The sequence below is a fragment of the Crotalus tigris genome, unplaced genomic scaffold (genome assembly GCF_016545835.1).
Source record: "Crotalus tigris isolate CLP2741 ecotype Arizona unplaced genomic scaffold, ASM1654583v1 scf7180000017841.2860490, whole genome shotgun sequence".
Lineage (NCBI taxonomy): Eukaryota > Metazoa > Chordata > Lepidosauria > Squamata > Viperidae > Crotalus > Crotalus tigris.
In genome coordinates this window covers 2,466,919-2,525,823 of record NW_024096667.1, presented here as the reverse complement: position 1 = coordinate 2,525,823, position 58,905 = coordinate 2,466,919, and the positions used below count along the sequence as shown (strand labels likewise).

Genomic DNA, 58,905 nt, shown 5'->3' with positions numbered 1-58,905 from the left:
TTAGGTGGCCGAAGTACTTGAGTTTCAACTTCAGGATCTGGCCTTCTAAAGAGCAGTTGGGGTTGATCTCTTCTAGGACTGACCGGTTTGAATACCTTGCAGTCCAGGGGACTCGCAGGACTCTTCTCCAGCACCATAGTTCTATGGCAACTGGAAAAACCACGGCTTTGACTATACACACTTTTGTTGGCAGGGTGATGTCTCTGCTTTTTAGTATGCTGTCTAGAGTTGCCATAGCTTTCCTCCCCAGGAGCAAGTGTCTTTTAATTTCTTGGCTGCAGTCCCCGTCTGTGGTGATCTTGGAGCCCAGGAAAATAAAATCTGTCACTACCTCCATTTCTTCCCCATCTATTTGCCAGGAATTGAGAAGGCTGGATGTTATGTCCCGAGCCTTTGCAAACGGCTCGGGCGTTTGCAGGCAGTCCCGGGCAGGTGCAAAGCTGCCCGGGACCAGACAGGCTGTCGCCAGCGCCGTGCGCATGCGCGGGTGCTGGCGCGGGAAAAGTAACCCATTTACCCGGGAGTTGCCTATATAAGAGGCTGCGAGGCGTTTGGGCGAGGCTGAAGCCATCTTCCTGTAAGCTGAACGCTGAATAAAAGAAACTGAGAACTCCAGCTGCTTCTCGTGTCTGTTTTCCCGCCAAGGACGCAACACTGGCGACGAGGTGGGATGCCTTGCACTACCTGGAAAGGAAGAAGTGTAAGCTTACCCAAGGAGTCCTGAGCGGCGGAAGAGGAACGGCGTCGACTCGGCAGCTGCCCGCCAATCCGGTGCGCATTCGGGGGTAGGCTGGCTGATAGACCCGTCTCCTGAAGATCCGAAGATGGCGAAAATCGGAAGGCTTTCGGAATTCGACGTCTCACATCCAGAGCGGTGGGAGTCCTACATATCCAGAATGGAGAACTACTTCAAGGCAAACCAAGTGAGGGAAGATAGCTTGAAGGCCGCCACCCTGCTTTGCGTTTGCGGCCAAGACGCCTTCGAAATCGCAGAAAATCTTGCAGCACCTGTTCCAGTAGAGTCTGTAAGCTACGCAGACCTGAAGAAGCTGCTGAAAGAGCACTTCCACCCCAAGGTGTCCGTTATCTCATGGCGCCACACCTTCGAGCAGAGGGATCAACGGTCCGGTGAAACAGCCAAGGAATACATCGCCGCGCTACGGAAGGCCGCCAAGCCCTGCGAGTTCAAGGACCTCGAGGAACGACTGAGGGACCGATTCGTGTGCGGGCTAAGGCATCGAGAGCTACAACAGAGACTTTTTGCCAAGGAAGAATTATCCTTCCAAGACGCCTTAAGGGAAGTCACCGCAGAAGAAGCAGCAGGCGGCGCCATCAAAAACATGCGGCCGATCAGAAACAGTGCAGAGGGTGCGTCCGTGCACCAGGAAGACGTCCGACGAAACTCCGAGGAGGATCCGGACGAGGAAGTCGACCGTCTACACCCCGCGAAGGAAGAGAACCAGAAGGGAAGCTCTTCGGCTCTGCTCAAGTGCATCGGCTGTGGAGGTCGCCACAGGAGAACCGACTGCAAGTTCCGCTCCGCTACCTGCCGGGCATGCGGCAAACAAGGGCATATTGCAGCTGTGTGTCTGAGCCGACGAAAGGCACAACCCCAAGAAGAACGCCTGAAAGGTACCAGATTCCCCAGCCAGAATAGGGTAGGGTTTTGCGCTTCGCGAAGAAGCATCTGTAGAACAGGCACACACAAGCCCATGAAGAAAAAGCTGTCACTCAACGTGAAGCTACAAGGGGTTCCATTATCTATGGAACTAGACACAGGGTCTGCCCTGTCCATCATTTCATTGCATACATTTAGGAAGATTTGTTCCAGTAGTGGGTCTAAGGCCAAGTTAAGGCCTTCTGATATTGTATTAACAGATTTTCAGAACTCAAGAGTGTGTGTTAAGGGGGAGGCCACCCTTAACGTGCAATACAAGAGTTTTGAAGGTCCACTAGACTTATTAGTAGTAGGGGGTGAACGAACGAGTCTCATAGGACTCGATTGGTTTGAGGCCCTGGGGATACACGTCACAGGACTCAACAGCTTACAAACACTCGACCTACAGGAAGTCTGCAAAGAATTTGCAGATGTTTTCAGCCCCCAGCTGGGCACATTCAAAGGACCACCTGTGTCCTTAAAGCTAGACCCCACTGTCACTCCCATTAGGATTAAAGCAAGAAGGGTCCCTTTTGCTTTAAAAAGTAAGATTGACACTGAATTAGACAAACTAATCCAACAGGGAATCCTAGAACCTGTTGATTCCAGCCCGTGGGAGACCCCCATTGTCACGCCTCTAAAGGCAAATGGGGACATTCGCATTTGTGCTGATTACAAATGCACACTCAATAAGGCATTGCAGCAACATGCCTATCCTGTTCCTGTGGTCAGTCACATCCTGGCCTCTCTCAAGGGGGGGCGTGTTTTTGCAAAGCTTGACCTAGCTCAAGCATATCAACAGCTGCCTGTTTGATGATGCTGCCATAGCTCAGACCATTGTGACCCACAGGGGAGCCTTTAAAGTAAAAAGGCTACAGTTTGGAGTGAATGTCGCTCCTGGGATTTTCCAAAGCGTAATGGAAAACACACTACGAGGTATACCAGGGGTCTGCCCCTACTTTGACGATGTCTTGATTGCAGGAGACTCCACACACATTCTAGCTGAAAGACTTAGGGCTGTCCTGTTAAGATTCAGGGAATCAGGCCTCAAGCTCAGAAAAGACAAATGCAAGATCGGGGTGCCTTCTACTGAATTTCTGGGATTCAAAATTGATGCTGCTGGGATTCATCCTGCTGAATCCAAACTAACTGCTATTTTACAAGCACCCAGGCCAAAGTCTAAGGCCAAACTTCAGGCCTTCCTAGGCCTCCTGAATTTCTACAATTCTTTTCTTCCACATAAAGCTAGTGTAGCTGAGCCTCTTCACAGGCTACTAGACAAACAAGCTGTGTGGCTGTGGTCACAAGCACATGAGGCTTGCTTTAAAGAAGTCAAGGCCTTGCTCACTTCTAACAGTGTTCTTGCACATTTCAACGAGTCTCTTCCTGTGTGCATCGCTTGTGATGCATCCCCCTACGGGGTTGGAGCTGTCCTGAGTCACCTCAGGTCTGATGGAACTCAGGTTCCTATTGCATACTACTCCAGAACACTGTCTTCTGCCGAGCGCAACTACGCTCAGATAGACAGGGAGGCTCTGGCTGTTGTTGCTGGAATTAAAAAATTCCACGATTTTCTATATGGCAGGCATTTCACGGTCTTCACTGACCATAAGCCTCTGCTGGGACTGTTTACCACACGTAAGCAGACTCCCCACATCATTTCCCCTAGAATGCTTAGGTGGTCTATTTTCTTGTCTGCATATGATTTTTCATTACTCCACAAGCCTGGGAAAGAAATGGGCCATGCTGATGGCCTCAGTAGGTTGCCTCTGCCAGTAGTAGAAGCTGACCCCGCGCCAGCTGTCAACATTCTATCAATCCAAGCCTTGCCCGAGCTCCCTCTTAGTGCCAGGGATGTTACCGCTGAAACGGGTACAGATCACACACTTTCACGTGTCCGCTCCTGGGTCCTGTCCGGGTGGCCTGAGCACTGCCCTAGTCCTGAGTTTCAGAGTTTCTGGTCCAAAAGAAACGAACTGTCCCTTTCTCAGGGTTGTCTGCTTTGGGGAAACAGAGTTGTCATTCCCACCTCAATGAGGACTAGGGTCTTAGAATCCCTCCACGAGGGTCATCCTGGCATTGTTCGTATGAAGGCTCTTGCACGAAGCCACTTGTGGTGGCCTGCTTTAGATAAAGATATTGAGGCTAAGGTGCACGCATGCCACCTCTGCCAACGATCTCGCCCAGAGATGCCCCAAGCTCCTGTGCATAGATGGGAGGAAACACAGTCCCCATGGTCTAGGGTGCACATTGACTACGCTGGGCCCTTTCAGGGCCAGTTCTTCTTGGTCCTTGTTGACAGCCATTCAAAATGGCTTGAGGTTGTGCCTGTCTCATCCACCACCACTGCAAAGACTATTCAGGTACTGAGGGGGATTTTTGCTGCACACGGGCTGCCAGATGTCATCGTGTCCGACAACGGCCCTCAATTCACCTCCTCCGAATTCCAAGCTTTCTTACAGGCAAACCTGATTCGTCATGCCACGTCTGCGCCTTTTCACCCGTCCACCAACGGTATGGCGGAACGCATGGTGCGCATCGCAAAGGACGCCTTGAAGAGACTCACCTACGGGGACTGGCATCACAGGTTGGCTGACTTTCTCCTTTCTTATCGCACCACACCGTCCACTTCTACAGGGAGAAGTCCAGCTGAACTTCGTTGGGGGCGCCAACTTACTACTAGACTTGACCGGTTGCATCCGGACAGACTGCCTTCATCTACCTCACATCCTAGGGCACCTAGACAACTACTTGTGGGTGCCCCGGTTTGGGCTCGCAATTACGGGCCTGGTCATACATGGGTCCCCGCTTCTGTGTCCAGGATCACAGGTCCTCTCTCCTACGAGGTTGCCCTGGACAACGGTCGTGTCCTACGTCGGCACATCGACCAACTTCGCTCTAGGCGAGACTTTTCTGCTGAGACTCCTGGGTCTTTTCCAGGGGGGGAGGGGGACCCTTTGGAGCAAAGGGAAGGGCAAGAGTTACTGCCCATCTCCACTGAGGGAGCCACAAACGGCCCGTCCCAAGATTCCGCAATTGCTCCGAAAAGGAAGTCATGGAGCTTACCCACACAACAGGCACTCACGCCTACTCCAGCCAGGGAGTCACCCCGGGGGCATACTCACGTTCCACACACGTCACACAGCACTCCAGTCACGGAGGATACCCGGGGGCATCCCAACAAATCATTCCCCGCAAGAGAGCTGGCACACAATCCCCAAAGTTGGCCTGACCTTACCCCAAATCCTACAGGGGGTCAAACATACACAGAGCTAGTCGAGGAACCAAGTCCCGACTACAACAACCCTAGCACAAATCAGGGAACACCTGAGTTTTGGGAAAGTACAGAAACCCACACGAGCCCGAGCACAGAATGGGGTTCAGGGAATGGACAGCCTCCTGACAGGTCTTGGACTGACCTAGGAGGTTCTACAGAGACGCCCAGCAGTGGCTATCACTTCAAGGGGCCTGAGGGTCTACAGCTAGGTAGGTCAACCAGGTCACAAAGCAACAGAAGCCCTGGCCTGACGAGCCCGGTGGGCAAGCAAGCAGGCCAGGCATCGGGGCACAGTCCTTGGAAGACACCAGGGCACAATAGAGAGAACAGGCTCACGCCTCCCTCCAGTCAGGGGACTTATGCCAGTAACCCACAGCTAAGAAGGTCACAGAGAGCAAAGAAATCTCCTAAGTACCTAGAAGACTACATAACATTGCTGGCAAGGCAAAGGCCAGTAAACAGTGGGAGCACTGGGGAGCAAAATGTCATATAAAATAAATGTTGTATGTTGGTAGTAGTTTTAGCCCGGGGGAAAGGGGTGTTATGTCCCGAGCCTTTGCAAACGGCTCGGGCGTTTGCAGGCAGTCCCGGGCAGGTGCAAAGCTGCCCGGGACCAGACAGGCTGTCGCCAGCGCCGTGCGCATGCGCGGGTGCTGGCGCGGGAAAAGTAACCCATTTACCCGGGAGTTGCCTATATAAGAGGCTGCGAGGCGTTTGGGCGAAGCTGAAGCCATCTTCCTGTAAGCTGAACGCTGAATAAAAGAAACTGAGAACTCCAGCTGCTTCTCGTGTCTGTTTTCCCGCCAAGGACGCAACACTGGATACCATGATTTTGTTTTGTTTAATGTTGAATTTCAAGCCAACTTTTGCACTCTCCTTCACCCACATCAAGAGGCTCTTTAGTTCCTCTTCACTTTCTGCCATTAGAATGGTATCATCTGCATATCTAGTAGTATGCAGTAGGTAAAAAATAGCAGTAGGAAGATTAGGATAGTTTGTATATGATCAGTAAATATTAGCACCTATGTTAAAGTCACAGAAGCAGAATTTTCACATAAGCTTTATATTGCTTCTATGAGGTGTGGCTGTTAAAGTGTATTACGTGAATGTTGGTAGGTAGCATTTGGCTTGAAAAGTTTTTATCTTCAGTTGTAATCTGAGCAATATATTATTTATTGCATGAACACAAAAAGAAGAACAATAATAGTATATAATATATGCAGCTTAAGTAATAGGGGACAGCTTGCAGGATGTAAGAAAATTTGACTTTCCCTTTTTAATCATGCAGTGGCTTATAAAAATTGGCATCTATACTGTAGAGGCAACAAATTCAGTTTTTGTAGTAAAGTGAAAACATTTATATGACTGAACTATCCTAACCCTCTGAAAAGAGGGAACACCAACTCAAAAGGCAGAAGAATCCATTTAGTGTATGATCTCGAATTACACTTAATAGACTATTTCCTTGACTTTCTAATTTAGAAATAGTTATTATTATTTTATAACAGTCCTACAAGAGATTACTGCAAGCATATACTGTACCTTTGTAGAGAAATGGAGTGTTTTTATCTCTCCTCAAATGATTCATATGCCATGTAATTTGTGCTGCTTGAAGATGATGATGATGTTATCCATTCAGTCCTATCCAACTCTTGGTGATGCTATGGGCCAGGTCTCTCCACACCTTCCAATCTTGCACTATTTCTTTGAGTTTTTCTATGATCTGGCTGATGTCAGCTTTGATGGTGTACAGCTACCCTGTTCTTTGATGTTTCCTTTTACCATTAATTCTTCCAAATATAATTGCTTTCTCCAGTGAATTGCCCTGTATAACATGGCCAAAGTAAATGAGACGCAGTTTCGTGATTTTGCCTTCTAATGATATGTCTGGTATGCGCTCCATACCTTTACAGTCCAAGGAATATGCAGGAACCTTCTCCGGCACCACAGTTCAAACAAGTTATTTTTTTTCCTGGCTTACTTTTTAAGGTCCAACTTTTTGCAATCATATGTAGCTTAGAAAAACACAATAGAGCAGACTAACCTACATTTGAGTGCCAGGCTGATGTCCTTGCTTTTTCGTATTTGGCTCATGTTCATCATTGCTGTGTGAGCCAATGCAATCTGGTATTTCTGTGCTGCATTCACTGTGGCTACTTGAAGAAAACTTACTCAAAAATTCAGCTGATTTAAGAAGATAATTCATTAGAGTAATTTTGATTCTTAAAGCAGCCACAATCTCTTTAAGGAATTTTTGAAGCATGCATAGGCATATTAGGTATGAAAGCTAAGTGTGTGACTTTGGACCAATCACCCTGTCACAGCTAAAACCACTTCCCAGGAGGGATGTTGTGGGGAAAATAGGAAGCAAGAATATTGGATATGTTTGCTGCCTTCAATTGATCAATATTTTTAAAAAGGTGGAATAAATAGATATGGCTAATGATTATTATTATAGTTGGTCACACAGCCAGATATTTAAACTGGATTTGGCATTTTTATCCACCAATTGAATCTTCCCAAGGACCTGGGATTGGCAGATGTTTGATGTTAACGGTATTGTCATAAGATGTAAGCTGTTCCAAGTAAAGCTGCCTTTTGCAATTCACTGATGGTGATTTCATTAATGCAAATGGTGTTCAAGTGGTGTTCCAGTTGTTTTGGATTACATCCAAGGCAACTATTACTATTGGTATTATCTTTGCTTTCTTTTGCCATAGTTGTTCTATTTTCAGGTCTTTGTATTTTGTGATATATGCCAATAATAATACTTTTAGATGAATCTATAATGTGGCACCTTTAGTATTGTAATCCTGCCCACACCTCAAAAAGATGTTCAGGAATTGTAAAAGTTATAGGAAAAGGAACTAAGATTGAGTAACATTTCTATAAAGAAAGGTTACAGAAAAAGAAGACTCTTTCCCCTAATATAATGCAGGCTTTGAGAACTTTCTTAAAAATTACTTTTTAACCATATCTTCACAGTAAGACAAGTTAAAACACTGCCTGAGACATGGGAGTTGCAGAACCAAGAGCTGCAAGGGTGCAAGCAAGATTGCAGAGATCCTTTGTTACTGCTTTAACAGGCATAACACATTCTAATATTTCACAATTTCCATTCAGACTGTTTGGTCTACAATTTTCTTTTCTGTTTGGCCTTTTCCCTAGCACAAGGGTCCCCAACCCCTGGTCTGTGGACCGGTACTGGGCCATGACATGCCAGCAACCAGTCCACACAAACAAGCAAAGTCCCATCCATGGGATGCAGGCAGCACACAAAACTATGCATTCTCTGGTCCTTGGAAAAACCTTTCTCCACAGAACCGGTCCCTGTTCCCAAAAGGTTGGGGACCTCTGCCCTAGCATAAAGAATGTCTGTAGGACTTGGGTTTGGTTAGTCTAAAGAAAAGAAATAGGGGTGATGTGATAGCAGTATTCCAGTATTTGAGGGACTGCCACAAAGAAGAGGGGGTCAAATTATTCTCCAGAGCACCAGAGGACAGAACAAGAAATAATGGTTGGAAACTGACCAAAGAGAGAAGCAATCTGGAATTAAGGAGAAACTTCCTGACAGTGAGGACAATTAACCAGTGGAACAGCTTGCCCCCAGAAACTGTGGGTGCTTCATCACTGGAGGTTTTTAAGAAGAGACTGGACAGTCACTTATCTGAGATGGTATAGGTCAGTGGTGGCGAACCTATGGCACGGGTGCCAGAGGCAGCACTCAGAGCCCTCTCTGTGGGCACGGGCGCTGTCGCCCCAGTACTAGGCCTTCAGCTAGGTTTTATAAAACCTTTTCGCTTTAGGCTTCCGCCGCCATGTAAAAAAAAAAAGGTTCAATCAGTCAATTTCAACTTCTCGCGGGAAAAAAAAGGATCTTGCAAAGTTGGAATTGATTGATTGAACTTTTTAGTCCCACCCAGTCTGCTGTTACCACCTCAGCCACGCCCACCCAATGGGCCACACTCACCCGGCACCCAACGATGCATAAGTGGGTTTTGGGTTGCAGTTTGGGCACTCAGTCTCTAAAAGCTTCGCCATCACTGATATAGGTTTTCCTGTTTGAGCAGGGGGCTGGACTAGAAGACCTCCAAGGTCCCTTCCAGATTCTATTCTAATTCTAATTCCATTCCATTCCATGTCATGTATTTTTAGCAACAATGTCTGTGTCTTTCAACTTTCAAAATTTATTGCTATTTCCAGTGTCTCACATTTCAGCTGTATTGTCCATCACAGTAATAAACACAGCCAAAGAACTTAAAGTAAAAATAAGGGTTCAAGGCAATCCTTTTGTCCACATTGCCAGATATCTCTTTTCAAGGTTGATCTCCAACAGCAGAGGGTAGTGCTGTTCCACTGAAATCTAAAAATGTACACGACTACATTATATGCTTGTTGAAGGAGAAACCCAAAACTAAGCAGATCAATTAGCATCCCCTTCGATGGTGACAGAAGGAGGAGCATAATTTTCTCTCAACTATCAGGATTAGAATAACTAGTGATTAGAATTGTTTGGTTTGGTTTCTTCCTCATTAATTCCAAGTATGAAAAATAGAAGCATGATTATTAAGTTAATCAGATGACCTTTTTAGAATATCTATTCTAAGCAAAGCTATAAACTTTTTTTTATCTTTATGAACCTTTTTCAAATTTGCTCGTCCTTTATTTTTTCCAAGAAAAACATAGTAACCATAACCTACACATAGGCACTCCAGGCAATCAATAAGCCCAGCAGAATTTGCTAAGCATATTGAATGTGGCAAATTCCAATATCTTGTCATTTGATTTATGACTCAGCATAAATGAAAGGAGCATTTTTAGTGTTTTTTTTAAAAGGGAATTGTCTTCAGAATCTTCATGGACAAATCAACCGGAGAGTGTTGATTAAAAGTAGAATAAAATAGAGCTGGAAAGGACCTTGCTTTACTCAGCTAATGATGTGTTCTCTTTCCCAAATCAGTTAGGGAAACAAGGGCTTCTCTCTGAGAACGTGTGTGTGCAGGCTGCTCTTCTGCATTTCTAATGCTCATTTTAACCTTATATCCAGCTATTTAAGGGAGCACGCTCTCAATGACTGTCCTCTCACTTATTGTGCATAGCTAAAGCAATCTCTGTATTTAATACAATATCATATCATTTCTGGAATGATGCTAAGAGAATTAAATTAAGTGTCTATGAGATATAGGTCATGACAGCGTACAGGTCGTGACAGCAGAATGTGCTTATCATTATGAAATCTACACAGTGCTATGTTAGTAAGCTAAAAAGGTAAAGGTTTCCCCTGTCCAGTCGTGTATGATTCTAGGGGACAGTGCTCATCTCTGTTTCCTAGCCAAGGAAGCCAGCATTGTCCAAAGATGCTTCAGTGGTTAGGGGCCAGCATTACTATATATGCCAGGGTGCATGGAATACTGTTACCTTCCTATTGAAGTGGTATCTATTTATCTACTTGCATTTGCATGCTAGGTGGGCAGAGCTGAGGCAAGTAACAGGAGCTCACCCCATCATGTAGTGAGTTCCCGTTCTTGCTCTAGTCTAGCTCCTATTCCAAATGATGGTGTCCTAAATTATATGATGGAAACCCAAGAGTACATTCTTCCCAATACCAAGTGACTTTACATTCCAGAGATCAAATAACTGGTGCTTAAGTTGTTTGAAGAATGTCCACTGCAAAGTATGATAGTGGATGGACAGACAAGAGAGTGAGATACAAGACCCAGAAATAAAGTGTTTTGCATTTTTATCATTTGCTTCTTAATAAAGCAGCAAAATTGCTTCAGAATCCAAATCTTAAAACAAATATTGATTTCAATCTAGACATACCTGCGTTCAAATACACATGGGCTGGGAAGCGTATGGTGGGTAAGTCCCACATTTACTGTATAGGGCCCAAGATTGCAGAAGTCAGGAACATAAAGTGAGCGAGCAATGTTACACAGATGGCTGCAGCAAGGATTTTCTAGGGTTTTTTTCTCTTTATGTATTAATTTTTTTAAAAAAATGAATCATTGTAGGGTTTAATTCTAATTTAATTGGCTTATTAATAATTTGGAATGTTTCTTACTTTTTCAACAAATGCAGACTCTATCGCCGTAAAGAAGAATCCTTGGGGACTTCAGATAATGCACTCCTGGAATAGACCCAATGAAATAATGTAGGGCAAAGCTATTGTTTCTTAGCCTGGAGGTGCTTCAATTCTTGTATCTCAGAAAATCTCAGTAATTGAAGAAAATTCTGGGCTTCTAAATTATTTATATTTCAAAGACATGTGTTTGGATGGTTTCTTTTTCACAAATTGTATCCATCTATGCAGCGCTAATGTTCTCATCCTTCAAGCCAGGCTGAGTTCCCACTTCTCAGAAATGGAAATAAAAATGATTATGAAAATTTAGGTCATCCCTAAAGAACTTTTGGCATACACGTCTTGCCCATATCTTTCATAAAAGAAACATCTTTCCAATGTTGGGGTATAGTGTCATAAAATTATCAAAGCATGCACAGTTGTAGTCATAGGACTTTAAACTGTGCCCATAAATGGTCTAGATAAAAGTAACTGTGCTTGTCTTTATCATAACAACATCTGGATAGCCAAGTAGATTCAGAACATCCCTTTTCTAGAAACTTGTGGGCATTTATAAAACCCCAAGTTTACTATTTTATTAACACCAAGAAAAAAATAGTTCATTATGAATCCAGGGTTGCCTAAAAAAATCGAGAAGCAGCTACTTATGAAATAAAGCATATATATATAAAATTTGGATTGCTAGCAAAGAATTAAGGGAGAACTGGAATAGCTATTTCGAACTCTTTAGCTAAAACTATATATAAAACTATATAACTATCTATATATACATATACACACATAGTTATACTGTATATAAAACTAGATATAGTTATATACAACTATATAGTCATACAGTTAATTATTCCACATGTTGCTAAAAAGAGGCTGAATGCTTCATTGCCCAGAGGTATTCTATGGTATTTGCCTGACTTATCTGAGTAGGCAAGGTTGGTGTGCTCTGGGTACCTTCAATTAAACAATGTCATATATGCTATTAGGATCCAGGAAACATGCCTTATATGCTTGCCCCCCTGGAAAGAGGTTTCCCCTGAAATCTGGATGGCTCCCACTTTGCTGTTGTTTAGAAGAGCCCTGAAGACCTGGCTCTTCACCCAATTTTGAACTAAGGTGGGTTGGTGCTCTCTTTGTTGAATGTTAGCAGTGGAGGGGCTGTTTTGCCAAAGTCGCCATCTTGCTTTTATTTTGTTCTAGTTTGATTTTGTTGTCTGTCTCTGTTGTATTGTTATTGTATTGTTGATGAACAATATTATGAGTCCGCCCAAAATCGGGTGGCATCAAATGGAAGAATAAAATAAATAAAAATAGATCCTGTGAATCTAAAAGGTGAAGGGAAAGGCTCTCTTGTGTTGAGCTTAATTTCTGGTGACTACATAAACACATTCATGTCATTCTCTTTGCAACAATACACAAGTGATTTGCCTTGTACCTTTGCAGATTTTTTTTCTTTTTTCTTTCTTTGCTTTCCATGCGAGCCTACAACCTATTTCCACATCATCTCCAAGTAATAACCTACATCTAATGCAGGGTGTGTCTGTGCCTTTTCCTCAAATTATCAGGTTAATTCCAAAAGCAACAATTGATTATTGATAGAAATCAGTGCAGACTACCTGAACTGATGTGGAAAAAAACCTAAAGTAAGGTGCTGATTAGTACTGATATGCAACATCTCCAAGACTTGAATTCTTGGGCTATAGGTTAGACTGGGAATTTTAGAAAAAATCTGAGAAGAAACAATGACAAATGAACGTCTGCATGAAGTCACTAGGAGCCAAGCACCATTCAAAGGACATTTTTCATTCAGTTGCATTTCTATTGAGATAAAAATAGAAATTTTATACCAGATTAAAATCAGCAAAAAAAGTAAATTCAGTATATACTACTTTCCATGGTATAACCTTATTCTGCAGATATCTTTTAAAAATATGAGCATGTATCTTTTCTTGGCTTTTTGCAGAAGAGACCTTGTTTGTATTCTGATAGTACAGCCAAGGCAGGCAGGTTTGCAGCAAACCAGTTTATTTTTAGATTCTGCCTTGCCATTTATATCCTGCAAAATTGTTCACCAGCTTCAGATGACAGGCTATTTATTTGTATAAACAGGCCAGAGCAGGGCTTTCCTCCTCCCACTCTGAGCTTTTGTGTGCAGTATAAGGCAGGTGGGAATTAATTTCAGATCACAAGTGAAGAATTTTCAGCTCAAAGCCAATTACTCTCTTGCTGTTCATTCATATTCTGCAGCCAACATCTTACCTGTTTCCTGTTGCTCTATAATATTTTATTATACAAAACTGATACTGGAGGGGACAGCAAAATGACAACAGACCTTAGCCAGGATTCCTAGCTGGTTATCAGTGGAGATAGCTTGACAATGGACAGACTGGATAGCCATTTGTCCGAAATGGTGTAGGGTTTCCTGCCTGAGCAGGGGGTTGGACTTGATGACCTCCAAGGTCCCCTCCAACTTCTTCTTCTTCTTCTTCTTCTTCTTCTTCTTATTATTATTATTATTATTATTATTATTATTACTACTACTACTACTATGACAACATATGTAGTTCAAGGAAATACTATTTTCAAACCATTCCTTTGAAGTATCCATTGACCTGACTAATGGACATTCCCACACCATCTTCACCTTGGGTCTGAGAGGAGCCGCTTATTGTTTATTGGCGATAGGTCTTCACAACAGAGTCTCCATTTTGATGCCAGCCTGGCACAAAGGCAAACTGCAGCAAGATCAAGTTTAAAGCCTGCTTCAATATCATACCTTCTCCCTTCCATCCCCAAGTTTCTGTGCCTCCATGGCTATTTCTTCTTTGGCTGATGAAGGAACAGAAGATTCCCCTGCAGTCATTTTAGGTGAGGGGAGGGCAGGGGTCAGGGGATATCAACATATCGATGCCCTCCACGAGGCTGGTATTACCACCTCTACCCACAGACCTTTTTTTTTTTTTCATCACCTTGCTGCTTTCCCCTTTGTCCTGATCCTCTGTAATTGCTGGAGAACATAGCCACTACTTCCAATATCAATCCTTCGATGGGCTTACTTGACTTGGGTGCAACTTGCTGCTATTAATTGGAGCCAGCAACCATTTTTCCTGGCGGAAAACCAACACCCAATCTTGGTTGATGGGGAAGAGAAGCAGGCAGCAAAGGAGAAGACTTCTTTATTCCTTGGTCCCCAATAAGCAGCAGCAGCAACCAATGTAAGAGCAGTATATTTACCCCATGTCTCAAAAAATGGGTGAAAACTCATCTCCAGGAGCAGGAAAAAGAATCCTAAGGCTAATCTCAAGATTTATCTCCCAGAAGACACTAACCCTAACATACATTTATCATCTTTGGAAATTATTAAAAAGAATGATTATCAGAAATTATTGTTAATTCTTAGAAATAATAAGCAAAATTATTAGAAGAATCTTCAATGAGAAATCAACCTGCAAGTTCAATTTCTGATATAGTCCCCTCACAGGAGACAACTGTATATATATATTCTAATCAAAATTAGGCTCAAAAAGATTACTTATCATTGTTGAACAATTCAGGGTGCCTTTGATTGTAGCGTGCCTAGAAATACAGTTCCCTAATGTACATTCTGAAATGGTACATCCCAAGAGACATCAGTTCTATATCAGAAATAGCATACTGTAAATTTGACAGCAGACACTACGTGCACTTAAAGTAACAGAATGGAGCATTAGAGTTATATTACATAAACACTATTATATCTGGACTGAAGCCAGATGCTAATTTTATATACTTGTAAGGGCCACTGAGGCACAGATAACAACAGTTCTGTACCTCTGATCCAGTATCATCAAATGGGAGTGAAATACTCAAATGTTTTTGTTTTCTAAAATGACAGTTTAAATAGTTGGACTTGGTTCTCTGCCAATGCTTCTCTAGAAAACTTTGTGAATACTTCTGTGGACTTGGCATTGTTTTGATGCTACATATTCTAAGTAGGGAACGATGAAAAAATGTTTGTTACCACAGTTAATCACAGTATCCATCTTTAACCCATCATACATTTTCTGCATCTTGTTCAGAAGAGGAAAATAAAGGTCATGAGGACTTGGCTAGAATAGCTAAGCTGTCATGCATGCATGTCCTTCTGCACATTCAGAATCTGATGAAGAACAGCAGGGACTATACAGAACAGCTAAAAATAGTATTTGCCTCCTATGTTTATACAGCATGGGATTGTTATGCTTTGTTTTGCTCACGTCCTTTACTATGAATAAATGTTCCCTGCAGCTTAGGACCAAAAAAAGTTTTGAAAAACAAAATCTACTGAAAAAAATCTGGACCTTGTAAGATATTATATATTTAGTATTTTGTCTAAAATAGCCTGTACCCATAATTATCTTTTTTGGTTATACCCATAATAACTAACTCTCTGTTCAAATGTGCAACCCAACATGATAAAGTTCAATCAATCTGTCTGCAAAGCATGTTTTTACTATTATGGAAAAATTCAGGGGATTGCTAACTGGCAGGTAATTAACCTATAGACTCTGCTTGAGTCACAAGTTGCAAAGGACTCTTGGTCATGACCTAACTTTAGAAAGATAGTGCATGGCTGCCATTGGGGAGAAGAGTTGGAAGGTCAAGAGTCCTAGGTGACACAATGGAGAGAGGTCAGGGATGGAGAAGCAGTGAACAGACTAATGATATAGGGAAAGAGCAGCTGTACAGCCAGAAGAAAATTTAGAGAAAAAAAATAAGAGTTTAGGAAGTGGAAGAGTATGAATCAAGAGAACTTTGGAGATGTCAAGAGAGAGAAAGTACTGGAAAAGATAGTTATAATAACGATGAATTTAAAAAATGGGCTGGTAATGATGGTCAGAACAGTCTGGATTTTTTAGAAGTTGTATGGTGATGAAAGAAAAAGATGAAGAGTGTTCATGCTGGGGAGAACTTTGGGACTGAAGTACATGATTGTTTTGAAGAGATACAGAAGCAGCAGCTTAGAGATCATTGCTGGAATTGATGGACGTTATGTACGAAGAGTTAATTAAGAATACATCTGAAAATAAAGGATTCTATCTGGCTGGAAGGAGCTTGAGTAGAGGGAGTAGAGGAACAGAATTGGAAGAAGGAAAATAAATTTCTGGTTCATTCATCTCCCTGAATGAAGGGAGAAGTGTGAAATTCTGTTCTTAGATGTTCTGCTGTCACAGAAGCAGGATATACAGAAGGCCGAGTAGAGTAAGTTGCCAAATTCTTTAGAAAGCTGTAGGGAAGTGGGTTGAGAAAGATTAGTTGGCTGGGAATCTAACTAAATTCGTGATTCCCAGATAAGTAATTCTCAGAAAATCATTTAAATATGACCTTCATATCAAACCTACAATTTACAAAAACTTCAGCTTTCAGAATGTGAACTCAATTACACTTTGAAAAACAGACAGCAATTTCTTTTTTATTATTTTTAGGAAAGAAATTTTAAAAGTTTATGAAACAATCCAGATAAGGCACATTGACCCATCATCACTGTCATTTATCATCAAAGTGCTAAGTCAAACAATTGATCTTAGATTGTTTTCTTTCTCTTCCTCTTGTTGGATAAAAATCATCTTAATTTTTTTCTAAAAACAATTTAAGAAACAACCAGTATTCTTCAGGAAGTGTTCATTTGCAAATCCTTATTTAAGGTCCATTTCTTTTCATGTGATGGTACATTTTCCACTTTTCTACAATGCAGTTAAGATTTTGTCTATTCATGTGACAATCTTACCATAGAACTTTTAAACAATCAACTTATAGCAAAATTTATTATAGAACAACATTTTGCTCTAAGTGTGAATGATGTTCTTTTGTTTCAGGATTGATGAGATACCAATGGATTTTTTTTTTAATTTCAGATATGAATCCAAACTGTAAAAAGAAACAGACTTAGAACATAGTAATCTCAAGATGGAATGCTTTAAACTATCGTATATTCCGCCGTATAAGGCGACCCGGCGTATAAGACGACCCCCATCTCCGACACCGCGTCGCATGCCTAGAAAGTCATCTTATACGATGGAAACTACCGTAATTTCCGGCATATAAGACAACTCGGCGTATAAGACGACCCCTGACTTCGGCGCCGATTTCCGCACTTTCAAAAGTCGTCTTATACGCCGGAAAATACGGTATTATAGAATTTAAGGTTTTGTGTTGACTCTGAAGATTTCCGGATCAATGCAAATGTAACAATATCAGTCTGCTAAAAATCCTGAATGGATTCAGAACCTCATGTCCTATTTCTCTTTTGTGTGTGAATGCTTTAATTTACCATTAATATTTACAACTTTGGAAGGGGCACCCAAACTTGGAAGGACACAGTTTTTGCATATTTACTTTAAATTAGATGTGGCAATATGTAGCCCATAAATGTGTTTGTGTCTGTGTGTGTGCTGAGACTCATTTCTGCAACTTCTGAAGTCTAGGCACCGTTCAACAGAAAGTTAATGATTTTTGCTGATGTGATACTTTTTTTGCTTTCTGTTTTTATAACCAACCCCATAAAATAGATTTGTTAAACGTATGTGTCAATTTTTAACTAAAACAAGTATTTTTTGCCCAGCCCCTTCTGGTGATACTTCTACATCACTTTCATGCCTTCTTGGTCCCAAAGGCCATTTTTTTTTCAAGAAGACAATACATAACTAACTGGAAAACATGCTTAATTACTCTTTAAAACCTAGTTAAAAGGTAGTATTTAGTACAACTCATTGTAGTTAATTAGTGTCAGCCATAACAATTCATATCTCAGAGAAGAACTACAGGGAGGAGGTGACTTTAGGGACTCTACTGATCTCTTCAACAGAGTGAAGAGACAGGAAATATGACATCTCTTTTGGCCTTGAGAATCCTCAACTTCATTAATAAATCATCTCACAATGATACAGATGAGATCCATACATGACTTTCTTTACCTGTGTAAAAATACATTTAAATCTGCCTCTATTTTTTTTAATTACTTTGAAAAACACGTAATTTAGATCCAGGTTAGCTGTATTCTGGGTTTCAGCTAAAGACATGATAATTCTTTGAAAACAATTTGTTTGATTGAAAAAAAACCCTTCATAAAAATATAAAACTGCTTAAGAGACCACAAGAAATGTCAGCCCCTTGCTAGTTGAACCCTATTCATCATAATAATGAGAAGGCTGAAAAGAAATAAATGGTTTCCTAGTAGATAGGAAAAAAATATCAATAAGTAATTTAAAAGACAAAATTGATTGATAGCCTCTGGAAGAAGGCACCAATGCTCTCTATTTTTTCCCCACTAACTGGCTGAAAACATCATAGACTTCTGGTTTCTCTTGTGCAAACTGCTCCACTGTATTTTTCTGCAACCAATCAGATGAGCGCATTTGTTGCTGAAGGAGACCAATTAGATCACCAAGAGTGGAACTTCCAGAGGAGGTTGGTTCCTGGTGGTGAGACACAAAGATCACTTCATCTGTGCTATCTACTGTGCCTTCTGATTCAGACAGGCACAATTGATCTTTGTCTTCATTCAGGATTTCATGCTCTTGTTCTTCTAATACTTCACAGATTCTCTGCATCCCTGGAAAAATGGGTGGGGGATGGAAAGTAAGGGAAATAGGTTGAAATAAAAGTTGGATGCAGATTTTTGAGAATATCTTAATAAGGGTAAAAACACAGCTATCATCAGATTTTTCCTTTGAGCTAAATCAATAACCCAGACAATGAACTTACAATGGATTTCATGAAAATCTATACCTGTTACCAGCTATCTCTTTTGTAGTACATGTATATTACAAACGGAATATTTCAGGACTTTTCAGTTCACTTAAGTGTTTCAAAATGTGTTCAGATCAGCTAAATAAAGTTGGACTTATTACTTCCTAAAGAAGTGGCCATGACCCAATGGTTACATACTCCTATTTCTCTGGTTCTAGAATGTCCATCTGTCTTCAATTGGTTTAAAAAAATAAATAAAACCAGAATGCAAAGAAAAGCTAGGATGGTAAAACTAAGGAGAAAAGAACGGTATACATAACATTTGGCCAACCAAGTTGAATACTGTTCATCAGTTTATTTATTTATTTATTTATTTTCAAATATTTATATGCCGCCCAATCCCAAAGGACTCAGGGCAGCGTACAAAGTTAAAACAATGATAAAACAATAAAATAAAACAGTCATACCACGAGTCCGATCATATCCCAGCCCCCCGGGGACATCAGCCCCAGGCCTGCTGGAACAGGAGAGTTTTAACGGCCTTCTTAAAGGCCGGCAGGGTGGGAGTAGTTCGAACCTCGAGGGGAAGTTGATTCCACCAGGTCGGAGCCACCACAGAAAAGGCCCTTCCCCGAGGGCCCGCCAGCCGATATTGTCTGGCCGACGGGACCTGAAGGAGGCCCAATCTATGGGACCTCACCGGTCTCTGGGAGCTGTGCGGCAAAATGCGGTCCTGTAAGTAACCTGGCCCTATGCCATGAAGGGCTTTAAAGGTGATAACCAACACCTTGAATTGCATCCGGAGACCCACAGGAAGCCAGTGCAGCTCGCGGAGGATAGGTGACACGTGGGCGTACCTTGGCGCGCCCACAATCGCTCTCGAGGCTGCGTTCTGAACCAACTGCATTCTCCGAACGCCCTTCAAGGGTAGCCCCATGTAGAGCGCGTTACAGTAATCCAGTCTTGAGGTGACAAGGGCATGAGTGACTGTGAGTAAAGCCTCCCGGTCCAAATAAGGCCGCAACTGGTGCACTAGGCGAACCTGTGCAAAGGTCCCCCTGGCCACAGCCGATAGATGTTGTTCCAGATTTAGCTGTGAGTCCAGGAGGACACCCAAATTGCGTGCCTGCACTGAGGGACTAAAGATGGACCATCCAGTTGGCCTTTGGGAGGCAAGACCCAGAGCCACTCGGTCTTGTCAGGGTTGAATCTAAGCCTCTTCACCTCCATCCAGACCCTCACATCTTCCAGGCACCGGCCCATCACGTCGACTGCTTCACTGAAAGGACACGGGGTGGAGATATATAATTGGGTATCATCCGCGTACTGATGATACCTCACCCCGTGTCGCCGAATGATCTCACCCAGCGGTTTCATGTAGATGTTAAAAAGGAGGGGGGACAGGACCGAGCCCTGAGGCACCCCATGATCGAGGCACCTAGGGGTCGATCTCTGTCCGCCCGCCAACACCGACTGCGACCTGTCAGAGAGGTAGGAGGAGAACCACCGCAATACGGTGCCGCCCACCCCCACCTCTCCGAGATGACGCAGAAGGATACCATGGTCGATGGTATCGAAAGCCGCTGAGAGGTCAAGAAGCACCAGGATAGAGGAATGACCCCTATCCCAGGCTTGCCAGAGGTCATCGGTCAGTGCGACCAAAGCAGTCTCAGTGCTGTAGCCGGGTCTGAAACCAGATTGAAAAGGGTCCAGATAATTGGTTTCATCCAAGGATCGCAAGAGTTGAAACGCCACCACCTTCTCTACAACCTTCCCCACAAAGGGGAGGGTGGAGACGGGACGAAAGTTCTTCAAAACAGCTGGGTCCAGGGAAGGCTTCTTGAGGAGGGGCCTCACCACCGCTTCCTTTAAAGGTTGCGGGAAAGACCCCTCCATCAAGGAAGCATTGATTATCGCCTGGAGCCAGCCTCGTGTCACCTCCCTACTGGCAGAAACCAGCCAGGAGGGGCACGGATCCAATAAACAGGTGGTGGCATTCATTGCCCTCACGGCCTTGTCCATTTCATCAGGGGTCACAGGCTCAAACTCGCTCCAGATAACATGACTAAGACCAGCCCCTGGCAACTCGGCTGGCACTGCCCAGTCGGAGTCCAGGTCTCTCTGAATCTGAGCGATTTTGTCTGAAAGAAACTGAACAAACTCCTCAGCTCTCCCCTGCAAGGGTTCCTCCGCCTCCTCCACTTTAAGAAGGGAGCAGGTCACCCTAAACAAGGCGGCCGGGCGAGATTCTGTGGACGCAATAAGTGCGGAAAAGTGAACACGCTTTGCCGCCCTTATCGCCACTAAATAAGTCCTAAGATAGGCTCTTAATAGTGATCGGTCAGATTCAGAGTTACTGGCCCTCCAACGTCGCTCTAGACGTCTCTTGTGGCACTTCATCTCCCGGAGCTCCTCAGTAAACCAAGGCGCCCTCCGGGGACCACCACCACAGAGAGGTCGCAAAGGCGCAATTCGATCCAGGGCCCCGGACGCCACCTCATTCCAGGCCGCAACCAGGGACCCGGACGAGTTGTGGACAAGGGAGTCAGGTATTTCCCCAAGTTCCTCCTGGAACCGATCTGGGTCCATTAGGCACCTGGGGCGGAACCACCTAGTCAGCTCCCTCTCCCTGCGATGGGGGAGTGATGCTCTGAAGTCCAGCCTCAATAGGAAATGATCTGTCCATGACAAGGGCAAGATCTCTATTCCCCTTAATTCCAGATCATGTCTCCAATAAACAGGTGGCGGCATTGCCCTGAGAGAAACACAAGGTCGAGTGTGTGACCACCCCTATGGGTCGGATCCTGAATTACCTGGGTCAGGTCCATGGTTGCCATGGAAGCCATGAACTCCTGTGCCGCCTCTGAGCGATCGCCGAGTGATGGTAGGTTAAAGTCCCCCAGTACTATAAGTCTGGGGAACTCCACCGCCAACCCGGCTACTGACTCCAGCAACGCAGGCAGGGCTGTTGCAACGCAGCTGGGAGGTAGGTACGTCAGCAGCAAGCCCAACTGAACCCGTGAACCCAACTTCAATAGGAGGGACTCACACCCAACAACCTCCGGGGCAGGAATCCCACGAGGGCTCAAGGACTTCCGAGCAGTTGTGTGAAAATCCATCCTAACTAGCATTTTGATTGTTAATTCCATTTGCCCAGGACTGCAACATCCTATCTTATGTGGTAGAAGTTGGATCACCTGTTGAGTTAATCTTGGATACAATATAGATGAGGACAGCACTAACCAAGCCGCAGCCGATTCATCTTGTCAGCAAAGATGATACGGAACCATCCAGGCTCATTGCACTCAAATGAGTTACCAGGTGAGAGTAAGATCTTTTTGTCCAGGAAGCGTCTCCAGAGTAGCATCTCCTCTTCAAATGTTTTTTTTCTTAAATACTGGAATCAGTTAAGAAGAGAGTAAATGAGTAAAAAAAAAACCCCAATCTTTTAGTCCTATAAAAAGTAATTGCATCATTCTCTCTCAAGCTGCAGAAAATTTAACCCACACAGGATGGGTAAACAACCTGTGTCATCAGATGTGGCATAATTATATCTCCTAGGAGCACCAGCCAACCCAGCCAATGATAAGAGATGATGAGGTCTATAGTTCATCAGTCTTTGGAGAACATAGATTCCCTATCTCTGCCCTAGTGAATAAGAGTAGACTGAGAACTGAGCAAAAAAGGAAACCTCATATCCAAACAGCAAAAAAAAAAAAAAAAAAAAAAGAGAGAGAGAGAGAGAGAGAGAGAGAGAGGCAATTATGCTGTGTATATATGTGAGGATGCAAATATGTATGCAATCCTTGTACATATAAAACACACTCACAATGATGAGTATATTTCAGTCTTCCCAAACCTGGGGCTCTCCAAATGTGTCAAATACTCAAGTCCCACATTTTTAAATATCTGTATTTGAGCCACCACTATTTTTCCTATTTTTTTTTAAATAGATATTAATTTGATTTCTGTCAGTCCTTTCCTGAGACCAAGAGGAGAATTTCTGGTCTATCCAATCTACCCATTCTGTTTCCCACAAAGACCAATCAAACTAGATTACAAGGACATTTTTGGGTTGTTGTTTTTTTTGTCTAGCTAAACTAAGTGGAATCTGAAATTCTAGATACAAACAATAGAGAAGACCAGTTGCCTTCACACCCTGCTTGTAAAAAGAACCATCTGTTTTACCACTGGCATATAGATACAGGGCATCTAAAGACCACTAACCTTTCGAAAGTCAACCCATATAAAAAACCCCGCATTTCGGTTGAGGAAAGGAATGCCAAGGGTCTTGAGTTCATCTGTCACAAAAGTGTGTGCAGCTTTCAGTCTCTCGTGGTTGGTGCGTAAGTATACTTGGTTGATCCAATCTAGCCAAGAGTAGAAAGACACATAGCAAAGACACAAATATATATTACTGCTTAATTTCTAAAAGCTGATAGATCAATGGATGGATGGATTCCTTTATGTAAAACGAGGCAACATTCATATTCCACCTGCTGAATTTGATCTGTGATAATTCATTTGTAGACATCATTTGTCACTGACACTTGACAAGAACATGCATATGTAAACTAGGCCATAGTGAAATCAATGGTCAAGAATTTCCAAGAGGCTTCCGATGGCGACTGCTGCGCCGATGGCGGCTTTTCCTTAGCCGTCAGCCCTGGGATTGCGTGAAAGCGCGCGGAGACAGCAAATATCAGCTGTTCCGCGGCTTGAAACCTCTCTCCTCGGGAGAAGAGGAGGAGAGTTTTTTCACGGGTACAGGTAGAGCTCCCCTGCACCTCCTTAATTATTTGGAGGTTGTAGGGTGAGAGCTCCCTCAGAGCCCGAGGCTTTTTTTTCTCCGCATTCCAGGACGCCTTTGTCCTATTTTCAGGAAAAAAGCAAGATGCCGCTTCCACATCTGCATCTTAAAGAGACTTGTGAGTTAATTAAAAGCAGATGGAACTGACCAGGAGAGATAAGAATTGTTAATGCTTGGGACTTTAACTCAGGAAAAGAGTTAAAAGAATCTTCTCCACCTTTCAATTTCACTAAAAGTAAAAGGAGAAAAATGGTGCTGGAGTGTTGTTTTTTTTTATTGAAAGGACAGTGTTAAGAAAGACTTATATTCAGCAACAAAGTTTAAATATGTAACAGATTTTGGCTATCTATTTAAAAGGCAAGAATCTTTCTTTTCTTTTCTTTTTTTGGGAATTAGCCTTCTCTTTCCCTTTTTTTCTTTTTCTTTTGTAACTGATGATTTTATAAGAAGTGGTTTTAAATAGACAGAAAATGGCTTCAAAGCGTCTCGGAATCCCTCTGGTTCCTAAAGGTTCAATCTCCTCTCCGGTAACTCAGACAACTAAGCCTAAGTCACCCCCACCCTCTCCTCCACGACCGGCATTTACACTTAAAGATATACAAGATGCTTTGAAAAAAAAACAGCGCAAGAGATTAAAACTGAGGTGGCAGAGCTTTTTGAGAATAAGAATAGGGAGATGAGGGAAGACATTGTGCTTGCATTCCAAGGGCTAGCCGCCCATATTGAACGTATAGATGACAGGGTGGATGAAGTTGTGGAAAATACTGCGAAATTAGAAAACAGACTTGGTAAAGTTGAAGATAAGATTGATACAACACAGGATGAAGTTAATCATGTCACAATATAGAGACATGGAATTTGCTTTGCGAATAAGAGGATTGAAGGAGAATTCACGAGAGGATCTGAGAGAGGAGGTGGCAAGAGATATTGCTCCTATTTTGGGATGTGAACCTGAGGAAATATTGAGAGAGATTGATAGAATATTTAGAGTCAACTCATGGATTGCGAGGCAGAGAAATTTACCTAGAGATGTGGTTATTTATTTCTCTAGGAGATCACTTCGTAATGAAATTATACAGGCTTTTATAAGCAGAGATTTCAAATTGCAGCCCAGGATGTTATAATTTTAAAAGAAATACCTTCAAAAATCCTTAGAAAAAGAAAGGATTTTGCTTTTCTGGCTGAGGAGCTTAAAAAGAAAAAGAAAAAAAAAGAATTTCCAAGGATATGTATTTTATGAACTTAAGTGTGAACACACATGGGTTTAAGTGAAGGAGAACAATATGAACATGGTCTTGGTGCAATGTGAGGGTTTTTTTAAAAAAATCTCAAATTTGTCAAACTGGCAATCACCTTCAATATACTTCCTGAAATTTTAGGAAACAACTCAAAATTATATGACTGATATATATTTATAAATAAAAAATAGGAACACCTTTAGCAAAAGTCTTTCCTTATTAGGAGCAATGAATATAGATGCTCCCAGGTTACGCACCTCTGTCTTTGAGTAGCTGGATAATTTGGTATTGCATAGGCCCACAGATACTATGAACGTAATTAAAACAAGTCACAGCTTTGATAACATCTTGGTTTAGTGTGTATAAAACACCAAACCGGACTCCAGACATAGCAAAATCCTGTAAATGAAGAGAAGAATTACCAATCCAGCTTTCATAATAAAAGTAAATATTTTGATTCAACCAACATCCATAGTCCAGGAATTTAAGGGAGCATCATCGGAATATTAGGAGAATAATACTTACCTTACTAATCCCCCACAACACATGGGTCCTTTGTGGATCAGGCAATCTGTATGTATTAAGAATATCTATATGAATATTTTCAATAAATAATGGAGATTTCTTGATCAACCTTTTTCACTCTGGTGCTTTCTAAATATATTTGACTACAACTCCCAAACTTTCCAGACAGAAAGCCACATTGTTTGGAGTCATGGGTGTTATAATAAAGCACACGTCGAGGCATTAAATTAGGAAAGGTTGTTCTTGATCATCAACCCAGAATTCCAAAACAACTAAGAACATACTTAATAATCATCAGTATTGTTAATAGAAACTTTGTTCCATAGGGACACCTGTTAACTTTGTGAATATGGAAAAAGTGGAGAAGCTGAACTTTCTCCTGATTTAAATGTCAACAATATCCCTCCCCCCCTCCTTTTACTGGAAGTGAAAGCAGAAACTTCAAACAGGAAATTTCTGTCAGGACTAAGATACAAATGATTAATGAGCCATGGTAGGGCAGTGATTAGAATGCAGTATTGCAGGCTAACTCTGCCCACTGCCAGGAGTTCAATCCTGACCTGTTCAAGATTGACTCAGCCTTCCATCCTTCTGAGGTTGGTAAAACGAAGACCTAAATTATTGGGACCAATATGCTGACTCTGTAAAGCGCTTAGAGAGCCCTGTAAAGCACTGTGAAGCAATCTGTAAGTCTAAGTGCTATTGCTATTACATTTTCCCATTACTTGATCCATTCATCAGCAGCAGTTCCATAAGTCCCATCTACTGTACCTTAGCAGTCCAATATCCCGCCCAAAGGGCCCAAGATCTTCCTTCCTTCCTTCCTGAAATGTATGTTTTCCCAAATGTGTTTCAGGAAGTAAAGGGCAGCTCAACTTCTTTGCCTGCATGAATTTATCCATACAATTTTCTTAACCACATTATGGAATTTGTTTGCCATTGCCTTCTTTCCAGACAATTGGGTGTCCCTCATCAAAGTATTAATCAGAGCTGACCATGCTTAGCTAATGAGATGAGCCGATATGCTTGCTAGAAAAATATGAGAACAATATAAACTGGGAAGCAACAGAGCTATTCTCTCAGCAGTGCTTTCTAATATGATGAAAAATTGGACTACAAAGATACCTTCTGAAGCCACAAGTTATGTTGATGCAGAAACACAAAAAAACCCCACTGTTCTTATTTAGGGAATATAGAATATTTTACTTCAAAAAAACAATTTCCACTTCTGAGCTAGAAGGGCACGCCTGTTATTCACAGATTTCATTATTTATTTTATTAAATGCATAAGGCTTCCAACTCTATAATGATTTCCTAATGTTGGTGACCTTTGCTACTAGATGAATTGAAGCTGTAAAGCAGACCTTACCTGTCCATTTCAAGTACACTGTGAAATGTTGCAGAATCATCAAAAACTGATAACATATAGATCTCATCAACAATCACATGCAACTCATGTCTAGAACAGAGGAAAAGAGAGGACTTCAGCAGTTGGAAAAAAATGACTTGCTCTCATGAAATAGGCAAGAATTTTGCATTCATTCATGGACAGTCTCTGTAATAATTGACTAAAAAAGAATATCCATGATTCTAAAATGTTTGAGAACAATGGAGTTCAAGCATCAGCAATTCAAGAACACACTCATTGCTAGAGATTACAGCAAAACCTCAACATACAGTGGGGCAAAAAAGTTATTTAGTCAGCCACCAATTGTGCAAGTTCTCCCACTTAAAAAGATGAGAGAGGCTTGTAATTGTCATCGTAGGTAGACCTCAACTATGAGAGACAAAATGAGAAAACAAATCTAGACAATCACATTGTCTAATTTGGAAAGAATTTATTTGCAAATTATGGTGGAAAATAAGTATGTGGTCAATATCAAAAGTTCATCTCAATACTTTGTTATATATCCTTTGTTGGCAATGACAGAGGTCAAACGTTTTCTGTAAGTCTTCACAAGGTTGGCACACACTGTTGCTGGTATATTGGCCCTTTCCTCCATGCAGATCTCCTCTAAAACAGTGATGTTTTGGGGCTGTCGCTGGGCAACACGGACTTTCAACTCCCTCCTAAGGTTTTCTATGGGGTTGAGATCTGGAGACTGGCTAGGCCATTCCAGGACCCTGAAATGCTTCTTACAAAGCCCCTCCTTCGTTGCCCGGGCAGTGTGTTTGGGATCATTGTCACGCTGAAAGACACAGCCACGTTTCATCTTCAATGCCCTTGCTGATGGAAGGAGGTTTCACTCAATATCTCATGATACATGGCCCGATTCATTCTTTCCTGTACATGGATCAGCCGTCCTGGTCCCTTTGCAAAGAAACAGCCCCAAAGCATGATGTTGCCACCCCCATGCTTCACAATAGGTATGGTGTTCTTTGGATGCATTCAAACTCAGCATTCTCTCTCCTCCAAACACGACGAGTTGTGTTTCTACCAAACAGTTCTACTTTGGTTTCATCTGACCATATGACATTCTCCCAATCCTCTTCTGGATCATCTAAATGCTCTCTAGCAAACTTCAGACGGGCCCGGACATGTACTGGAGTGTGACTGTTTGAGGTTGTGGACAGGTGTCTTTTATACTGATAACAAGTTCAAACAGGTGCCATTAATACAGGTAATGAGTGGAGGACAGAGGAGCCTCTTAAAGAAGTTACAGGTCTGTGAGAGCTAGAAATCTTGCTTGTTTGTAGGTGACCAAATACTTATTTTCCACCATAATTTGCAAATAAATTCTTTCCAAATTAGACAATGTGATTGTCTGGATTTGTTTTCTCATTTTGTCTCTCATAGTTGAGGTCTACCTATGATGACAATTACAGGCCTCTCTCATCTTTTTAAGTGGGAGAACTTGCACAATTGGTGGCTGACTAAATAACTTTTTTGCCCCACTATTTTCCCATAAATGCTTTGATATATAAAGCAGCCAACTGATTAGTTTGGCTTAACTTTCCCAATAAAAGCTTACAGAGGAAGTAATATAATGAAATTAATGAAATGGAAGGAAATTAGAAATCCCAGCCTCCATGAGTATAGGTCCTTCAGCCTTATCATGGTCTGACAACTGGATATCTCCTACTTCCTTAAATTTTTGTTTGTTGCCCTCTTCCAGCACATTTTTGACTTCGTTTTTTAGTCTCTTTCTCTCTCATGGAAACTGGAGATATTGCTCTTCAGTGGCTCTAGTCCTACTGAGGTGAATGTTTCAAAATTTTTCACTTAATGGCAGGTGTACCATAATAATTAAAAAGCCCCGTTTCCTTTTCCATGCTGTTCAAATTCCAGATAAAATCCTTGAGGTTATCTGTGAACACAATGTTACAATAATTAATTCTATTCTTCCTGTTCATTAAATTCAGGTAAACTGGTCATAGTCTAAATTCGCATCAAAAATCTACAGTAAAGGCCAATGAACTTCAGGACCTAGAAAGTCCTGGAGAACTTAGGATGCTATTATTTTTGTATCACCTTCTCTCATATAAGCTGCTTCCACTTCACAATTACGGTTTATGATATTTATATTCCAGGTTCTGGCCCGCAAGTTACAGAAAGGGGTCTAAATGCTTTGAAAATCCATAATATAACAGCTGTTTATAATATGCATAAATGTTCAATGCTAACTAGGCAGCATACCATATTCAAATTTTGGCCCATCAGACTCTCTAAAATATGTAAGATTGTCATACCTTTTTGCAAATTCCAAGTAGTCCTGTAACTCTGAGAGAGAATAGATATCCCCCAAGGGATTTTGGGGATTCAGGAGAATTAAACCCCTTACTTTGATACCCTACAAAAGAAACAAGAGCATTAAAAGTGCACATATATGTGCATATGTGAACTAAACACATCAACATATCAAATACAGCCTGTCAGGAAACCTACTTATTCTGTGATTGTAAAAACTGACTTTTTTATTATTAAGTGGCTGAAACATGCAGCTTGATTTCACACTTTAAATCAGTGCATTCTACAGTGTGGCAATTTACTTTTTATGTGTTATCCTGATGGATTTAAATCCTCCCCCCTCCCTATGAATTGTTCTCAAATAAAAGTAGCTGCATCCTTCCTTAGGAGTGCTTTAGGAAAATAGTGCAAGAAAGTGTGCTAAAAGACAAGGTCAGAGATTCTACTCTTCTAGAAGTTACATCTTTCCAATGTCCCTGGTGCCTGCCCCATCCCAGTTAATAAAATCAACTGGGTATGAAGTATTTTAGAGCTGCAGACTATTTCTGTTTCATTCTAGCCCACTAAAAATTCTTTAATAATTATTAAAACATAGAATATTAAAAATACGTTTCATTGATAAACACACCAAACACAAAATGCAAAAGGGATAATAAAATAATATAGGTAATTTAAAATTCTCTATGTAACTTTTTTGGAATGTTGGAATATTGACAAGAAATTAAAAATTGACCCAAAAATCAATAATAGGACATGGATTGTTTATGAAGATTGAATGTAATTAACATATGTATAAGCTAAAAATTTATTGATAAATGTAATAATGATGTCCTTATTGAATGGATATAATTAGAAATGTACCAACCTGAACATGAGATAGTAATTGTTAAGGGGAAAAGAGAAGAAATATTTGATGTTGTAACTTGAGATTTGTATTAAAATTTTGTTATTGAGCTATTGATTAACCCAGTCACCATGTTGCTTTTTAAATATTCAAATGTACAATTGAAAAATTAATAAAATATTATATTCAAAAATTATCTATGTAACTGATATGTACTGAAGAAAAAAATTCTTTCTAGTGAACAAACAGTTCTTTCATTTTCTAGTGAAAAACAATTATGATAGAAACACAATCTTTGTGGAAATCTTTGCTAAAGCAAATGTCTTTGTCATATATTCACCTGTAAATTAGGTTAGCAACAGGGCACTTGTAGGTAGCACTCTGATCTTCATTTCATTCAAAGTCAAACAGGGGTGGGGAAATTACTGGTTGAAGGTAATACTTTGTTTTAACAAACTGCATCACTGTCTGGTTTGGTGGTAGCAGTGTCTCAGATAAAAGGTCCATACAGAGAGTGGTAAGGACAGCTGAGAATATTATAGGAAGCTCTCTTCCCTTTATTCAGGATACTGCTTATAAGCGCTAGAAACATTGATAGATACCTCACACATCCACTTTACGGTCTGCTTCTGTTGCTCCCCTCTGGGAGGAGGTTTCGAAGTATTTCCAGCAGGACTACCAGATTCTGTAACAGCTTTGTTCCCTATGCCAACCATCTGGTAAACTTGCAAGATTCGGTTTTTTTTTGTTTTTTTTTTGCCATGTATACATCCCAACTAGATTGTGTTGTTTCTCTGTGTCATAGAATATATGTGGGTATATGTAATTTTTTGGTCATATTTATGTAGTGATTATTGGAGGTGGTGACCCTTTGAGAGCTATATGCAAAGAAATTTCATTTTAATGTATGCTGATTGGTGTACGTTTAAAGTGACAATAAAGTTTATTCTATTCTATTCTATTCGTAAAAAAAAGGTTTATTCATTCTAAGGGTTTAACACAGAACAAGGAAAGTTGTCCCCAAATGAGTTCATATCACACTTGACAACCATTGTTTAGAAAAAAAGGCAAACAGAGTAGCTAGGCCACTGGAATAATATATCAAGTATTGAATCAGCAAAATTCACCTCTGACTGTGCATCCTGCAAAGCTTTCTTTAGCTTATCCACTGTAAGCTGGAATGGACGAGTGCAACTGCCAGTAACCTGAAATATACCAAACAAGAGACTGAATAGTGGCTTTCAGATCCACTGCATGCAATAGTAATGAAGAATATTATTAACCAAGATGGCATCATTCAGACACTTCAAGATAAGATATCTCAGCAAATCATGAAAAATTTTGGAATGCTAATTTAAGCACAAGCATTCTTTTTATCCAGATCACCAAATGTTTTATCTCCAAGTCTCTGTGATCTATTTTATATTCCAAAGTTACTCTCCTATCTACATCATGAAACACTACCATTAACATTCTGCTAATCCAACCCAACAGAGAACATTTAATCTACAAGGGGGCCAACCCAACTTGTTCCAAGCTTATTGTTCCTATGATCAAATGATATAGCCAGAAAGCTGAATGGAATGCCAAGGGATTCCAGAATATGGTGGTCATCCAAATACTTCCTTACCTGGCTATCTAAATAGGCATAAACCAGCTTGACCCTGCCAGACAGGTACACATCTTTGATGATTCCTCCATAGAAAGGAGTAGCAATCAGGAATGCTTCTGAAATAAAAAGAATAAAGCAATAACCTACTGCTGCTATTGGTATTCTTTATATTACTGAGATCAGTTTAATTATTTATAAGTTTCGATCTGTATGTTAATTTCAGGATTAATTTTGATTCTGTAGTCTGGTGGTGTTAAACTCATTTCCACATCTCAAAGGCAAAATATACATTCCTCAATGGAATGGAAAAGGATTTTTTTAAATAAAAAAAAAAACTACTCAAGAATTCAGTCAAATTAACAACAGTTTTTTAAGAACCAAGGCAGGGCTAGCAATTTTGTTTTCAGCTGGAAAAGTACAAGTTAGGTGGTTTTACTGGAAAAGCATTAAAGAGGATGGGCAGATGGAGGCTACATAGTTTGCCCACCCCTCTGGATGAAGTCTTATCCAACTTTCCGAGTCAACCGTAACTCCCATCACACTCTATCATCATGGACATTAGCTTATGGAATGCTGTGCCAGAGCAATTCAAGCAGAAGCATATGAGAAGAAGGACTAATAGAACAGCCTCAAACTTTTTGATTCCAGTGAAAAATGTAACACAGATCATTCATCTCTTGCAATGTCAGCAGAGAGAAAGATAGATCTATCCCAAGAATCTCTTCCTGAGAAGGAAATGAGCACTCAATGCAGAGTCCATGAAAATATACTGTACACCTTTCTTTTTTTGGATTTAACTCCCACCCCCCCAAAAAAACCCTCTTGTGATTTCCTAGCTTATCACTTCTAGAGAACATTTAAAGCAGTATAGAATTCAAACAGAAAGAAAAACTGAATTGATAAAAAAAGAATTAAATTTTCTGAAGCTCTATACTCAAATTTAAGATGGGAATATCTATATAAACATGGGAATCCTGTGTTTTTTTTTTCTGTTTTCCACTGTATTCTTGGATGAGTGCATATACTAAGTCAAATGTATGAATGTTGTACATATGAAGTAAAGCAGGGTTTACTAAAAAAAGAAAAGAAATGACTTCCATTATATAAAATATAGAGATACACCTACATAGATATTCTTTTTCCACAGAGTTCATGTCGTTTTGGTTCATAAATCATTGGCAGTATACAAATACAGTAAATAAATATCTATGTATTTTGTGTTATCATTACATGACTATATTTATGGATTAAACTGTCATAAATAAGCAGGTTTAAAAAACCCTTTAATGTACCAATCACAACAACTAATTAATCAAAGGTCTTCCTCAGATCTGCCCTGATGAATGAGAGCTATGTACTATGTTAGACACAATATCTAGAAAAACCTAAGCAATTTCAGTCCTTTTCTGCAAAAATCCTGCTTTGCTGCCCTCTAACAAACTTGTGTTTTAAATTGCTCCAGCTCACTTGCCTCCTGGATCACACAGAACCATAGCCAAACTAGAAAACAAAGATCCACAGCCATTCTGCAGAATCACCTAGAGAAAAAGATATTCAGACAGATATTACTTTCTGGAGAGACTATTCTTCCAATAAAATTTCATTTATTCAGTTTGCGTCTAGGTATTTTATCATTGGGGTGGATAGGCTTCTGCCTTAATGTTCTCTTGGGTTTAAAGTGTGCACATGTGTTATATTGGTTGGCAGAAGCTAACTCAAGAATACATTAAACTTGTCCACCCCAAGGGAAAAACATTTATTTTCTTTTTGCATTGCTATAATAGATACATGTGTTGAGAAATTGGAGGGCAGGGATGAGAGATTAGAAAACCTGTGACACAAAAATACAATCTCTGCTGTCTTCATCACTCTGCAATTTCTTAGTTGTTTCTTTTCCCAGCACCATCTACTTGCTTTCTACATACCCCTAACTTAGTTCTCAACTTATAACCGTAAGGCCAGAATTATGGTCATATATTTTGCTGGTTGTTAAGTGGGTCATCATGTCACCAATCCAATTTTACGATATCTTTTTGCAGCAGTTGTTATGCAAATGCAGCAATCATAAAGTAAAGCCATTATATTATTAAGCAAACATGGTGGTCCTTAAGCAACCCCATTGTTCACAATGCACATTTTTTGCTGGAAACTGGGATATTGTAAATCATAATCATGTGACCATACGACACTGCAAATGGCCATAAATGTGGGCCAGCTGCCAAGTGTCCAAAATGCAATCCCATGACTATGCGGGTAGATGTCAGAACTTCAAATCCAGGTTGTAAGTACCTTTGGGTGGGTCCGTCAAAACTTTGAACAGTTATTAAATGACCGATTGTTAAGCAAGGAGTACCTATATAGTTTCGACACCTAATGGTAGTCACTTACTGAAAATAAAACAAACCAGAAAATAGGTTGACTTACATTTTCTGCTTTGAGAGGTGCAGGGGCTTTGCTGTAATAGGTCAGAAATCGAGCCACTTCCTCTAGCACACTGAAGAAGATACAAAAGCAATCAGAGTTTTCCAAGAGATATCTTCATTCCTCTCCAGGCTGGAAAACACAGATTCAGACTTTCTGACAAAAGAGGGTGAAGACTCTTGACCAAGGCTACTTACAACATAAGGCCCTTCCAGTTAGGGTACTCCAGCACGGAAGGATCTGTGAGTTTCACAGCACTTTGGGCCAGCTATCAGCAATGAGAAGGAGAGGACAAAATTAGACAGATAGATAGATAGATAGATAGATAGATAGATAGATAGATTGATAGATAGAAAGAAAGATAGACAGACCGACCTTTATTGTCATTTTTTACTGTGGGCACAATGGCACACATTAAAAATGAAATTTAGTTGCTTGCTCTCAAAGTGTACTCATACATAACACACATTTAAACGTACCATATACAACATATGTATAGATCTACACCCTTACATATAAGTGACATATAAATATTATTCACTGTCCTTCTTGAATACATAACGGAAGGAGGAAGCTTTAGAGTTCACAAGATTAATACTGTATGGAACAAAACTGTGACTGAATCTGGATGTTCTGCTTCGGATACCACGGAGCCTCCTCCCAGAAGGTAACAAGGAAAGCAGGTTGTGAAGAAGATGTGTAGTGTCCCAGACAATCTTCCCAACCCTGCTCAAGCAACACTGATGTGCTATGTCCTGGATGGAAGGGAGGAAACTGCCAATAATCTTTTCAGCCATCGTCACCACTCTCTGCACCGCCTTCCTGTCTGAAGTAGTAATTATTATTAATCATATCACCAGGAAATGGTCTGGAAATTAGCAAGGTTGACAGTTTCCTTCTTCACTTGCAAGGCATCTTGCAAATGAACCACACACAGAGAGAGGCTGGGTGTGCACACTGTGATTCCTTTCTTTTTGGTTTGGTTGGACAAACTCAATCAAGAGTTGTTTGTTTAAGAAACTACAAGCTCTGAATAATGTGAAATAGGCCTGTGTTTTTATTGAGTGATTTAGATCACTATTCTTTTGTAATTTTTGCAAAATATGTATAGAATGCATACATATATTATGCTCAAAGAACATTGCCACCAATTTAAAAGAAAGCAGTGGTTTTGCTTCCTGTCACAATATACCAGGTTTTGTCTACTGTTTTCCTCTCCCCTACTCCATAAAAACGTGGGGTGGGAGTAAGGGACTAAAAGAACTTATCCATTTAGCATGGAACCATTTGTCTGAGATTCATGGATGAAAACTATATTGGTGAGTGTAATTCACATAATAGTGACCCAACAAAGCACCCTAAATAGATTTCTCAAAGGCCGACAGCTCATGCTGAAGGAAGAAGCATAAGATTATTCAGGATGAGAACAAAATCAAATAGTACTAATGTAAACAAGTACAGAAACAATATAAACCTCAAGTGACTCATCTAGGAAATTATTTTCTTTGTAAAATCATCATAAAATGTCATCACTTGGTGATCGCTATTACTTAAGAATGATGCATGTTTACAATATTCTTACCTTTTTGGACACTAGATCAAAGCAGAGTTTGTTCTCACTGGTACTCAAATTAATGATGCCCTAGGAATACAGATAAATGTTTCATTAAAAATAAGTTATTAGTTGCTATCCTATTAGCTACTTCAAAAATTGTGTTCCCTAAAACTTTAGCATTTCTAGAGCCAATAAAGATTCTGGAAAGAGGGTTGTGACAGAAGATACACATGAGTCAAAAGAATTATGTTTCATTTCATTTTTTTGTGAAAGATTTGTAAAAATTTCATTTGCAATCTGCCTATATTTATATTGTCCATTGTTTATTTTATACCATTGTTTATGTTTGGAAACTTCATTTTTCATATCAGACTCAAAGAAACTGCAGGTTAGCATTCTACACAAACACACAGACACAAATTCATTTATTCGTTACTCATTGGGGGGGGGAAGCTTAGCTGTGACTATTTTACCCAAGTAACTTTTATATGAATAAAATGTAGTTTATATATTTAACTGCTGCTATTTGCTAAGGAGAGATATATTGGTTTATGCTATTTTTTCTTTGCACAAAAGGCCAGTAGGCTAACTTAAATGAGCAACAGTATTTAAAAATAACTAAAATTAATGGCCAAGAGAGGATCTGAATCCAAACCAAATCAGTTCAACAGTTCACCTATATTACACAGTCTATATTATGGAAGAATGAACTAAAAGATTAGCATTCTAATAATGGGCTTCTCAGCTAAGAAAAATGTAATTGATTTTTTTAAAAAAACCTCACATTTTGAATGAAGCTTGAAATGAAGGTTTATGTAATATAAAAAGATTACACTGATTAGAGCTAGCATAGCTGGTTTTATTGATGGATAGTAATATTAATGCTGCTACAGTTTGGATGCTCTGCTGTTTTAATGTTTATCATGGGAGCAAAGTATGTTTGTTTTTACAGTAAGCAGCTCTGAAAGTTCACAGTGACTTTGTGTGGTTGGCATTCTTTCCTGGCATTAAAAAATTAGTTTGTATGGTTTAAAATGTTCTTATATGCCATATTTAGGTGAATTAACTGTAAAAACAAGCCAACTTAAAGAAAAACAAAGCAAGATTTTTTTCATCTAATGTTCATTTGTGCCTGGTGGGGTAAGGAAATTCACATGGAAATTGTGGAGAAAATTATTAAACCACTTTTCCCTGACTGTGTCTACTGCCTAAAGAAAGTTAATCTTACTGTTAAGTTTTTCAAAAAAGTTTTATCCAAGACTTCTGATTTGCCGATGCGGCTACCACGGACATTTGGAAGGTGAGCTCCATCTTCTACGCTGGGGGACCATGGAAAGGGTTGAAAGTCGCCCTGTAGGGACGACCAGCAAGAAGGGGATCCCCGCTTGATTGCGGGAGGGCGGTAGCTCTTCCGCTTGATCTGGAGCAGCCCCCCAAAATGGCAGACGAAAGACTGGCCATAGAAATTGGCTCATCATTAGGCTGCAGACAGCCAAAGTCAAATTTACCACCAGGCAACTATAAACCAGCGCGGATGAGACTGGGTGAGATCTACCTCTCTTAAATCCTAACTATCTTTTCTACCTGCATAAGCTGCTCAAGGTACTTTCCCCCCTGTGGAGAGGGAAGGGAGATTCTATCCCACCCTCCAAAAACAGTGGCGACTGACTATCCAGGGGAGTTTAAAATGTTGCAAGAATAACTTGATTCTAATTGAATTTTTATCTTTTTAAAAATTTGTGGACTAAAAGGTTTTTTATTCTTATTGAAGATCAACTACACAGAATATAATAGAAGTGGAACAATTAAATACTATGACAGAAGATTCAACTGATCAACAAACACAGTTAATGGAAAACCCAGAAAAGGGACTGACAACATGGAAAAGGGAAAAGACTTTTTATATAAACCAGAAGAAACCTGAGGATCAAGAAGAAGAACAGACTGAAGAGAAGATAAACAGTTCAGGACAATTATGTCAAGATGCAAAAATAGAGAGATGATTTGTTAATCCTTTCAAAAAAATGGCAACCGGATGGATTTTTCTACTTCAAAAAACATGCATAACAACACAAGGAGATTTATTTGATGACTTAAAAGCACGGACATGGAAGACGAGTTGGCAAAGAAAGAAAGCTACAATAAGACTGAAGAAAACTGGGGTTTTGACTTATTAGTGAGAATTAAAATAGAACATACCCAAATAGATAAGAAGTATATTTTGAATGCTAGATTTTGTTATAAGCTGAGATAAAGAAAACTTTGGTCATTTAAAACTTGGAAGTATAAATACTAACAGTTAAATTTGAATATTGATTTGCTTATAAAGGTTAAATGTAAAAGTAATTAATATATATATATAAGCTAAAATCTATTGATGAATATAAATATGTTTTTACTTAGTTGTTATAATAAAAACAATTAGCTTAAATATGAGATAGTAAATATTAAGAGAAAAAGAGAGGAAGTATTAAATATTGAAATAAGAGAAATTTTGGTTATTAAATTTAACATATTTGGAAATTAACAGAAAATAAGAATGTTATTACTGTATTATCAATTGATCGATGTAAGATGGTGAGAAATAGAATATATTCAAATAGATAAGACGTGCATCCTGAATATTAGATCTTGCGATGAATTGTGATAAAGGGAACTGGAGTTATTTAAAACTTGGAACTTATAATTATTAAATGTAAATATTAATGGGAAACTAAAAATTGGGAAAAACCAATTAGGACATTGATTGTCTATAAAAATTGAATGTTAAAATAACTAGGAAATGTATAAACAAAAAATTATTGATAAATGTAAGAAAGTTATTTTTATTTAATCAATATAATAAGAATTGTATTAATTTAAATATGAGACAGTAAATACAAAGGGGAAAAGAGAGGAAATATTTAATGTAATAGTTTGAGATCTGTACTAAAGATCTTGAATTATTGAATTATTATTGAATTATTGATAATTATTGATAATTACCGTATATGCTGGCGTATAAGATGACTTCCGGAAGTGCTAAACTCGGCACCAAAGACGGGGGTCGTCTTATACGCTGAGTCGTCTTATACGCCGGAAATACTGGTAGTTTCCGGCGTATAAGACGAAGTTCTAGGAATGCGGCTCGGCGACAAAGACGGGGGTCGTCTTATACGCCGGGTCACCTAATACGCCGGCATATACGGTACTGAATTATCGATTAACTCAGCTGCCACATTGCTTTTTAAATATTTAAATGTACAACTAGAAAATCAATAAAATTTTCTTTAAAAAAAGTTTTGTCCAAGATGGTTGTTAACTCAATAAATATATGTCTTGGTAGATTTAGAGAATAGCAATTATCTTCCTTTCTGTCCTATATAACATACCAAGATGAACAAATTTCATTCTTTATTTCCTTCTACATTGGACATATAATCCATAAAACGCTCTCAACATTTCAAATAAGCCTGATTAAGTCATTTAAATTCCCCACTGAGGAACTAAGATACAACAACTTTATTAAAGCTTTTCTTTCTTGATGGTAAATAATAGTCACTGAAAATCAGGATAAAGAATAACAGAATAATAGAGTTGGAAGAGAGTCTTCTAGTCCACCCCCCTCATCAAGCGCAAGTCTCTATACCATTCCAGATAAATGGTTGTCCAATCTCTTCTTAAAAATCCCCAGTGATGGAGCTTATTTAAAGACAAGTAACAATAAGACTTTTTACTCACACTGGGGTTTTTGTCCTCATCATACTTGTCAGCGTGGTAGAGCATGTACGCCTTGTATGAGGACATCGAAACAACAGCCATATTGCCTCGGACAGAGAGATAAGGGCTGCTTTGAAAATCAGCATGCAACCCCTTAGTTGAGCTGTCCAATCTAGTTTGCCCTAACTGGAGGGCCTTGGCTTCTTCTGACAGCTGTTCTCCTATTTCTGTGGAACTGGAGAATGTTTGGTGAAGGTCCACATTCGGAGCTACTCCAGTTGCAGAAGAGTCCTGATTGCCCTGCTTTAAGACACTCAGCATCTGGGCAAAGACATTGAACATACGGAAATCATGATCCCGTTCCAATTCAAAGCGTCGCTGCTCCAGCTGGATTCGGCGCTCCTCCACTTCCAAGTCTCGCTGGAGACGGCGTTCCTCCATCTGCAGAAAGCGCTCCTCCATTTCCCTCTGGGCAGATAACGTCTTCAACAGCAGGGCATCCAGAGGGTCCTTTAACCGCTGGCCTTTCCTTTTCTTCCTCAAGCGGTGCAAAGTAGAAAAACCTGGCCATGCCCCTAGACTTTGGATCCGGGATGAAGAAGCTGCATTGGGTTCCCTGAAACCTAAGAGTAAGCAGATTTAAGAATAATTAACCCTAACAACGGCCTTTCTTGCAAAGATCAAGCCTGCTAGAATGATTATTTGCTAATCTTTAATTATCTGACTCTTGACAAACTCTGAGTAAATGAGTTACTACACTAAGTAATATTGAGCAATGTACATTTTTCTCTATATAATAGGTAACGTCTGTTGCACAGAGACAATGCAGCTGAAACCCCCCAGTGCACTATAACATAAAATATATGATTACTGTGGCTAGATTTACTGAATACACTAAACTATAAATGAGGGGAAAAAAAACATTTTGGCTTGGTGGGTCATGCAAATCTAGGCACCATCCCATCCAGCATTTCTCCTCAGACCAAGACTATTGTACAGTGCCACATAAATTCAATAGGCAAAATGACCGTGTGCAAAGGTTAAGAGATATCATAGTCTTACCAAACCTCCAGTCATAATTATAAGTAGCTCCAAGTAAAGGATTAGGGTCCTGTAATAGATTATAACACTCATAAGGCTTCATTAAAAATAGGCACCTAAGTGAATTCATCTGCTTCAGCTAAATAACTTCCATCACCATGCAGAATTCATCCTATATAGAAGATTACCTCAAAAAAGTTTATCTTCCAACTTCATTTACATTTTCTGCTGAAATGAAAGGCAGAACCCATTGTACAGTTATGTCTGAATGCATTACTCTGGATATACTGCACAGAAGTATATCCATTATTTGAGACCATCATTTTCTCTATACACTGGGCTGAATAAGAAATAGTATATTTTATGAGGCCGGGAAATCGAGCTGCTATCAACATTTTGTAGTTTGTGATGTCTCAGTGACAACATTCAGTCTTTTTGTTTTTGATCTATGTTATATATAACACCCTGTGATATATCAATATAGTTCTGGCTCTAAGCATTTTAATAAAGCTAATTGGTTTTTTTTAAAAAAACTTACCAGTTTGTTTACTGCTAAACAAGCTAATATGATGGGCTGAATCTGTATTTCCACATATATTTCTACAAAATATAAGTGGCAGTAACAAAAAAAAATACTTAAAGAAGCACTGAGAATTGTGACCCCATCATCCTGGATGATACTAAGCTCTGGGTAAAAGTAGCACATCATTTTGAGACCTCAGAAGAATAACAGTGATTTCCTAAAACATTGTTAAATGGACAATTCTATCTGAAATATGTCATCTCTGCAGATTCTAAGACCCAACGACTTCTGAGAAACCAAAACTGATGAAAAAGACAATATTTGCTAAGTAACCATCTTATTTTATGAATCCCCATGTTTTGCTCTCAACGAAAAATAGCTCATTTCCTAAATTTTTCCATCACCAATCAATCATCTTCTGCTCAGATTGCTAAAAGCAAGTTCCCAAAGAATGCTCTTTCCTCTTGGCCTAAAAAATAATAAAAGAATTCCACCAATCAACAGTCTTACTACTACAAGTTTCTTCTGCTTTAACAAAGCAGTTGGTCTTATGGACCTGGGAAAAATGAATGAAGAGAACAGTAGCAAAAACTCACTTTGCGACCGCTTATGTAGACTTGAAGATTTTAAGTACCGTAACTAAGTACTGTATATTTGCTTGGTGGAGTTTAAACATCCAGGGTACTTTTGAACTTGTAATCAGAACTAATTGATCTTTATGAGATCCAAAGTCCATCTACTTCTGTCCTGAATTAATTTAAACCTCAGTTTTAAATATTGTCTGTCACGATTTAAAGCTACTGTTTGCACATCAAACAGGACACACGGCAAAGGCCAGTTTCCAAGCATGCTTCAGTTGTGTTGATCCAAAATATTTTGGATAGATGTAAAAACATTTCTAGTAACAAAGTTACTCATTACCAGAGACTATTTTGAAGCATTTGCTATTTCATCATTTCACTCCCCCAAATAGGCTGATTTGGGAAGGATTTAGACAACACTGGAGACGGGGAGCATTCAGCCTCTATTCAGTCTCCATCCATTGGGGTCTACCTCTGAGTGTTGTAGGCACCATTTTAATAAGGGAAAGTAGTGATTCTTCCTGCTTCATCCAGTCTGGATAACTGTGCAGAATGAATCAGGGTCTACTGTTTACCCACAGTAAAACAGATTGGCAACAGAAAGAGTTCACAACCCTCTGTATAGCAAAATAATGACAATTCCTACAGGGCCCCAAATTCTCCAAGCATAGGAGAGAAGGTGAATAACCAACTCCATAATCAACTCTCTGCATGGCACTGCTTAGTGAGGACAAGTTAGCAGACCAACTTCACTTCTTGCACTGTGATCCCATTTCTCTTTTCCCCCCGTGTTCAGTTGAAGGAGAGAAAGGAAGTGAGAAACATTCCCTAAAAATGGCAGAACTTTAAGAGGAAGTATTGGGGAGGGAAGAAGGATTAATGGCCGGGGCAGTCATGTTCCTCTCTTGGGTTTCCCCCCCCCCCAGACTTTATTGCAGGATTCTGGAAAAGAGGATTACAATTTACTGTGTGCTGTTTGATTGCTTCCCATCACCCAAGCCGTTTTGGCAGATGCCCATTTAACAGGATGTCCACTTGGGTCCTGCAAAAAGATCCAGCCCTTCTCCTCAGGGCAAAAGCAATTCAGGTTGCAAGAAGATAGGAAACCTTTCATAATGTCAAGCATCTTTGTGGGCAATGAAACCCATCCAGGAGCTTTAGGGTTCCCGCCACCCAGCTTTCCTTCTGGTCCTTCAAGTGTGCTCCTAAAGAACCCGGGATGTGGCCTCTGCTCAGCCTCTTTCAGGAGCAGGGTAGAGGCTCTGCAGGATGGCCTGAATCCATGCAGCGTTCCTACCTGAGAGGGAGACAGTGGTCTCAATGGGGACCTCCACCCTGGAGATGGGAGAGTCAGTCTGGGACCTCTCCAGGAAGGCCCTGTCTATCTCGTGCTCCTCAGCAGAGCCCCCGCAGGGCTGGTAAGTAGTGAGAGAAGGCAGAGGCTCAGGCATCAAGCACTGGTCTTCTGAATCCACCTCCTCGCATTTGATCTCCATCTGCTCGGCGGGCTGAGAGGGTGGGAAGGTCAGCGCAGAAGAGGGGCCCAAGTGGGGATGGTAGCTCTCCACCACCCCGCCCGGGATCCCTTGCTGCGCCAGCACGTAGCCGCCGTTGCCGTTGCCGGTGGCGCTGTAGACGAGCGGAGGGCGGCTGGCCAGGACGCGGTCCATCACCTCGTAGAACTTCCACGTCCTGCCCCCGCGCGGAGCCTTGTTGTTGTCCTTGATGCGCCGGTACTCCAGCTTCATTTTCTTGATCTTCTCCCGGCACTGATCACCGGTGCGGTGGATGCCCTTCTCGCGCAGCACTTCGGCGATCCGGTTGAAGACGTGCTGATTCCGCAGGCAGCTCTCCAGCTCCGCCTGCACCGACTCATCAGCCCACAGGTGCAGAAGCTCCACTACCTCGGGATCTGACCAGTTAGTGCCCCGCTCGTACTTCTTGCCTCGAAAATCCATGCTTTCTTGGTGTCCGATTTCTCTACCGCGCCCACCTCCCGGTTAAGCATCAAAAATCAAAAGCCCCAGAGAAAAAAGACGCATGAGTGGAGGAGAGGCGAAAAGCCATGAAGCGGCTATTGCTTGACCCTCGCCTTTCTGGGACTGGCACGGGCTTGGCTTGGTTCAATTTATTAGTCCTGGAAAACCTAGCGCTTTTGTTCATTGGGAAGGGAAAGGGTGAGAAAGATGGCCTTTTTTACCTACCCCCTTCTGCAGCTCTAGAAGCCGCAGAACGGATCGGATAAGTTGGCACGGCTCGGCACGGATTCCAGCTTTTTTTTTTTTTCTTTTTGACAAAGCGAGTTCCCGGGTAAAGCAAGCTGGGGGCGCAAGTAAGCATGTTCATATCCGGTGTGATGGCACATGCGTGCTTCCTTTATTCCGGGATAACTTTGGTCCGTGTCAATCACACGATCCGCAAGTCGGCCAGGCTGGGCTAAACGAGGCAGAAGCAGAGGAATGCATTGGGGCGGGACCTCTGTAGGCCACGCCTCCGCAGACCGCCCTCTTTGAATAACTCGAGCGAGAGAGAGCGAGACAAATTGAGCATCGTTGTTAAGTAACTGGAGTGTGTGTTAAACGCAGTGGTCCAAATCTCTGAAAGTATTACAATTGCTAGAGAGGTGAAATTGTTTTTTTTAATTTTTACAGCGACTAAATCCGTTTTTTTGATTTTGGAAAAGGTCCCGTGTAGTCTTCAGGGGAATAACGTAAGCAAGAAGATTGTATAGATGCAGTCACTGATTGGTTTGATATAGCATGCTAAGACACACAAGCCAGCCAAGTTATGTGTAAGGTTTTATGTGAACTTGGGACTTGCATATTACACTAATTATACTATGGATTATATGGTTCGGATTAGGGTAATGTGTGATCCCTGCAGTCAATCAGAAAACAGGTTTGTAAATCAAGCATTATGGCATTTAACACTGCATGAGATGAGCCAATGGTGGCTTATTCAACAAACCATAATTTAAAATGTGTGGCTTATATGTGAATCAGCTTTCTAAAAAGTGGCTCAGGCTGATTCATGCATCATGCTAACTATGCTTTGTTTAATTATTTATGAATAAATCACAATTGGCTAAGTTGGCTTGGCAAAGACAGAATTAAAGCATTCCTGAAGCTAGTGGACCCTTGCCTTAATCCAAAGAAAGCAGTTTTTTCCTATGGGAATGAAGTTTTTTTCAACTGCTCTATCCCTTACGTAGTCACATATGTAGCTTAACTGCAGTTCTGGCTCTTATGTTATAAATATGTTTTTACTTCTCTATTAGCTTGCATGGGGAGATAATACCCCTTTACCAATTTGGATTTTTTTTTTCTTCAAAAAAGGAAATTAACTGAGGGCATGGAGTGTCATGTTTTAAACTAAACACATTGTAGCATATCATGAATACTGGAAGAAAACAGCATTGTAGAATTATTTATACATATATTTAAAACAAAACCAACTTGATTTATGGTTTAGCATAATATGTGAACCCAGCCAAGGGTGTTATCAACAAACAATTCTAGTTAATAGAAATGGGTATTTCCAAACTTAGGAAGTTTCCTAATCATCAGATAGACAATTTTACTAAGGATCTATCTGCCATTTGAAATAGGGAGGTCTCAACAAGATTGCCCCTAAACAGTCTTGGCTGATCCTAGTTCTTAGCTGATCCCAGAGAGCTCCTTAATTTATAGAAGTCTTCCAGGAGATGAAGCAATGGAAGCTACATTTGGGATGCTGGTGGAGGAAAACAAAGAGCAAATCTGGACCTGGATTGGGGGAGCACATCTCTCTTGATCCTCTTAGGCTTCTCAGCAACTTTTGATAAGTTCAATTATTATATCCTATGGAAATGGGGTCAAATTTTTTTTCACTGATTTTGCTCTTTCCTGAGTGGTTGGGAATAGTCAGTAGCAGGAAGAACAAGAGGTTAGCATTGTAGGTCCTTGACTGTAAGATCCCAAAGGGTTTGATGCTCTCACCTCTCCTATTTAACACTTATATGAAGCTGCTGGAAAAGATCACCTGTTAGTTCAGGATGAAATACCAGTACTATCTTGATGACATCCAGCTATTCATCACCACCCTGGGTTGAGCCAGAGATACAGTGGATGTCTTGGACAGGTGCCTGCAAACTGTCTAAATCTAAAATGGGATGACACCAGATTGAAATTGAACTCAAGCAAAACAGTTGCTGTTTGTGCAAAAAGGATCTTTTTCACTAATGATAACTATTGAATAGAGAACACCACCCCTAAAGAGCAGGTCTATGAATGGGTTGGCGGGGGGGGGGGATTCCTGTTAGATTCAGGGCTGCTTAAAAGGCAGGTGGAGGCTCAGGATAGGTGGTCTTTCACCAGACATTTAGCTTATTGCAATATACTCCCCCCCAATTCTGTTTGTGAAGGGCACCTGGAAATTGCAACTGGTACAAAATATGGAGATTGCAGCTGATGCAAGATACGGTAGGCTGTATATTTGTTAAAGCTGTACTAATCACGTAAAATGTATATAACTTTCAAGCTACATTGATTATTAATAAGTTTCTGGGTGCAATTGAAAGCGATGGTCTTGACGTATAAAGCTTGGTCTTGAAATATTTATCGGACTTCCTCCTCTGCATAAAAGTGACCTGCCCAACTTGTCCAATGAGGACTTTTAATGCCCCCCCCCAATGCAGTGAATGGTTGCCTCTCAAGCAATGTTTCTGTATGGAAGCCCTCATGTTGGGGAACACTTTCACTCTTGCTCTTAGATTGCCATCCTCCATCCTCATTTTTGGCCTTCCAGACACCATTAATGACTGATTTGTTCTGTCAGTTGACCTAATGACTAATTGGTCACTATTGTATTTACTGCTTTTCTGTCATTTGAAGTTTTGTACACTGTTTTTACCCAATAAACCAGAAATCATGTTGGTTGTATCTGACAGTATAGAAACACAATAAAATACAGGTAGTCCTCGAATTGCAACAGTTCACTTAGTGACCATTTGAAGTTACAACGGCACTGAAAAAAGTGACTCATGACCATTTTTTTACACTTAACAACCATTGCATTATCCCTATGGTCACGTGATGAACATTCAGACGTTTGGCAACTGACTCATATTTATGACATTTGCAGTGTCCTGGGGTCAAGTGGTCACCTTTTGTGACCTGAGAAACCAAGTTTCACTTAACAACCATGTTACTAACTTAACATCTGCAGTGATTCACTTAACAGCTGTGGCAAGAAAGGTTGCAAAATAGGACAAAGCTTGCTTAACAAATGTTCTATTTAGCAACAGAAATTTTGGGCTCAATTGTGGTCTTAAGTTGAGGATTACCTATATGGTTTTAGCCCAGTTGTATGAACTTATTATTTGCTTTTCTTTTCTTTCTTTCTTTTTTTTTTTTTTTTTGCAATACACAGATATTCCTCTGGAAATTCTTCAGAAGAAGAAACTAAATTGCAAAGGTCCAAGATACTGATTTTTAGAGGAAAGAGACCCTAGCAACAAAACAGTGTTTTGTCAAGCTTCTATGCCTTGACCACAATCTTTGCACAATCTTTAACTAGTGCACAAAAAAGGTTAATTATTGGATCACTGTGAAATATCAAAATCTTTTATGTGTAAAGAGATTGCTGGGGGGTGGATTATGAATATTTTAATTTGTCTTTCCCTTATGCTTTAATGAAACATGAACACTTCAATGAAAGAAAATAGGCAATCAGGAAGCAGCACTAGTTGTGAAAGAATCTTGCCTGCAGATGGCACTAAGTCCTCACTTTTTAATCAGGAAAAGGCAAGCAAGCTGACTTCTCAAGCTAAATTTAGAGGTTCAGTAAGGCTGGGAAAAAGGGTGCGTGACAAGTAGTTTCCGTAATTCAAGGATTTGGTCAAGTGTTGTGTTGATGCTGTTGTGTTGTTGCTGTTTGGTTTTCCAAAGTGGATTTTTTTTTCCTATAAAAATGATGTCAGTAAGGACAACTCATTTCACAGGATGAAACCAATAAATCAAAGATTTGCAGATTAACTTTAGAGGATTTGATGAGGCATATGCAAACATGATACAGATCTATCTAGGGATTTTTTTTGGGGGGGGAGGGCTTACCTGTGGTTAGAGTCTACAAATGTTTAAAAGTATCAGATCTGGGCAGCAAAAATCTAAATGGCAGTAAAGAGAAGCTGTCTTGTCTCTTTGTTGCCATTTAATAATTGTCTGGAGGTTTGCCATCCAAATCTGATAGATCATCTGAAGTTGCACAGTTTATTTGAAGCAAGTCTGAATTGCATTGCCTTATAACCACAGCAATACATGGTTTATAATACCATAACATGTTTCCATTTCTCACTGCATCATTTTTTGACAATTCACTTGAAGTGATATCCACTCAACCTAGAACTAGCACAAAGCAAAGTTAGCATAATATTTGCTGCCCCTGTTTCAAACCCTTTCCTGCTTCTGTCGCTGTCTGCTTCACTGCCATATAGGATTGTCCTGATTTGTGAGTTTACCATCCTTTATAGACAACGTATTTGTTTTCCTCCTTGAGCTTTGGGCCATCCCTTTCACAAGCCTATAAGGCAGACATGTCAAACACAAGGCCTGGGGGCCAGATGCGGCCCACAAAGTGGTTTCATGTGGCCCACGAAGCCATCCTGGAAACAGTGAGGGAACGGCCCCTGCTGCCTTGGCCCTGGCCCAGGCTGGCCGGGAGCCAATGTACAATTTTGTAGTGGCCATCTATGCTGAAATGCATTCAGTCTTAGCTCCACAAGGCCATCCAGAAACAGCAAGGAACCAGCCCCTGCCGCGTCGGCCCCGCTCCCTGGGTACATGCTGGGGAGGTGTCACCCTTTGTGAGGAATGAAGAAATGCACCATGCCTTGGCGCTTGCCCCGGTCCCATCTCCTTCTGTCAGAGACCCTCAGATCTGTCCCACTCCTGCCCAGGCCCCCACAGGCATCCTTGACACAAACGATGTAGAGCTGGCCATGCCCACCCAGTAAGCCACACCCACTCCATCCATACCCACCCAGTAGGCCACACCCACTCTGGCCACACCCACCCGGCCCCCCCAAGGGCAACCACAATGCTGATGCAGCCCTCAATGAAATTGAGTTTGACACTCCTACTATAAGGAAATAAACATCAATCGGAACAGGAATAGGAAGCCCACATCTCCAAGACTGCTGGCAGTAGACTCCATTGCTCCTCCCACACTTATCTGAACCTTTCCCAAGTTTTTAACAAAGTGAAATAAAGAAGCTGAAAGGAAGACATCTGGGCAAATAATACTCCCAGGGAGGGGGAGGCAGGCCATCCCCTGCTTGTGCAACTGAGCCACTGAGTAATCAGGTGGTATGGGAGGATTGACATGGTCAATAATTGCACTCTGATCAAGTGAGATTAGGGTGATCATGCTTGGTGTTGATGATAATTTCTGTGATGGTCTCACTGATGTCTTTGCAAGGATGTCTATTGCTTTACTACTATGAAACTTAAAAGCATCTGAAATAGGAATTTCCAGCAGGGAATTAGCACAAGATAATAAAGAAAGAAGCTGTTCCTCCTTCATTGTGCTTTTCTTTTTTTAAAAAAATAGTAATTTTATTAAAATTTGTAACTACAATGGCAAAGAATTAATATAAACTAAAGAAAAAAAAATGAAAAATAGAAGCTGTAGAAAAGAAAAAGAAAATAGAAAAATGTCAGGCACAAAAGATCAGGTCCACACATGAAGATTCAGTTAAACTAATTTATTGCTACTCATGTCTATGCACAGGATTATTCTTAACCAGGGGTCTTCAAACTTGTCTCTTTTATGACTTGTGGACTTCAACTCCCACAATTCCTCAGCCAGGAATCACCTGCAGTTTTCAGACTGATTAATCCAAAGATTTCTACCGTATTTTCCTGAAATTAAGACCCGGTCTCTCTTTTTTTTTTTCCTCCAAAAGAGGCACTAGGTCTTAATTTCGGAAAATGTCTTACTTTAGGACCACCACAGCCAGGCCTCCCAAACCTCGACACCTGTTGTGCTGCTGCTTGACTTCTTCTGCGGCCGCTTGCCATCACTTGTGGCCGGACACCATGTGGTTCATTATGCCATTGCCACTACTCATGGCAGGAGGCCTCATGGTGCTTTGCGCCATTTTTCTGGCAGTCCTACCAGTAAGGTAAGTGGGTGCGGGGCACATGGGGTAGCTTCACCCCCCCTGTATCCCCGCCCTAGTTTGATTTTTAGGCGTGTGCCTTGCCCCAAAACTAGGGCTTATTTTTGGAGTAGGACTTATATTAGGCCCACCCCCAAAAATCAAGCTAGGGCTTACTTTTGGGCTGGGTCTTACTTTTGGGGAAACAAGGTAATAACTGAAAAACAGTTAAGAAGCAATTTATGAAAGTGGTAAGAAAAAGAAGCATTTTAACAGGGTGCAATTATTCTTGCCTCCTTGAATTTTTAAAATGTTTTTTAAAAAATTTAATTCTAAAATTTTAACTTTAACATTTTAATTTTATACACTGTTTTACATTTTGATGCTTTATTGTACACCACCCCAGAGTCCTTCTTTGAGGGAGATGGATGGTTCAGAAATGTGAAAAATAAATCAAATAAATGTGAACCCTGTGTTCTTTTAAAGGTGTTGACCATGGATTTGAATAAGATGGCTATTCCCTCACCCAGAGCTCTAAACCTGTCAACATCTGCTGCCTTGAAGTCTCTTCAAGAGGAGCAACTGCCTGGAGCACTTGTGGAAGATCCCAAGTTCTCTCCTTGTCAGAGAGGAATTTGGAAGAGATGGTCTACTCACCAGCTCTCCATTCTGCTGCAGTAGTTGGCTCCACTTATAGTGGCTCTATCATTAGTTTGCAGTTTTTCCCTGGAAAACTCTTCATTCTGCCTTTCCACCTTAAAGGCATGCTCTTTATATACATACAGTATCTACTCATCACACAATTCTCTTTCAAAGTAAACAACATTGCGCAAAATTCAGAAAATAAGTAATTGATTGATTATGTGCCATCAAGTCATTTTTCCACTTCTAGTAAGCACATAGATAGATTTTCTCCATGTTATTCTATCTCTGACCTGGTTCTTCAGATCTTCCAATGGTGGCACTTACTGCCACATAACCAATTCATCCACAGTGCTGCTGGTCATCCTCTTCTTCTCTTTCCTTTCACTTTTCCCAGCATTAGAGCCTTTTCCAGAGAGCCGGATCTTTGCATAATATGCCTGAAGTATCATAATTTCAGCCAGGTCATTTGTATCTCGACCAAGAACTCTAGGTTGACGATCCATCAGTCTGTTTTCTTGGCTGTCCATATTCTCAAGAGTCTTCTTCAACACCAAAGTTCAAAGGCATCAATACTCTTCTTACCTGCTTCTTCAAAGTCTAACTTTTGTTTCCATAGAGTCTTAACAGTGACTACCATGAATTGCACGATTCTGCTCTTTGTAAGTACAGACACATCACGGCATTTGAATATCTCTTCCAAGCAGTGAGCCAAAGAAATCAGAGGAAAAAAAGGTAAAACAGAAGAGAATGCATAAAGCAGTTAAGTAGTACCTGCCATCCTGTGATGTGAACTCTTAGACAAGCCTGCTGTTCTTCTCTGTAAAGGATGTCTGGGAGAAGAGAAAATCACTTTTTCTCTCTCATAGGCAGAAAAGTGGGGATCTTGAAGAAAGAGAAGAAAAAATGACGGCTGGCAAACTAAAATGGATTTCAGCCAATTTAAAGTGCTGAATGCCTGATGATTCCAGGAGAGCCAGAGGCAAGACTGCTTAAGTGCTTTTGGGTAGTGTCCGGAGAAGGCCATGGTTAAAGAGGGATAGACAGCAGTGGACATGTCTTGAGGGAGGCTGAAGAAGAGAAGACCAGGTCCCGTCACCCCGAGAGAATACAGACCAGTGTAATTTAACACCTTTGCTCTTTTCTAAGTCAGGGGGCAATTGAAAAGGGAAATTAAATTGAAGGAAAACTACGTGCCTAAATAGCCACAAGCTTAAGCTAGCCACAATACATATAGTGAAACAGTTATTTTAGATAAATTGGCACAAGTAGCTGTAAATTACTGCCACATTCCTATGTATTTATAGCTACAGAGAAGAGGGCATGGGAAAGGAGACGTTATTCTTAACTGTCTTAACAGAACACTTCATAAATTGCTTTACATCTCTGAAAATGAAACTAAGAAAACTTGCCTATATCTAGTAATAAACAAAGCATTTTTCTAAAACCCAAAGTCCTCATGGCAAAAAGGAAATCTAAGACATTTTCCATATTGTAACTTTGACATTTCTTGCCACTTGACATCTCTGCATAAATCTGCTGGTAGTGAGGCCAGCCTTAAAAATACCATTCTAGATTTAACTCCTTCTTCCACTTTGGCCACAGTGATGCCTAACATTCTGACTGGATCAGCTGTACCATACGCCTCTACTTACCTACATTTGGATTCCCTTGGTTCTTGATCCCACTACCAACAGCATCTGTACCTGGAAAGCCATCCCCATTTGCTTTGCTTTCCATTGGTGAGTCCTGGAGCAATGGTAATAAGATGATGATGATGATAAAATTGGAAGGGGCCTTGAAGGTCATCAAGTCCAACCCCCTGCTCAGGCAGGTAACCCTATACCATTTCGGACAAATGGTTGTCCAGTCTCTTCTTAAAAACTTCCAGTGTTGGAGAATTCACCGCTTCCGGAGGCAGGTTGTTCCATTGGTTAATTGTTCTAACTGTCAGGAAGTTCCTCCTTAGTTCTAGGTTGCTTCTCTCCTTGATTAGTTTCCATCCGTTGCTTCTTGACCTGCCTTCAGGAGCTTTGGAAAATAGCTTGATTCCCTCTTCTTTGTGGCAGCCCCTGAGATATTGGAACACTGCTATCATGTCCCCCCTCGTCCTTCTTTTCGTTAAACTAGACATACCCAATTCCAGCAACTGTCCTTATATATTTTAACCTCCAGTCCCCTAATCATCTTTGTTGCTCTTCTCTGTACTCTTTCTAGACTTCCACTGAGATAACTTTCGTCTTATGTTGACTTGCCTTTATATTTTTCTGTCTGTTGTGTCTCCAGGTAGATCAGTTTAAAAGAAAAAAAGAATGCCCCACCATTTAATCATTCTCCCTGCCTCTTAGGGATATGTGACAGAATTCTTGTCAGTTACACCTTGTTAAAAGAAGAAAAGGAAGAAAGGATAACTGTTTCGGGTTCAACCAGGGAACCCAATGATGGGTCTCCATGGTGAACTTGTGAAACAAGCAAAACTCCAGGGATTCACTAGTTGGGGTCCCTTCAGAAGAGGGAAGCAGCCTTGGGCAAAGTGGTTGGGACTGGAGGGGACAGGTTATTCACAACACTTCACAGTAGCTGACTGGAATGGAAGCATTTATATACATTGAAATGAAGCCCAGCTAGGGAACATGATAACAATGCTCATGGATAGAATAAATACATTTAGAGTTATTTTGTTTGCACTGAATCTTGGTAAACTTAAAGCAGTAAGTGAAGTGTACGTTATGTTTGCAAAAATCTAAAGGCAATAATAAAAACAAAACAAGTGCTGTTTACTCCATATTCTGCATAAGCAGTTACTATTTTGGTACACTATGTTTACTAGTCTCAACGTTGCCCAACAGATTTAATGTTTTTTATTTCTTTTATCCTGATCAGCTACCACCTACTCCTGTCTGGTTTCACAATCTCAATATATTGCAATGCTGCTGGTGAAAATATATTATCCTGACCTACTATTCCTTCTACAGTGTAAATTCTAAGTATCCTTGGAAAATCTAACCATGACTTTGTCACATTTCTATGGTTTTCTCAGTGATTTAACTGTGCATCTTGCTCTGCCATCAGTTGAACTTTAAGCAGAGATCTCTGAAAAGGAGAATCAACATGCTGAACCTTTCATCTAGTTTCAAATGTGTTGTATTTGGGCAAATTATAGCCTGGATGTGAACAGCTATTACTTGTTCTATCTGTTTTTTAGGATTTATCTTAGCCCATTTTCAAAGTCCGCTTTAATCCAGTTTTGGAAAAGAAACTGCATGACCAGCACTCAGTAGCCAACATCATTCCAGATTACCACCAGGACTGGAGTTTGGAAGCCCTAAATGAATAGTTTCATTTCTAATAGAAGAGAGTATTTGTAGCTCATGGGTGAACTGTAGGGACCTTGATGCTCTCTGAGCTTAGTTATTTTCTTGCTGATGTTTCATTATCCAACTAGGTAGCATCTTGAGTGCTAGAAAGGAGTAGGGTTTGCTTTCTGTTTAGTGTCAGTGTAGGTATATATATATGTGTGTGTGTGTGTGTGTGTGTGTGTGTATGTATGTATGTATGTATGTATGTTTTCTGTTTTCTGAGGTTTTCGTGGGTGTATATAGGTCTTTGGTTGTTCGGGTTTTCTCCCGCGTAAAATTGGAAGTGTCTTGGCGACGTTTCGACGAAGTCCCATTCGTCATCTTCAGGCTGGTGTTTTCAGCTTCGTGCTTCGAGCAGCAATGTGTGGTCTTAGCTGTTTCTTCCTTTTAACTGCCAGTGGGGGTATGAACTGATTGGGTGGGAGCTTGGCTGTGTTCTGATTGGGTGGAGGTGTGTTCTGATTGGTTAGGGGCGTGGCTGTGCTCTGATTGGCTGGGGGGTTGGCTGTGCTCTGATTGGCTGGGGGAGTGTTCTGTTTGGTTGTGCTCAGGTTAGTCTGAGTTGCAGGGGGGTTTAAGATTTTGGGCTGCCTTGCTATTTTTTGGCTTCGCGTTCGTGGTCGTGCCTCATCTTCATGGAGGGTGTCAGTTTGCTTCATGTATGGATTGGAGGGGTTTAAAGTGGCTAATGATGCAGCTGTGGTCTGGCTTCTGGTTTGTGGTCGTGCCTCATCATCGGTGTGGCTTTGGGTTTGCTTTTTGCGTGGATGTGTGGTGGTGACATCCTGTGTGGTTTTTGTGAGTGTGGGTCTGGTATCATTTTTTGTGTTAGGGAGTCGTTTGTCAATAAGGGCGGGTTTCCAAATGGCTGGTAGGCGGGAGGTATCATCTCGCTTGTTCATGCTGTGTGGGCGTTTTTCTATCTCGATGGCTTCTCTGATTATTCTGTTATTAAAATGTTCACTTTTGGCAATGGTTCTGGTATTTTTAAAGTCAATTTCATGTCCTGTGGCTTTAAGGTGTTGGACCAGGGAAGATGTTGGTTCCTCTTTTTTGACTGAGTTCTTATGTTCTTCAATGCGTGCACTTATTCTTCTGTTGGTTTGTCCGATGTATGTGTTGGGACAAGCAGTGCATGGGATTTCATATACTCCTTGATTTTCTAAGTCAATTTTATCTTTGGGGTTTCTAAGGATGGTGGATATTTTTCTGTTTGTGCAGAATGCTGTTTTGATGTTGTGTTTATGGAGGATCTTACTGATTCTGTCTGTGGTGCCTTTTATGTATGGGAGGAGGGCTTTGCCGTTTTCTTGTTCTTTGTCTTGGATTTTAGTGGGGGTTTCTTTTTGGATTAGGTTTGTAATCTTATTTCTATGGAATCCATTGGATGTTAGTACATTGGTGAGAGTGTGTAGTTCGGGTTTTAGGTGTTGTTCGTCAGCTAAGCGTTTTGTTCTGGAGATGAGTGTCTTGGCTACAGAGTTGATCTGTGCTGGATGGTGGTGTGAGAGAGCATGCAGATAGCGGTTTGTGTGTGTTTTCTTCTGGTAGATGGTGTGTCCTAGGGAGCCATTGGATTTCTTGTAGACTAAGACATCCAGGAAGGGAAGTTGGTTGTTAGCTTCTGTTTCCATGGTGAACTGTATTTTGGGGTGTAGGCTGTTGAGGTGTGTGAGGAAGTTGTCCAGTTTTTCTTTCCCATGTGGCCAGATTATGAAGGTGTCGTCTACGTATCTGAGCCAGAGTTTGGGTTTGTGATCCGATTTTTCTAGAGCTTGGGTTTCAAAGTGTTCCATGTAGAGGTTTGCAATGACAGGTGAGAGGGGTGATCCCATGGGTGCTCCTTCTGTTTGTTTGTATTTTTGTCCATTATAGATGAAGTATGTGTTGGATAGGCATGTATGTGTGTGTGTGTGTGTGTGTGTGTGTGTGTGTGTGTGTATATATATACACACACACTCTATTTATATATAGCTACCATATATAAATAGAGAGTAAACCCTACTTCCTTCTACAGTGAAGATGTTACTTAGTTGGGTAATGTAATGTCTGCAAGAAAACAACCAAGCTCAGAGAGTTCCAAGGACTCCATTAGTGCCCCATTTTTGTGTGGCAGAATATGGGGCTGGAAGATTAGTTATATCCCTCAGGAATGATACCTATTCTTATCTTCCCTTGCTGATGCACTCCTACTGCATGAATTGTCAAGAGAAATCATAGGGAGATGTATTATCAAGAAGATAATGCTGATGGTGCCAAGTTCTTCTTTCTTCTCCAATGGCAGTAGGTTTGGAATTCCTAAATGCTTATCTAGAGGTGGTAATGGGCTAAACTAAAGTAAATTAAGAAGAGTTATTTTTGTGGACAGCCCAAAGGTATTGGGACAAACAAATATAATACCTTCTTTCCAAAATAGATAATTGGTGGCTTGAAATAGAGTTCCCATTTGCTGCAACTGCTTCTGTGAGATTTGCAAATTGCTGCATTGGCAAGCAACCCTCCCCCCCCCCGCTATTCTCAATGTACTTTTTCTAGGAATCTGAGCCTCTTAACACTGTGAATCAAGGCATGTTTATGCTTTAATATGTTAGCAACCTGCACTGGTTCAGAACAAAGTTCAAGATTTACCAAGTGGTTATTATAGCATGTAACCTCATCGAACACTTTTTTTTTTTTTTGCTTGTTGACTATATCTGCTCGGTTCCAACTTGTTTCCAACTATGATAGCTTCAAACATCTTCTCAGCAGGATTTATTATCTTCTCTAGGATGTTTGAATGCTGAAAACCAAATTCTGGGATTTTTCTTCCATGTCTTCTTGGTTAATAATATCCTACGCTTTCTGGTTAGCTTCTTTTTTCAAAAAGTTTTGAGAGGGTGGGCAGGGAGCTATTGTACTTGTATGTGTAGCTGTCATTTTCTTCACTTGTCTTTGAGTTTTTATGTTAACATTAGGCTTTATTGAATACAATGGATTATACTGGAATTTGAAAGCAACTAATAATGTGGATATAAAGATCAGAAGGCATGAAAAATAGTCACACGTCTCCTGCTGAGAAGATAAAATAGTGACAGTCAAAATTACTGACGATACTCTAAAGTGGATTGGAAACTACTTCCCTGACTAAAGAAATTGGAGTTCAGTTTTTAAATTATCTCAAACAAAATAAATAAGGGGAGAAGAAAAAACAGGTATTTTGGAGTGAATAACATTAAAGAAGGGCAAGAAAGATTGGTCAGAGATTATAACTATCTGTAAAAGTCTAGATCTGCACACGTCACCTTTTACGGGAGTTGCATTGGTTGCTACGGTAATTTGCTTCTGAATACAATTCAAGTGGCTGCCACCCTTAAAGCCTTAGGTGGCTTGGGGACATTTTATTTGAAGGACTGTCTTTTCCCAGTTATATCTACCCAACCACCAGAGAGGTGAGGCATAGTCCTCTCTGTAAGGGGCCATCTAGTGAGACCAAGAAGAAGAGCCTTCTCTGTGGTGGCTCTGTCACTGTGGAGCATCATCTGCATGGGTATAAGATTGCCCCTCAGCTTGATACTCTTTTTTTATATATAATTTTTATTTTTCATTTTTCCAATTTACAAAACGATAAACATTTTTCTTTTTTTAACAGTACTGTGTCATGTATCTCTTACAGTTATTTACATTTATTGCTATACATTTTTATTTCTCTGTTCTAACCTATTATACCACTTATTCCATACCTCATAAAATTCTGTTTCTTCCTTGCCTTTCATTTCTAGCGTAAGCTTATACATCTCGGCACATTCTAATATCTTATGGATAATCATATCATTAGCTGGTATATTTTCAAGTTTCCAGCATTGTGCATAGACAATACGTGCTGCTGTTACTATGTGTACAATAATATATTGGAGTTGCTTCTTTATCTTTTGATTAATTATCCCTAATAAAAATAATTCAGCTTTAAATTCAGTTTGTTCTCCTGTTATCTTCTGTAGCCATCTCCTTATCTGTTCCCAGCATTTCCTTGCTTTGGGACATTCCATCACATGTGATAAAATGTTCCATCCTTATATTTACACTTCCAACAGTCTGGTTTCATATTTCTATACATCTTGGCCAATCTCGTTGGTGTTAGATGCCACCTATAAAGCATTTTGTACTGAGTTTCTTTATATGCCATTGATAATGTTAATTTGCAGTTTTTGTTCCATACTTTTTCCCATCCTTCTAAATTTATATTTCGGCCTACATTCCATGCCCATGCTATCATCGAACCTTTCGTTATTTCTTCTTCCATTTCTACCTCTAATAAATATTTATACGCTTTTGTTAAAAAAATTTCTTCCTTCCCTATCAATATTCTATCCAATTGTTGTGGTACCCCTTGAATTCCATATTCTTCCATATCTTTTCTATATCTCGACTATGTCTGTAAATATGGCCACCAGTCTATAATTATTCCCTGTTTTTTTAGTTCTTCCTTTGATTTAAGATTCCCCTGGCTATCTAATAATTCTTTGTATCTTATCATCTTTTTTTATCCAATGTATTCAGGTAAATCGTTGCCTCCATTGGCGAGACCCAATTTGGTAATTTCATATAATGTTTCCTTTTGACCTTTTCCCATGTCCATATCAACGCTTCTCTTATTTGATGTCGGTAAAAGTATGCATATATCTTGTTACATTTATCCCATAGGAAGGCATGCCAACCGGCCTGTAGATCGTGTCCTTCAATCGTTTACACCCTTTTGTTGTCTAAATTTATCCAGTCCCTAATCCATAATAGCCCCGTTGCTTGATAATAAATTTCCCATTTTGGAAGTCCAAAGCCACCACTGCTTCTACTATCTTGTAGTGTTTTAATATTTATCCATGCTTTCTTACCCAGCCAGATAAATTTTTTAATTATTTTATTTAGTTTTTCAAAAAATCTCTTCTCTAATTTTATAGGGACTGTCTGGAATAAATATAATAATTTTGGCAATATCCTTCCTAATAATGATAACTGTAACTTTCCCCAAATCTCTAAATCTTTTTTCATTTGTTGTATCAATTTTTTGTAATTATCATCTTTTATTGAGGAACACCTTACAGTAAGCCAAATTCCTAAATATTTAATCTTTTTTCAATTTGCAATCCCAAATCTTTTTCTAATTCTTTCTTTTGTTTTTCAGTTAATTTTTTTATTAACATTTTAGTCTTTGCTCTATTAATTTTCAGTCCTGCCACTGTCCCATATTTTTCTATTTCATTCATTAAGGTGTTTCCTGTCTCTAGCGGCTCCTCTATGAAGAACACTAGATCATCCGCAAATGCCTGCGTCTCGTATTCTTCTTTCTTTACCTTTAGTCCTTTTATCTCTCCATTAAGTCTAATTTGGGTTAGCAGCACTTCTAATGTCAAGATAAAAAGAAGAGGTGACATTGGACATCCCTGTCTTGCTCTTTTATTTATTTCAAATTTCTCTGAATTATCCCCATTAATTATCACTCTAACCTTTTGTGTCGTATATATCGCCTTTATCATTTT

The 58,905-nt window shown here is 40.4% G+C and overlaps 1 protein-coding gene across 2 annotated transcripts; it reads right to left on the bottom strand.

The window, feature by feature from the left end:
• Positions 1 to 16,421: 16,421 nt before the first annotated feature.
• Positions 16,422 to 43,992, bottom strand: ACCS (1-aminocyclopropane-1-carboxylate synthase homolog (inactive)). Of its 2 annotated transcripts, none has more exons than XM_039343327.1 (15): positions 43,459 to 43,992; positions 39,131 to 39,732; positions 35,438 to 35,497; positions 34,053 to 34,123; positions 33,859 to 33,928; positions 32,906 to 32,972; positions 31,453 to 31,550; positions 30,950 to 31,027; positions 28,981 to 29,081; positions 26,660 to 26,749; positions 25,291 to 25,336; positions 25,023 to 25,164; positions 22,945 to 23,087; positions 21,961 to 22,114; positions 16,422 to 18,580 (listed from the first exon to the last, which is right to left on the bottom strand). In XM_039343327.1, exons 1-15 carry the CDS (start codon positions 43,598 to 43,600, stop codon positions 18,282 to 18,284), a joined length of 2,163 nt encoding a protein of 720 aa, XP_039199261.1. In that variant the 5' UTR covers positions 43,601 to 43,992; the 3' UTR covers positions 16,422 to 18,281. The 2 variants fall into 2 exon arrangements, with proteins under 2 accessions (XP_039199261.1, XP_039199260.1); XM_039343326.1 differs by having other exon boundaries at positions 42,552 to 43,592.
• Positions 43,993 to 58,905: the final 14,913 nt, after the last annotated feature.

Excerpts from the sequence above, each read along its gene's own strand:
- ACCS (XM_039343326.1), bottom strand. The coding sequence starts at position 43,212 with ATGGATTTTCGAGGCAAGAAGTACGAGCGGGGCACTAACTGGTCAGAT. Across the intron at positions 25,337-26,659 it reads AGTGTACTTGAAATGGACAG|ATTGCCTGATCCACAAAGGA; the intron begins GTAAGGTCTGCT and ends TAATACATACAG. Across the intron at positions 23,088-25,022 it reads CCAGCTACTCAAAGACAGAG|ATTGGATCAACCAAGTATAC; the intron begins GTGCGTAACCTG and ends ACTCTTGGCTAG.